The sequence below is a fragment of the Alosa sapidissima genome, chromosome 7, assembly GCF_018492685.1.
Source record: "Alosa sapidissima isolate fAloSap1 chromosome 7, fAloSap1.pri, whole genome shotgun sequence".
NCBI classification, from domain to species: domain Eukaryota; kingdom Metazoa; phylum Chordata; class Actinopteri; order Clupeiformes; family Clupeidae; genus Alosa; species Alosa sapidissima.
Window position 1 is genome coordinate 26694435 of NC_055963.1, and position 72089 is coordinate 26766523.

The window sequence follows — 72089 nt, forward strand, 5'->3', positions numbered from 1 at the left end:
GGGCAATGTTCCTCAACACCAGCACCCCACAGGGCAATGTTCTGAGCCCACTGCTGTACCCTTTGTTCATACAGCTCCAATTCCATAAAGTCTGCTGACAATACCACCTTTTTGGGCCTATACACCAACAATGATGAGGCAAGCGACAATACAGAGGTTAGGCTGCTAGCAGAGTGGTGCCAACACAACAATTTTGCTCTCAATGGTAAGACTGTCAGGGATGCGGGGGGGGGGGGGGGGGGCAATGGTGCATGAAATCAGTTCCTGTCATTCTACTAGGCTATATGTACAATTTCATGAACACATAGGGTGATATGTGTACATGTTTTGTTTTCAACAATACTGATCCTGTATCCTGTACTGTTCCACTGATTTTAGAACAGCTAAGGAATGTGCAGCGGAGTGCCTAAAACCCCCATTAACTGTTCTAAAATCAGTGGAACCTATATGGACTCGAGTGGCTTATTGCTTTTCTACGGAACCCTAAAGGGGTCATTGCAAGATATTTTTTGGTATATATCCAGAAAACGTGCACTCATTTTACTAAATTGTGTGCTCATTTTACTAAATCGTGCACACGTTTTGCCAAATAGTGCGCTCAATTTACTATTATTGTGTTCTCAAGAAATATATTTCCTCTATCTGAATGGTTGCCAAGCAACATCAAGACGCAGCTATAGCCTACTTTATCTTTTGTATGAAGTTGTGGTAATGCAGTACTATAGAACAAAATGTCAAGGGGTATGTGTATGTTGTATTTTACAACAGCATCAAACGCGATTCAGCCAATCATAATCGAGGACCGGAACTATCCATTTTTAAACTGTTTTTCTCATTTCCATGTGTCATTCTCATTTCTCATTTCTCAGGGATAGAAAGTGGCCTAGCTCAAATTGCTGCAGCCAATCCACTACAGTGCTACACTCTGGGGCACGATTTTAAAGATGCCCCCAGAGTGTACAGTGAGTGATACTACTGTACCATATCAATTTATGTCTTGGAATTGGGTTGGGGGGCACATTGAACATGAACAACATTTGGGGAGGATATAGCTCACATCCCCATCTAGATCAGTGAGAATGCTGTGCAGTCTCAGCAGCTTTAAATTCCTTGGGGTTACCCACCCTCAGTGATGACCTCAAGTGGACACAACACACAGCAGCTGGCCCATCAACACGTTCACTTTCTCAGCTTGGATGCCCACTATAGTCCTCACCAGTTTTCACAGGTATGCTGTGGAGTCTATCCTCACAGCCAGGGTGTAGGCCTGCAATCTATGCCCACCTACTCACTTATTCTAAAGAATAACTAATCTGATGTGTCTGCAGGTAATGCTGATTGCATGTGTTCTAGCCTATACATTTTTAACACCAGGTTTGAAGGAATGAGGGAGGGAGGAAGTTTGGTTACCTCGTAAATGTCTCCCTGCACAGGATAGAAAGGCTTCTCAAAATCTCAGATGTAAAAGAGGTCTGAGGCCATCACCATGTACAACCACCAGAGCAATAAAACCACTTGGGTTTGGGCAGGTGTTTGGTGTTTAAAGCACCCAACGTCGTCTTCCAGGCAGCGCTGCATGGAAGGCACTAGGGTTAGGCAAGGGTTAGGGTTAGGGTTAGGGTTGGGTTAGGAAATTAGAATTAAAATTTATTTTAGTATGTAGTTGGTTTGACTATTGTGCACTGGCCAGTTGTTCTCGCCCCACTATTCCCATCTAAAAGTCAAATCAAATAAAATAAAAACAAATAAAAGTTAAGAAGAAGAGATAAAAGAGAGGAGTTATAAAAAAGACACAGAGTGGTTTAAAACTTTAATTTAATTTTTCATTAAGACCTTGTGGGTGTAGTGTTTGAAGTTTTAAAATCCACAATCTCTCTGCTCTTTTCCTCTGTAAAATTGTCCAGTCTGGGTTCCCTTCAAGGCCACAGACCCTCAAATGTGTGATGTTGTGCGTCTGGAAGTGTGTGACGAGGTAAGTGTTGAGTGTATTTTTATGTATGTTGTGCAGGTGTTGTTTAAGGCGTGTGCGTAGTGTATGTCCAGTTTCCCCGATGTACCATATGTGACAGTGAGTGCAGGTGATAAAATAAACTAAATTGGGAGTGTCTAAATTTAATGGGTTAGTGGGTGCAGAACAGTGACTATGGATATTGGTGATGAATAAGTGAGGGGTGAAATGTAGGTTTTCCTTAGGGGGTGGGGGTTGTAAGTGACGGGTGAAGGTGGTGCGTATGAGGAGGTCTTTGAGGTTTTTATTGCGTCTAAATACAGAGATGAGTGTGTGGTGTTGGAAGGTGGGGTGTGTTGTTTGGAATTCAGTATAATGTTGTTTCAGTGTTGTGGTGTAAGTGTTGTATGCCGTGTGAATAGGTGCTAATAAGGGGCAGGAGATGGGGTGGGTCAGGGTTGGGGTTAGGAAGAGGGTTGGGGTTAGGGTTAGGAAAAGGGTTGGGGTTAGGAAGAGGGCTGGGATTAGGGTTAGGAAAGGGGTTGGGGTTAGGGTTAGGAAAGGGGTTGGGGTTAGAAAAAGGGTTGGGATTAGGATCTGGGTTGGGGTCAGGGTTGGGGTCCGGGTTGGGGTTAAGAGGAAGGTCTGGTGTGGGAGTGGGTGATGGGCAAGTGTTTGGGGTGTATGAGTGAGTGGGAGCAAGGCCGGCCAAAGTCAAGTGTTTGATGTGGCGCAGAAAACGTTTAGAGTAGTGCCTCTTACGGAGGGCTTGAAAGAGTTGTTGTATGGCATGGTGAAAGAAAATTAATCTGGTGAGGGTCAATTGTGGCCTTAAGTGAGATGGATGGATGATGTGAGTTTAAGGTGTCTAAAAAAGTGTTTAAATCCTGTAGGGGGTGTGGCCAAGCTCCAATGATGTCATCCAGAAAACGAAAGTAAAAAGTGGGTTGAAGGGGGCACTTGGCTAGGGCGGCCTGCTCCCACTCACTCATGTAGATGTTGGCGTAGGAAGGTGCAAAGCGTTGACCCATGGCAGTCCCGTGTACTTGTAAGTAAAGTTTATTGTCAAAGTTAAAATCATTGTGAGTGAGACAGATTTCTAAAAGTTGCAGGAGGATGGTGTCCGGTCTGTGAGGGTCTGGGTATTTTTGAAAGGTGTTTTGAACTGCTTGTAATCCGGCGGGGGTGTTGATATTGGTGTAAAGGCTATCTACGTCTAAAGTGAAGAGGTGAGTGTGGTGTGGGACTGCCATGGGTCGATGCCTGGTGAGGAAGTGGTATGTATCCTTGAGGTAGGAGGGGTGTCTGTTGGAAAGGGGGTTGAGATATGAGTCAATATAGATGGAAATGTTGTATGTGGTGCTGTTGCAGTCTGACACAATGGGACGACCAGGAGGAACCTGAGAGGGAACTGTCCAAGTGTGTGGGGGTTTGTGAATTTTGGGGAGGAGATAGAATTGTCGTGGTCCGCCCTTTCGTCATCAGGTTAGGGTTAGGTGCCTTGAAGTCGACGGTTGCAGCGCTGCCTTGAAGTCGACAGTGGGGTCTTAAAACACCATCAAGCTTTTGGGCAGCAGGCACTTCACCCAGAATCTTCTCCATGTCCGTGATGCTTTGATTTATTTTCTTATGACAATGCTGCCTCGTCCTCTTTGTTGGGCCTTGCAGGGTGGTTTGTTTCAAATGAGATCTGCAATGGCATTCATTCTCACCTTACACAAGAAATGGCATGCATGGCATGATGGAATTCACGGTTTTCACAGTATTTCAGAGGAAAAAGCGTGGATGCGTTAAAACATGAGACCACACAATTGTTGTATTATTTGCCTGCACAATATAACACATGCATAATTGGGGTCACACATCTCATAAGAAAGAATCATGGGACTGCAAATGTTAATATAAAAGGACACCGTTAGGCTTTTCAGCAAAAGAAAAAGCTTGCTATTTTCCTTGCCGTATAGGGCTAAAGGCAAAAGCTTTTGATTGATGTGGTTTATAATCAAAAAGATTGTTGGTCACTGAGTTGGGTGAATGGCTTCTTGTCAGACACACAGAAAATTACCCAAAAGGTTATGTATGGTTCGTAGCTAAATTAGATCAGTGGGAGACTGAATTGGCCAGTGTCAATAGTCCCCATTTAGAGTCATGTTTTGTCATGCTGCTGACAGCCTTCTTTTTTTTATTTACTTAAGAAAAGTCTGTGAGTTATACAATTCAGTCCTTCTGTTTGGCGTATTATTCTACAGAAAACCCACTCCCCACTCACAGCAGTCTAGCACTGCCTTCAATCTGAAGCTCTCATTATACAATCGGAGGGAAAACCAGCACCCCAAAAATCATAACGCCTCTTACACACATATAGCTCCCGCTGCTCTCGCTGCTATGCACATTGGCCATTCACACAAACAGCATGTAAATAAGATCACCAGTGCATTCGCTCGTTTCATTTTGCTGTCCTCGGCACTGCACACAAAGAAAACAAACGCAAGTCAGAAACTCCAGATGCATAACATGGGAGTGGGAGTGGAGAAGCAAAAAAAAAGATCACCTCACACAAACTCTCTCTCTCTCTCTCTCTCTCTCTCTCTCTCACACACACACACACCATGCAGAGGCAAAAAGTGTGAATGCCAATGAATGTTCAGCAATACATGCTGCATGCAAAATTAAGTTTAAAATACACACACACACACACACACACACACACACACACACACACACATACACACACGTCATCAAATAAGTGCTTTCACACTAGACCTCTATTGCACTTGTATTGCACAATAGCTTGTAACCCTCAGCACCCACTCTCAACACTGGATGTTAATTATCCCACAGTCCCTCTCTGCTCCATGCTGACCCTGTCCTAATAGCCTGTGACCTCAGTCCCCCCAAACTTGTAATCTGGTGTCCCCATCCAACTGTAGACTGTGAGTAGCCAGCTCTCTGAGAACACCAGATAAGGCTGTGGAGAGTAGAGAGGAGACAGACCAGAGACTCCAATGACTTGTGTGAGAACCTGTGATCTTTTGTGATCTCCAACATTACTGCTAAAACCGGTGCAACAAAAGCCACTGTTGAAATGGGGGTTACATGTGAGGTATACTGATTTTGTGTTGCCTGTGCTATGTGTGTGTATGCGTGTGTGAGAGAGAGAGAGAGAGAGAGAGAGCGAAAGAGAGAGAGGTTGCAATGGAAACTTGTGTTATGTGTGTTATGCTACTGTGTTCAATAAAGCATGCACAGGAGCTGTTTTGAAGCATCTTTGAAGAATGAATATTCCTTTATTTGAAGTTGACGTTGCAACAACCTAACTATCATCATGTACTGTGATGGCACATTATTTCATCAAGGTTTATTTCTAATACTTTTGAGGCATCAATGTATTAGAATAGCCAGCCTTTTAAATGCCAAATATATGTGCTTTCCTATTCAGGTGGCCTTCCGTTTAATGTAGTGTGGAAGAATAGCTTTTGGATGCGATATACAATCTAAAGGTCTATGGTTATTACATTACCCTGCTCAACTACTTTTGTGCTAAGCTAGGTGTCATGGTGTCATTCACAATCAATAAGGGAAATACTACTCCATCTAGTGGTGCTTCCTTATATGACACTGAATACAGTCAAGCTCTTCAAAGTCAAAGTCAAAGTCAAAGTCTGCTTTATTTTCAATTTCTTCACATGTCAAGACATACAAAGAGATCAAAATTACGTTTCCCACTATCCCACGGTGGAGACAAGACATATTTTACCAATTAAGTCCACAGACAAACATAACATTCAAGTAAACAATATAAAAAGTAAATAAGAAGGCACATACAATGAAGAAATAAAAGCAGCAAAATTTGGGTTGAAATTGTGCAATTGTGCATACAGTAGACAGTCAATATAAGTCAGGCCAATAAATGGCTGAGGTAGTTCTGTTTGACCTAAGTATGCAAGTGGCATTGTGGTGCAAGTTATGTAAGAGCAGCAGAAGTGTGTTCAGAAGTGTTTTCAGGACAACAGGACAACAACAACAAGTTGCAAAGTGTGCAAGTGTACAAGTGGAGTAGTGCAAGTGGAGTAGTGCAAGGCAGCCATTGTGGGTCCAAAGTCCAGGATGTTATGTAGCTGAGGGTGGAGGGGGGAGAGAGTCTGGTGGTGCGGGAGCGCAGGCTTTTGTACCTCTTCCTAGAGGGCAGTAGATCAAACAAATTGTGAGCGGGGTGACTTGCATCACTCACAATTGTGGTCGCCTTGCGGGTGAGGTGGGTGGTGTAAATGTCAGGGAGGGGAGTGAAGCACCAATAATCCTTCCAGCTGTGTTCACTATGCGCTGCAGGGCTTTCCTGTTGTATTCAGTGCAGCTTCCGCCCCACACAGCGATACAGCTGGAGAGGATGCTCTCAATGGTGCCTCGGTAGAATGTGGTCATGATGGCTGGTGGAGCACTTGCTCGCCTGAGTTTCCGCAGGAAGTAGAGGCGGCGCTGAGCTTTCTTCGCCACTGATGCAGTGTTGGTGGTCCAGGAGAGGTCTTCACTGATGTGCAGATGTCTCTTCGTAATTAAGATAATGAAGGTCTATTTATTTACACCTATTTGTTTCTATCCGAAAAAAGTGTCAGTATACATCAATAATCATTTTCTGATTATCAATGCTAGAAAAAGTTGTCAACACTAAACCTCTTGATCCACTTTCAACACACTCTGCCTCCCCCATCATTCACCACCTATGATGACACTGGTGTCTTCTTCACTGAATATATGGCAGCCATCCATGGCCAGTTCAGGAATCCAAAACCGCTCTCATCCCACCCGCACATCACTATCCATGTTATCCAGACTCAACCACCTGCTCAACCACTGACCTTTGGTACTCGGAACCCATCGCTCTTGACCAGTCCATCCCATCTTCCACAGTCATACTACAATACACATGCACCAGTACATAACACAACACACACACACACACACACAAACGCACACACAACATTATTCATTAATCACACTGACCAGACTCATTTACACCACAGTGACATCTATACCTCCCCACAGACACCTCCCCAAACATAGATGCCCATACAGCTAACAGGCTCAGTTCATCTTACACCTCTCAAAGTCAGCTTAATCGGACTGTATAGGTCACCAGTAAGAGTGGACATGTTGCAGCCAACATGAAAGATGGAGGGGTAAAACATTTGCTTCTTACACACACAGTAGGTCTTCCTTATTTGGTGCTATATGGTTTTATTCATAGCACTTATTCATGAACTTGAAGCAACACCTGACACACACACACACACACATTTATTATATGCCCACACATCCCAGAGAGAGAGAGTCCTTCTTTTGTGTTTGCTTCCATTCTGGTTCCAATTTGTAGACTTCAGTTAAAAATGTCAGAAATTACTTGGCTGATGAGGACAAAACATCCATAGTGATGCACACAGCAGCTGCAAGGACACAGACACAACTGAGATTAGGCTTCCAGAAACGCAAACTAATAACATTTTAAAATTCTCTTTCAGGTGGCAGCTGTATATGTGTTTTAATTTTTGAATTAACCAGATAAGAAGCCTCCAAGTGGTGAGCTGTCATTTTGAACACACCCTTTCTGCTTTCCAGTAGCCTCCGCCTTCGTTATCAGTATGTGCAGTTGGTCTCTCAGAGGAAAGTAATACAATGCATGGTAGGCCTACTGGCACATTGTGTGAAAGTAATCCAATTTTAGACATTTTGCTGTAGCAACTAAACCATTGTTATCATTACCCTGGGTACTGGAGAGCTAGACCTAAAAGTACAGGGCTTGAACAGTGTTGTAATCAAGTTACACAAATGTAGCACCCTGTGCTATGATCTTACTTATGTAAGATAATCACTGCATGATTCAGATGATAAAGGGAGCATGCTAAATAAGCCGGCACTTAATCGCAGACAATATTACACATTTTCACGCATTCTGATGATGGTATTGTAATATCTAATTAGCCATGTATTTAATTACTAAATGAATGCACTTGGGACTGAGAGTATTGGATTCAGAACTTATTATTTTTATATACATGTGATTTAGGTCCTGATGCTTTTAAATCGGTTGATAATCTGAAAAGGTGGTACACCAATGGGATTATCCCAACCTGATATAGAAATGATATAGACGAGTTTCTGAAGTTTAGAGGGATTGACCAAATATATTCTTTTTTTGATTTACTGTGGTTGTTATTGTACACCAATCATGTGTAGCTATTTTTCATGACTTATGGAGAAATTAGTTAAATCATGTATCTAGTCATGTACAGTACCTGCTTATTTGGATCTGACTAACTTTAATGAAACAACTGTATAATCATTTATATTTTGTGCATTTTCCCAGTAGCATTATTTGATTAAATGTTCCAGCCATAAAGGCTGAAAAAGGGGGACTGAGAGAAAGTGGAATAGAACATTATGCCCAATATTCCAATATGTGTTTAATGTTCTGCATTTCTCATTAGTGGGTCACTTTGATACTAAAAGTATGATTCTATGTAATGACTGTATGATATCTGTACTGTCCCTGTGTATATCTGTGTGTGACTGTGTTTAGAGATAAGCAGGAATATTATGACTGCAGTGTTTCACTGTTCTGCATGGCTGCGTCAGTAGCTATCTGCTCCGGATTGCCAGGTTGCCACTAATCAGAGTCTGATTCAGTGTAGTCCACGTGAGATGGGATGACCAACGCCATCTCCCGTCAGCCTGGAAGGATACTTAAACCCTAACTATTTCCTTGTCTAGTTAGAGCAGCTGATGGATCTTTAGGTGAAGTCATGCTGTCTCTCCCTTGATGCGCATCATTGTAAATAAACTCTATTCCTGATTTTTCATACTAATGGTCTGACTGGGTCTCTATTAAATCTATGGTATCAAAATTACCATCAGGACATACAGCCAGAGACTTTCTAATGTGGAGACACAGCACTCAAAAAATACTCCATAGAAATGCATGGGGCTAGTTTGTCACGCCAATATGGCCGTTGTCCGCATATCCCACCCCTTCCTCAGCAAAACGTCGACATGTGAATACATTGAGCCAATCATGTGGTGTGATGTGAATACATTGAGCCAATCATATGGTGTGTTGTGAAGACATCGTGCCAATCATGTGTTGTGATCTCGCCGCTGGAGCAAGATTGGTGTCGTGAAGCCTTGCGCATGCGCATTTCTGCCAAAATGGATGCCCAACGAGTGCCCAAAAAGCGTTGTCAAATGGCCGCCGAGTGGAGGGACTTGCCTAAAAGGACTTTGATACAGCTAACCTTGCATATCTCTGCCTATTTCCTCTTTTCTTTTTCTCAGCAATACCCATGACCTTTCCATGACTACAGCCGCTGTATTCAGATCCTTTGAAAGGCGATGGGGGGTTGATATATATTTCGGAGTCATTATAAAATGCGAGATCAGAGGAGTCTGTAATCTCAGTCTAAACAAAGGCCCTCCAACGGCTCTTCCTGAGGGCAGCTTCATCCAGGCCGCGCTTAATTGGTTCCTCTGCTCTGTTGAGCCTTTGACGTGAAGACTTGAGGTGACACTTACAGTATGGCCGAGCATTCCTGCGGTGCTTGCCCTTTGTTCGAGTCCCATTAACCTTTCCGTTCCACTTCATTCTTCACCTTTTTATGTTCAATTAAAGGCTGTATCACAATGAGGAGAAATAGCGAATGGACAGTTAGCCACAGATTCTGGGAAGAGGAGGAGCAGTCTGGTGGGTCAAGATGTGCATCCTGTGGTGCTGGACTGGCACTGCCCAGTGCTTTCTGAGTAGATACGTAAACACATTAAAAGTAAAATGATTACACAGGCAGGATGTTAAATGAATTGCAAAGATGCCATGGGACTTATGGTCAGGATGCAAGCACTGTCAACCCCCTCCTTTTAACAGTATTCATCTGACTGTTTATTGTGTTATATCATTATTATCAGTTAGAGCCAAACACAGTCTAGCGGGCAAAGGGACACTAATTTGATAAATAAATATTTGATAAATCTGTAATGTGATAATGTGGCACACTAGGATGTGCCATGCAAGCGGTAAACCTAATAGCAGTCAAATACAAATTCCATTTTTAGTACAGCCTGTTAGGGCCATTTATGCTTAGAGTATTAAATGACAGTGAAAAAGAAAAAATGACAACCAGCATTAATCTCTTCAAGTGATATCTCACGTTTGTGGCCGCTCCATATCGCTTTAGGTTGCTTTAACTCAGCTGGCTCCAAACTACCAGTTTAGCACTAACAAACATGTCAGACTGTGAGGAAAATCTTCTGTTTCTGTGCTGGCGTGCCACAAGTGGATACATTTTGTCTGCACACTGCCTTGTTGGGGCAACTTACACATTAAAAGAGTGCTCTACATCGACGAGTCTGGAATGGACATTTGGAAATTAGCATTCAATTGTGTTGCACTGTGTGTGTGTGTGTGTGTGTGTGTGTGTGTGTGTGTGTGTGTGTGTGTGTGTGATGTTTGCTGATGGCCTGTAAGCATATGTGCTCTGCCACCTTTTTTGCCATGTAAATTTGGTGCACAGCAGCAACGAGATGGATATGTGAAGCAATAGTTTTAGCGCTGCCCTTTGCCTTCGCATTTCAGAGTAATTAATCACAGGCCCTAAATGCATTCAGAAGTTCCCTTCCCTGTGGTTAATTGGGCTTCAACTGCAAAATGGATTAATAGGATGATTTATTCAGAAGGAAGCTCTAATGCCATGGAGTCCCTGTGCCAGTCCCTATGTGCCACTTGGATGAATTACTTCCTCTTGTACCTCTTCTCGACCTGTCTAGGCCGGGCCTCTCGGAGGAAAGGTCACACTTCACCCTGGTGACAGGATGGGAATGATAGCTTGTCTAATGGCGTCGCCATACTTCAAGGTAAAAGAATTCAAAAGGGGCAGAATTCCTTTTGAGGTAGGTTTAGAGAACTTATCCAGTGGCCAAAGTATTTCTCGAGATTGTTTTGCAAAGTTATTACCCTGCTGAATGGTGATGCAATAGGCTCAGTGTTATGACTCTGTTAGCCCCCTTCTTTTCATGCAAGGGTCTTTATTATGCATGGCCTTTTCTACTATTATATTACATTCGTCATTGAGTACGGCAAATGTGATTGTTAGCCGCAAGTCATGCAAATGCTTCACTGCAGTGATAATATAAACACAAACAACGGAGTGGCGATAAGACAGGCAGGTGGCATTTAGTGGACCCAGGGTTGTAAACTTCCCCAGGGGGGTGGGAGGGAGGGGGCGTATTTTTCCAAGCATGGAGTGCTATTACCCACAGACAACCACACGTTAATAGTTAATGCTGCTCAGGGCCTTTCTGAATTACAAATGGGCTAATCCATCTAGCCAACAGCCCTTGAGGCATGGCTACCTCAAGCTGTCTTCAGCAATCCTAAACATTCATCAATATGCTGCCACCCAACACCCAGTGTCAAGCTGATACGACTTGGTCTCGGTTCTAGACAGAGCCAAAGTTCTCTGGATGGCTGGTATATTGATTTGTGTGATATGGAGTAATGGAGTAACGGGTATGATTGGTCAATATAAGATACAGTACTAATACTCAATAATACTTTCATGCTTGGGAGGAAACCATCCATTTTAACCTTTGCATATCAATGGATGATTTAACTCTGATCCAGTTCAACTGCAGGTGAATGTTTTTACTGTATAATTAATGCTTCCATTAGCGAATTATTATTAGTTTATCAGTCCCTACAAATTGTTATATCACTTTCTATCTACAACAGTTATTTGAAAATTAGATACAGACATAGACTCCTCGAAGCTGAACAGTAATTAAACATTGAGCACATCAGTGCACCATTTTGAAACCGTTTACTGATCCATGGCCTGCATTATGACCTTCCTCATCATAACTAACTTGTATAACACTGTGAACAAATTGAAAGTCAGCCGTAGTTAGTCACAGGTCACAGACTCCAAAAATCTCATGTGAATCTTATGAAGTGGGCAGGCTTGTCTGTTTTTTCTTCATCAGCAATGTCTTGGAACATAATTTCTCTTTAATAATTGTATAGGGGAACATTAATGCTATATTAAGGTCTTTTAAAATAGATGAAAAATTACATATTCCCTTGAACTTGTATTAAAGCCTTACAACATAATTTCAGTTTGATAATTGTAAAGGGGAACACTATGTGATGATAGTCTTTTATAGTATGCCTCTGAAGAAAGTGCCTTGCTTAGGTGGCATGTGTGCTTTTCAGTCAGCATTGACAGTGACAGCTGCTAGACAGGTTCAGGGATGGGTTTAGAGCAGGCGCAAGCGTACCCACTCGCTTCGGATCAATCAAAGCACACAACGGATGGAGAGGCTCTCTGAAATACCAGATGCCCCAACACCAAGGTCATTTTCATTGATTACAGCACACAGAAGCCCCCGTCCAAGACCCCAGACACAGTCACTCAAGGTTACATCCATCTGTCAAAGTGTCTTCTTTGATTCTCTGGCTCTTAATGTGGAACAGATGGGAGGTGACGCTGCACTCATCAAGAGGGGAGTTTGGTGAAGCAGGGGAGTAGTTCATGGAAATAGTTAACTTCTGTCCTCCTTTTGTCTTTCTGTCTTTTTCTATTATTTTTTTCCTCTTTGTATTATATCACCAATACAAACATAGCCACTACAACAACTAAATGATCCATAGCCTACTTGCTGTGCCACTTCCTATCCAAGTGCAAAGGGTGAAGTCTTGCTTATCCAGCTGTAGCCTATTTCAACTGCACTGTTGCATAGAAAAATAGCTTAAGGATCTGGCATTCATAGACAGTTCAAATACACAAACAAATGCTATTTAAATCACTACAGCTCAACAAATTATTATTTTACCAAATCCCATGGCTACTACGTGGTCAGTGTGTTGGTGTGCAGTGCCATCTGTTGGACCTGTCGTGAAGAGCAATCCTATTCCTCTGTGGCTGACATTAGACGAGAATCTCCTGCAGAGAATGGGTTTCCGTGGCAACGGTGAAGAGCTGCTCTTCTTTGGTTTCTTTGTGCGCACGCATTCTTCTTGTCCGCGAGGGCATGTGAAAGGACATGTGTGCACAATGAACTTCATTAGCAGTATCAGAGTTTGACAAAAGAACACCTCAGAACTAACCTAATGAACAAGCGTAGAAAACAAACATTTTTTTCCATCTAAACAACCCAAGTTATGACTAAAACAGCTTTAAAACTCAATTTGTTTGTGATGAAGTTGGCCAGAAATATAGACTATGTCTCAGTATCATAAAAATGAATGAAACAATTCTAATTAAAAAATAGTCATTCCAATTTCCCTTACCAACAATGCCGATCCGAGGCATTAGTAGGGCATGTTCATTGGAACGCCAGCAGAGAAGGGTGTAGGCCTACGCCTATGCTGCTATTAACTGTTGAATGATATTAAAAGCACGAATATGTAAAGTCCCAAACCTTTCTAAATTTTCAAAGACATGCAAATCAGATGTGAAGGCACAATGAGGTCTATACAATGTGCTTCACCAAATCATGTTGCTATGGTAATGTTCAAGCGATACGCGCAAAATATTACCCCACTGTCTCATGCAACATAGCCTATGCCCTCAAGATTGGTATTTCCTTGTCCCATATATTTACCACTAGATGTCGCCAGATGAAAGAGTCGTTTAAGACTTTTTTAATGAGGTCAAGTTGAGCTTTCACTGATACAGGCAATGTCTTCTCGTTCCCATCATCATCATTAACGCGTAGGCCACCAAAGTCGCCAAATAATTACCAAGCAGGCTCAATTTAAAAAGGACTTAATTATTATGTGGGCCAATATCCAAACCGATTGCAAGCTTTTTACATTTAAAAAGAGCATTGTGGAGCGAGGTGAATTTACAACCTGCATACATTTGTGTATAATGATGTTATTGAAAATTATATTAATTTGTGATAAGAGCAGACCTATACTGACTCAATAATGTCTGTGGCCTCTCCAGACTGGAAATATTTGTTTCTGATGTCAGGTGGGGTCACAGGGGGGTCAGCAAACAGATAAAGGTATTTCTTTGACATTTGATAAACACAAGCCACATGAGATTGGGATTTGGGTACTTTCCCTCACGTTGCTCACAGAGCTGACTCATCTTAAACCTCCTTAAAGTATACAACAGTCCAAGGTTAATTGTAATAGAAAACCTATTGTAAAGTATATCTCAACTGAATGTAGACTTAACAATTTATTGTTAGTGCAAACAGGAATCCACAATTGCGTTGTAGCGTAGATAGCAACTGCAATTTTGGTATACGTTCAGATATGCTTGTTACTGACCAGGGTGTGTGTGTGCAATGTAGGCCTTGTTCATCCATTGTCTTAACTGTCATCTACTTAATGTTTTATTACTCTCATGTCCACCAAAGAATTACCCAACAGCCCAGAGAGTGTTCACATTCTAATAAAGTGTTGACCATTGCTTACAGCATAGAAAGTGATAAAATAACTAAAGCAGATATAAGAATGGCTGCATGAAAAAACATACTACCATAGACATGATAAGGACAGTCAACACTGCATTCACTTCAGCAGACCTGTAATATCAAACCATTTTATGTACAAAATGCATAATCAACTATGAAATGGCATTATTTCACCAACTTTTGTCTGGGTTATGAAAATTAATGAGAGTATTAGCTCAGCTACCTTTTTTTTTAATTAAGAATGTTGTAAATGCATTTTGAGAGCATTTGTTTGTTTGTTTTTGGGCCAAGCTCACCACATCCTTATTCAAAGTCCCTATAGGAGCATCACGGATGGGAACACATGTATCAGATGACCTGAGCTGATGTGGACACTGGTGTTGGTCCCACACATCCAAGCAGCAGGATTGTTATTGCACTAGTGATGCCTCTCGGCCAAGTGAGGGCTCACACACGGCTCCGTTTGTTGCACCTTCCATGCACACACACACACACACACACGCCACTTCCTGTTTGTGTGAGTCAGAGAGGAGTCATGTGCGAGTACGGTGAATCAGCTCCGAAAAAATGGTAGGCCTGTCCCTGTCCCCTGATCCACCAGGCCCTCCTCACCATCCGCCCCCTGAAGGGAAAAAAAGGGAAGAGAAAGGAGGAAAAAAGGACAGTGTTCCGCCCCCGTCCTCCTCCTCAAGTGTGGCTCTGATCGCCCTTCCTTCTTTTCTAGCTATGCCTGTCTGGCAGCTCTCTCTCTCCCTCCCTCCCTCTCTCTCTCCCTCCCTCCCTCTCTCTCTCCTTCTGTCCTTCCCTCTCTCTCTCTCTCCCAGGCTATGTGTGTGTGTGTGTGTGTGTGTGTGTATGACTCATTTCCACTTCCAGCAGCCAGAGCCAGATACTACTCACAGGGAAGGGGGAAACCCAGGCATGGTGCAGGAATAGGATGTTTTTGACCAACATCTGTTAGTTGGTTTGGCGGCAAAGCGCTGCGGTTAGCAAATGGCCTAAAAATGGACAGGCGGAGTGGGTTGAGGAAAAGTGTTGGAGGAACAGCAAAGGTGGATGAGTGTAGAGAGAGAGAGAGGGAAGGGGGGAGGAAAAGAAAGTCTGAGGGAGGGTGTGGGGGGGTTGTGGGGTTGGAGGAAGAGGGGTGGTGGGGGTGGAGTGGGCGTTCTCATGCCACAGTGGGCCAAGACCACCCCAAAGTTTAATGGGATTCCCACACCCCAAACGCTGCTGCAGACAGATATCTATACGGACTAAAGGGAGCTTGGTTTGCTGTCTTTTGCTGTCACTGTCTTTCTAAGAAAATGCTTTCATTAAGTGCTTCTGGAATATGGGCAATTTATTTATTAACAGGTGATAAGGGGTGGATAATACTCCACATTTTTGGAATTGGTTTTCTGGGAATAACTTACCTTCATCTAGCATTTTTTTTTTCTGATTTTTTTTTAATCTTAACTGTAAAACACTTTGCGTGTTTACATAAAGTGCTATATAAATGTAACATGTTGGTGTTTTTTTTTTTTTTATTGTTGTTGTGTTGTTTATTTGTTATACTGAATTATTTGTTTCCTATACAGTTCGAGGTGACATTCCATAGACGTCAGTAAGCAGACTGAATTCCACACAGAGGAAGGAATATGGCAAGTTGGGGGATGGGGAAGCAAAGAGAGAGAAAGGAAGTAAGTCTGTGGAGTAAGAGAGAGAGGGGGAGTGAGGAGCAGAGAGAAAGGAAGTAAGTCTGTGGAGTAAAAGAGAGAGGGGGAGTGAGGAGCAGAGAGAAAGAGAGAAGCACTGGCTTACCATGTGAGCACATGCTGGGCAGAACATTGGACTCATTGAGAAAAAAGTGTGCGGCTCTTCATTCATGCTGTGGTCTCTCTCTCTCTTTCTCTCTCTCTCTCTGAATCAGCCCACAAGAGAGTTACACACTCATCTGCCACACCAACAAGTTAGCGGTTGAATAAATATATTTGTCTACGGTATAGGTGCCAAAATAATGCAACCCAAATGAAAGGAGGTGAAGTTGTTAATATAATTATATGCGTATATAATGTATATAATTGTCAAATAATTAAATATATGGTTTAATTAAATTAATGGTTTGAATTATAATTATGAATTATATGAAACAGATTAAGGTTATGCAAACGTACTTATTTACTTGTGTTTTGGGGTGATTCAAAATTGAAAGTTTATAAAGTAACACATGTTTTCTGTACAATTCTACAATGAAAAATAACATAGGCAAGGCAAAATCAGCACGTAGGTTACTTTCAAATATGTTGAACAAAACCCCAAATACCAGTTTTTCCTGAATTAGTTGAACTTTTCTTAGACTCAGTTTGTTTCATTCCTTTACATTTCAACACAAGTAATCTATCTCTTTTTTCGTCTCCTTCCTCTTGTCTCCTACTCACAAACCCCTGGAACCCTGATGTGTCAGTGTTTGTGAGTGACTCAGGGAATGAGACTTCTGGAATGGAGAGCCGTTGTAGATATAAGCAGAGGGAGGTTTTAGGGCAGGGCAGAATCTCCGAAGACCACTGTGGTAACACTGAAAAAGTGCTGCACTAGGTAGGAAATATGGTTACAAAAACTTCAGTGTTTGAAATAGATTGAAACAGTGTTAGATGATGTAAAGTTCATGCAGGTTTTTGATACAGGTTTGCAAAATTGTGATTGCAGTAGGCCTACAAACGAATTATTTTTGTTTATTAACTTTACAAAGTATGTATTGGGGGTAGGCCTACCTCAGTTGTCTTGCAAGGCTGATAACCATCACACTTAGAAGAATGCTCCAGAGGTGTGACATATTCCCAAGTTTCTCCCCAATATCTTCCCCACTGTGCTGAATTGACGTGTAAATTTACACTGACACCTAGCTCTCTGGGCATTGATCGCCCTTAAAGATATCTAGTCTATGCATTTCTTTGTCTGCAGAATAGAAACATGGTTAGCCTACAGTAGCCTATATTTAAAACCAATTACAGCCATGCCTGATCTAAGCTATGAACGCCGGGGTACAACTTTAATAGATGAATTTGTGACTTGCACAAACTTGCACAAAAAATGTTTTTATGTTTTATTTGACCATTTCTGGTAAATAATTTAGTAGGTCTAACACATCTTTAGCATTAGGGAGAATTTAGGTTAATTCTAAATAGAGCACAGGTGAGCCGTATTAAGCTACCCAGATGAGTCCAACTCAAACATTACCGAACACTGCAGAATGTGTACACACGGTAGTCCATTGGTGTAGGCTACCACGGGCTGTGTATTTACACGTTAGAGCACCGGAGAATTTGGCGGGGAAATGAAAACACGGTAAGGAAATATCAGAAAGACCTGCCTACTTATCATATCTCCGCCCACCGTTGTTCTATTTCCCGTGAGGAACCCCTCTTAAATTGCCCTAGAACTCCCTTAGGCAGCCGCCTTTTTTCTTTCATTCGGAGGACACAGTGCTCTATTTTTAGCACAATTTGGACTGACTCCTGGACCGGGTAAATTTATTTGGTAATTTATGTATTTCCTACTTTCTGTGATCCTCTCTCCTTTATTTCCCCTCCCAATGCAAAAGGATTTAAAGGGCTGGGTTGTGTAGCCTTCTTATATTTTCAGTCCCAAAGACGTGAGCATTAGGTCAAGACCTACCCGGGTAAAGCGCTGGCGCCTTTTCGTTTAAATCTGATCAGAAATAGGCTACTGGCTAATTTAGATATGATAGATATTGTAAGGTATACTTTTTTGCAATGACATATTGGAGAATTCGACATAGGCCTATTTATGCATCAATCGTTGTCTAAGACGACCTTGCTTTTCTTTAAACAAATGATTATCTTTGTTTCCATTTTGCGTGGAATTACCAAAGCTATCGCAACATTGTTGCACAAACGTGTTAAGGAAAGCAACATCTCATTATTTAGCAGTTAGTTTCGTGTTCTTACTTAAAAGTAGCGGAAACAGTGCGCGTATTGAGCTACCCCGGCACGAATTTAAAGGGGCAAGAATCTTCGCTTGGTGTTTGTGCGTATTGTGCTTGTACTGTGTTTTCGATTGCGTATTCCGGTCCTCGCTGGAACTGCGGGGCATCCGTAGCAACTGATTTCCAAGCATTGCTGTAGCTAGCTCACCAGCGAGGATTTTTGCTGTGCGTTAAGGTAGGGTCGACTTAACCTTTGTTTTTATCGGCGATTGTATTCGTATGTATCCTAATGAAATATTGCAACGCTTTTGCACGGAAGTGTCAATTAGTGTTTCATATGTCGTTTTGTCGGGGCCGTGGTCCTTAACTATATTGTCAACATTGAGAAAGCCGGTAGCTACATGGCTCACCTGACATCAGTTCTTGACTAACCCCGTCTTCAGCAGCGACAGCTATTTACGCCAAGGCTATTTAAGTGCAGCCGCTCGGCTTATAGGCTACTTGAATGAGTAAACCGTAGGCTACGGCAGCCTATACATTTCATTTCTGCATGACGTGTATGTTTCATTGCGTCTAGCTTATATACTAGTGTGAGGCATTTGTCGCTGGAATAGTTGGGGTAAACCATGTGATCGTCAAAACAGTAGCTGTTTTGTTTGCTTTGGTTAGTGCACTCTGCTAGTGCTCACTGCTTTTGCATGTAACACATTGCGACGTATGAAGCAAATGTTTACCTTTTTTTCGTAGTTTTATAATACAACACGATGAGTGACTCTGCAAAGGATACCGTGTCGCCGAAGGAGAAGGATGGAGCTGAGAAGAGAGGACGTGGAAGACCAAGAAAACACCCACAGGTGTGTAGCATCTTGAGTGAGAATTGATTAGGCTACCGCATTTTGCATAGTTGCTATTAAAATAGATAATCATTCACCATCATCTTGACAACTGTACCCATTTTGCATTTTGTCGTTACAACTCATTGTGCTTAGTAGGCCAGGATGCTATTAGCTATTAAGTCATCATCAGATGGTTCCTAATGTACAAATAGTCATGTACGAATTCTCTTATTCAGTTTGTCATGTCAGACTAACAGTTACTTAAAACTCAGGCCTGACTATTTTACTATTGGGTAGCCTACTATTCTCCTATGCAATTGCCCATGAGGTTTTTTTTTTTTTCAATATAGACAAATTCAGCGTTGTACCTTTATGTGTCATGCATTCTATACATAAGTACAATTGTCTTTTTTGGAAGTGTGTGTGTGCTAATATTGGACCTCCTGTCCTCCATCCCCCATCCCACTTGCATGCATCCACCCACCCATCCATCCTCCCTCTGCTTATTTTCAATGACCATCCTACTCGGCAGGTTGACAGTGGCATGCAACCTGAACCGTTCAAACCAACACTAACCCGCCACGAGTGTCTCTCTCTGTGTTGCATAAGAATTGGTCAGTCAGTCAGTGGGGCTTACTCTGTGGCTGGGCCGTGACTGTCACTAACAGAGGTTAATGCTGGTGTTGGGTTGCATGACTTAATGCTGTTCACTTTAATTAGACAGAGAAGGCACGAAAGCCTGGTCTACCTTCAAATATATTTGGATCCATTGTTTAACTTGAATTAATAATTTCTTTGTAAACGCTTATACACCACAAGCCCTTGTAACACTGGGCAGTTGGGGAAGTGGCTCACTATTGGTGTAGTTTATAATCCAGTATCTTTGAAAAGTCTAACAGGCACAGTTCTGCAAAACAAGAAGAAGATATCCGTTTGTCCCAAAGCTCTGTGTACATTCTTTCAAACGGAAATGCAAAGTCTCTCTCTCTCTCTCTCTCTCTCTCTCTCTCTCTCTCTCTCTCTCTCTCTCTCTCTCTCTCTCTCTCTCTCTCTTCCCCCTCTCTCTCTCTCTCTCTCTCTCTCTTCCCCCCCCCCCCCCCCACACACTCCATTCATCAACTGAAAGCCCTTATAAGTCATGTTTGCACATGCCACGCTTTTATAAACTGCCTTGCCAAACTGGAGTCTCCGCCCCAGCACCTTCACAAGCACCCACTCTCCCAGCATGCTCGGTCTCTTTGTCCAACCATGTGCTCACTGCTCGCTCGCTCCACTACATGCCTACTGTATCAACATGGGTGGCCAGTGCTTCCCCTTCTACCTCCTTTTGTCCCCCCTCCCCCCTCTACAAGCTCATACCCTGCTGTCTGTTAGTTGGTCTCCACCATGCTGGGTAACATGCAGTTAATGTCATTTTTTGTGCTCATAGATTTTTTTTTTTGTGTGCACCGGCCCCGTCTCAATTTCTGGTCTCCGCTTGGCCTCGGCCCCCCTTACAAAGTGCTTGATACACTTAATGGAACTTGGCAACCCATGACTATGTACCACCTGTTGGTCTTAAAGTAGCAACGGGTGTCAGTTGCGCTGACCTTGAACAGTGCTTTCTTTGTGTTGCAACAAAGTTGTCTGCCAAAGAAACTGCATATTGTGACCCATGTTTGACTCTGGGGCCTGGCTGAAGAATACTGGCTCAGATCCTTTTATTTTATAAAGCCTGCAAGATGTGTCAGTCAAGTGTTGAGTCTTTTAAGTGCTAAATTGTTAAGTTATAAAATTCTACTCTTGTTCACAAGACTTCATGTAAAATGAATTTGTCCTGCTGATGAGTTTTTGTGTCACAAATGTATAATGTTGAAACAAAAAATATTCTTAAGTTCAGCACTGCATAGATTATTGCATTACTGTCCTGGAAGGACATTAACCTGGATGCAGTTTTGGGAAGCCTCAGATTATTCACACCTCAGCCTGGATTTTAACACCGCGTCAACTAAGAATGCAACCACTGCCATCAGCATCAGTGTCTAGATCGATCTGTTCTGTCTTATTACTCATCGTGCATGGTGTGCAATAATGAGATCCACTTCTGTGGCCTAACCCAAGCTGTGCCATGGTTACCTCTGCATTTTCCGTTACATGGAAGACAGCGGGTGGCCAGAGGGTGTCCGTCTGAGCCCACATGTCATGTAGATGGGGGAAGAAGACACTGCCGGTCTCACTGAAATATTCAGACCACGTCACACCCTGTGGGATTAAAGCACACACACATACACACGTACACAACACACACAAACACACTCTGTGTGTTTGCGGAAATCCACACCTTTTTGCAGCATGACATGGTGCGTTGGTCACATGTGGTTTCACAATGGGGATTTGGGTTTCGATTTGAGGTTGGTCATCCTCATTGCCAACCATCCTCCTCTTTTCTGTCTCTCCAGGAGCCTAGTGGGTCTCCGACCCCAAAGAGGCCCAGAGGAAGACCAAAGGGCAGCAAGAACAAGACCTCCACTGCCACTGCCGCCAAGGGCAAAGTAAGTCCAAGCCGCCAGTCTGTCTAAGGACATCATGTGCACACAGGGCTGGGTTGAGTTGGTTTCTGTAATACAGGCTTAGCAGCCACCTTTCAGACATCCAATTAAGCCCAGGTATTTTGATCCAGCAGAACCCGGTTAAATACAGGTCACATTAGCAGAGCTAACTGGAGTTGATGGCTGCAGGTGATGCATGTAATGCTGCAGGCAATTCATGTTCTATTATTTTTATTTTATTCTGAATTGGAGCTCTGAAATGTATGTAGAACAGTACACTTTAGGTACAAAAGTTTTTCTTTTTTCTTTTCTTTTTTCTTTTCATTAGCTTCCCCCCCCCCCCCCCCCCCCCTTCACACTGGTTCTTAAAAGGATGTCCTGCAGTAATTTGTGGGTTAACTGTCATATAGTCTATTTCCCCAAAGCTGTCTTAGAAATTGCACTCGTGTATCCTTTTGTCTGAGCTTGCCTCACCGACAGCTCTTCAGATGAAACTGAAATGCTCAGATGCTGGTTTATTCTCCCTATCTTCCTGCCCTTGAGTTTCCTGCCTGCAGAGTGTGTGCATTCGTGTGTGCATTCGTGTGTGGTGTGTGTGTGTGTGTGTTTTGTGCTGCAGGTGCACAGCCAGTTAGACTGTTTCCAAGTTGACAGCCCCCACCACTCCACATGCGCTCCTCCCCTCTCGCTCCCCACCACTCATTCTTTTCCATCTACTGTTGTCATGACAACAGCTGACCCCCTCCTCCCCCCATTCAACTCACCCACTCACACCCACACTTCTGTAGCAATATGTCCTGTATACTATATTGTAGTAGTGCAGTGTGTGTGTGTGTCTGTTTGTATGTGTGTAAGTGAGGGTCTGTTGGCTGATGCCGGTGGTCGAGCGCGCCCGGTCCCACCAGCTGTCTCTGAACCCCAGACCAGGTGGCCGGCGAACTGGAGTGCCCCGCGAACAGTTCCTGTCCTTTCCAAGATAAAAGCCGATGAACTCAATGCCCTCAGGCCATCTGCCCGCAAATATAAATACCAGCTCCCTCTAGTGTCTGCTTTGAGAAACTGCATTTGACAGTGGACCTAATTCCCCCTGCACTCTTTTTTTTCTTTCTTTTTTTTGCTCTCACAGAAAGCCACGGCACCAGAATCTGCAGGGACGAAACGCAGAGGACGACCCAAGAAGGCGGTAAGGGCTGAACTTTCCCCTCCACTCCTTCTCTCCCAGCATTTCTTTTTACATTAATCATATCACAGTTGCATGCACATCCCTTTCATTGAACCACCTGTTAAACAAGCCACCCGTACTGCAGAGCAGTTTAGTGCCCGAAGGTGTGTTTGTGTGTAGAGGGCTGTTGCCCATGGCAATGCCTGAAAACATTTGCATTTGGCTGCTTATCAGGCGAGGGATTTCATGAAGCCCCTTTGCCACTCCAGCCCCTTTCTTTTGCACATATATAGTACAGTAACATAGATATTATTTAGCAGCTCATTAGTAATTTGGTGACCGAGACGTATCGCACATTGATTTTTAGAAAGCTGGAACTGTACTCATGTAATTGGTAAGCAAATAGTAACGTAGCATAGAGGGTACCTTACACTACAAAAGTAATGTGTGCTTCCTTTATTTTCATGGGAAGCTGGTGCTGTAATGTCCAATGTTTAGTAGCAAGAAGCAGTGGTTGAGGAGCATCAGTGTGCATGTAGCAGCTTCAGCAGTGTGATTAATCATTGAGTGAATGTTGACAGATGGGTTGTGTTTGTTAGAAGAGGCCTTGACGATTTAATCTCTTCTTCGTGTGTGTTGTGAAGTCATTTTAGAAAGCATAAAACTCCACTACAACCTTTACACACACACACACACACACACACACCCACCACCACCACCCCTTTCCTTGAAGACTCACTGTTTAGTCATCACAAGCTTTCCTTTTCAACACATTCCTGTAGCATGAAACTGAATACCCCCCCCCCCCCCCATCTCCTCTGCCTCCTCACATGTTTAAACCCATTCAGAAAGTGCCCATTGAAATCCCTGGGCCTTGAGTCACGGCCACAGGGTGCTCTGCCAGACTGAGTCACCCTGGTGAAGCTCTCCATTTCCTGTTTCCCCTTCCAGCTTCCAGGTCATTCAATCCAGAGCAGAGCCTTAGCTTTGCACATGCTCAATTAGTAGAGTGTTGCTCAATTAGTAAAGTGTTGCTCATATTCCAACTAATTCACTGATATTATGTATTTGTTTGGCTGTGGTAGCACTGAAAACATCTTGAATACGGTCAGCCCTATTTTAAGTACTTAACTACTGATTTCAGTAGTACTTAGTTCAGTAATTAATGAACTGGATGAACCGATTTCCTACCACTGTATATCTGCTGCTCAGCTTAAATGTAATGTCTCATGGTGAACCCTGGGGCAGGATCTCGTTCTGTGTACTCACTGGGGGGGGAAAACGATGTGTGTGTGCGCTGGTGCTGCCCTCCCGCACGTTTCCACTCCTTTTTGAACGAGGAGAGCACACAGCAGCAGCAGCAGCAGCAGCTCCTCCTCGTGTCCAGCTGTCTGGGGGCCGTGCCAAGGCCCGCTTTAGTCACCAAGTGGAATGACCCCTTGTTACCCACGGAACCAGCCACTGGATTTTATGAATGAAAGGCAGCAGACCCAGTGGGGGCGGAGGCAAACGTGAGGCAGGCTGGTGGGCGCACTGGTCATTGGGTGGTGTGGGTGTTGGGGGGAGGAAGAGTGAGTGGGTGGGTGGGCGGGCTGTTAGGTGGTGGGAGGTGTCTGCGACAGCTCAGCCTGACTCACTACTACTTTGACTCGTGGGATCCATTAAGCCTGCAGATCACAGGAAACATTGTTTTTAATAGTAGTTTCTAGTTGCAGAGACACAAGCCTGTTAGTCATATACTTGGCTTCCGATGAATGAAACTAATTATTCTAAGCGGGTTGGTTTTTTTTTTTTTTTTGTCCAGGAGAAGGAGGAAGAGCCCTCAAAGGAATCCTCTGAGGAGGAAGAGGAGGAAGAAGAAGAACAGTAACCGTGCAACTTGCGCTACCTCATAATTCAATATGACGGCTTCCTGCCAGCCAGATCTGGACTGAAACACTTTTACCCCAGAGCCACCCTAACCTCGCTCCTGCCATTAACCTCTGTCCACTCTTACTCACGCGGGCTCCAACGGGGGGGGGAGTCGCACAGAACTCATGCATTTAACGTTTCCTCTGCAACACCACTGGAAGACACACTATGTATATCATACATATATCACGGCTTGTATGTATGTGTATATTTGTATATGGGAGTCCTGTTCACTCTGGTTTAGCATCTTATGTCAAATGGTAATGTCTGCGCACCAGGTAAAGGTCATGTTCTGAGTCTTTTAGGCTGAAAATGATTACTGTTATAATATACTCTGTATTTGACAGTTTTTAGAAGCAACAGATCGCAGGACTTGCTTTTCTGCTTTCTGCATTTTTTTTTTTTTTTTTTCTGTAATCCTTCTATACAAGTATCTGAATCTGAGCTGGTTGGTTGGATGTGTGAACTATTAATGTCATTTTATACTGGACAAAGGTGACTTTACCTACTTTGTTTTTCATTTGGTGTGTTCATGTGCTTGTGTAGTTATTCAAAAGTAATATTCACCATCACTTTTCCTTCTTGGTGGAAGAGCAACGTTTTTGCGCAAATTGTAGTGTTTTGGTTTTTTTGCCGCATTCTCAGTGCAACCTTTTATAACCCCTGACCACTGTTTTAACACCCAGCTGTCAATTCTGTCCCCTTTCCAGCCAATTAAACATAATAATTTTCATAAACACAATCATACGTCGTAAAGGTAGACCCTGTCTCGCCTGCACTTGAGAACGCTTTTAGAGATTGCTGTGAGGCCCTATATGCGTTGTTGTGGACATGTTTTGACAACTAGTGGCTGTCTGTTCATGAGTCGCCATAGTGACACCCCCCCCCCCCCCCCCCCCCACCAAGCTTGTTATAGGCCTTAGTGCCACTGACCTTTGTATAGCTTCTGTGAGTCGCATTGTCGCCCTTACTGTGTATAGTGTGACGTTTTTCATCACTTTAATACAGCCCTACGCTATGGTACGTCTCTCACATAATTACAAAACATAGACAGACAGACACATGCATACAGACATACAAGCGCTCAGCAAGACCATCGTTAGTTATCAAGTCTGCATCTTGGCACAAGGGCTGAGGTGCTTCATGTCCATCCACATGACCCTCTTGTCACTTTGACAAGCTGTTTGTTTCTCATTTCTTTTGACTTGACTGTTCTTGAGTAGTTCTTCGTTTCATGGTTTTTCGACTAGGTGTGATGGTGGACCATTCCATATCTTTCAAATCCTTACCCGCTGTAGACATCCTCTTTAGAGTTGGCCACGGTGTACAAGTGGATGTTCTGGTTTTTCCACAGGAAGGCAGCATTTTTTGGGGCTGTATCTCACGATTGTGAAATGTCTTGCCTGCTCTCTGGTTTAAAAAATAAGGCTTGGTATATTTTTTTGTAGTGCTTCTGGAAAGGTTTTTCTTCTCCGTGTCAGGGAAACGGATCACAGTCCAGTGATCTCTCCACAGAACTTATGCTGCTACAAACTCGGACTTAAAAACCCGGAATACTGCAATCGGGCCTAGTGCTCTCTGGCGCTGGTCTGGAAACTCATACCTCAACTTGACAACAGCTTACTTACTTATACCATGTTAGTTTCAGCTGGTCTCAGAACAGCCTTGGTGAGGAGTGTGCGATGTTTAAAGTACAATGTCTGTATTATGGTGTTTTTAGTTCAGTATTTTTGTCTAACAATTTTGGACTTAAGATGCTAAGCTTTTTTACAAAAAGGAAAAAAAGAAACAAAGTGTGCACAAGCACTATCAGCTTTTCAAGATTTGTTCGTGGGAATTATACACACCGTAAATGACTGCATCATGTCTGTAAAACAAATTATTTTTGTTCGTCTTGGCTAAATATGTTCACAGATTGTGGTAGTTTAGCAGTTTTGTGTTTAGTTTTATAATTAGATACTATGGTGCACTGAAACACATTTTTTTTGTTTGGATCATGCATTAATGGTTTTAAAAAGTGTAGTGACAACAGGCCATGGTCTCGATTTTGAAAATTGTCCCACTCTGGTCGGCACCAACCGTCTTAAGTTCAAGCGGTACTGTGGCCGTAGACTCGCCATTTAAATGAGCTGTCCTTGTGCACCGACTTCATCCATGCATACAGTACACCTGCACAAAAAACTGTTTGGGATCAGTCTTTTCATTGTATAAACTGTATTTTTTATTGTGGCCTGCAAGTTTGTATTCCAAAATGGTAATAAAGTCAAAAGTTTTTAATTGCTTTTACTGGCCCTGTTCTTTTGTCTTGTTGCTGGTCAGTGTTAATACTTTATTTATTTGCACATAAATTGTGGCCTACACACAGACAGACCTTCAAATGAAAGACAGATTGAAATTTCAAGAAACAAAAATACTTAAAGACTTCTTTTAAAAACAATTGATATTTTATTTATTTTTACATACATTACTACTCATATAAAAATTCAAGTGTCACGTGCTGCAAAGGGCCTGGATTCACCGAATCAAGATATTTTGGATATGGGCAGTCATGCTTGATCTGCTGCAGTTGTGAGTTGTATTGCATTGGCATGACGAGCATTAGGTTGTATTGCAACAATGCATCTCACAGTCTTTCAATTACTTTGGCACAATTCTTGTTGACATTGTTGAAATTGTATGAAAAAGGAAGAAAATGTGTCATTTGTTAATATCAAAGTGGTATGGTATTACCTAATGGCCACCTTACACCAAATAACTTTGACAAGATTTGGGAAAGATTCTTGAAAGATTGTAGTCTTTTAACTTAAACTTCAAGCTTTACTCAAAACACTCCAATCTTTCAAGAATCTTTCCCAGATCTTGTCCAAGTTGTTTGGTGTAAGGACTCCATAAACTAAAAAAACTGCTAGTACATTGAAGCCAATGAAGAGGTTCACTTATCCAAAATATCATATAGCAACTTGCTACCACCTGCCTAAATTAATGCATTCTACACAATATGGGCTATGAAAAATGACTGACCTCCTCATGCAAGATGGGTAAACCACTACAACATCATACTCGGCTACAGACAAATTATAATGTGATTTACAAAAAAGGTTTTTAAAAAAATTAAATGTTTCACAAAATGTGCCAAAGTAATTCAGACATATGTGTATGGTTTAAGGACCAGATACATGGTGAGTCATTACCTTTTCTTTTAGAACAATCAAATTAAGTCAACTATTGCATCTTAGAACATAAATACAGTTTAGCTCAAATGTCCTTATTGCTTGCTAGAGCTTTAGACCCATAACTCTGTAAACAGTTAGGTGCATCTTACACAGTTTCATTTGCAGATTCATCACAATACATCTAAAGCAAAACCAGTTACAATCAAAGGCTGCGTTTTTTTTTTTTTTTTTTGCATGGCTCCTGTGCATCCAGGCCCTCTTGTGGATGTCACGGGGACTGCAGTGCAAAGCTGAGATGAGCCTTCATGTTCACTCAGCAGAAGTATCCAGTATGAGAGAAGTTCAGCAGTAGCCTTAAATAGCTTAAGCTCTCTTTTAGCAACGTTCATGGTGTGTCTTATGCGGACACTTGCACATGGATGTCTTTTTTGGTGCAAGTCTTTTTAGCATCTGACCACCATGGCAGCCAAAAGAACTACACATATAGTCATTTTTTCCTTTCATAAATAAGCATAGCAATCATGTTCACTTTGGGGAGAAAAGCTGAAGAATGCTTTTGAACAAGGTGAGTCACTTAATTATGATGATTTTGTTATTCTGTTCTTGGTTCCTTGCAGAAAGACATTTCCTGATTGCTGGGCCCACTCAGCCCACTGGTATGCCACAAAGCGGAGGCTACATCCATCCTTATGAGGCTCTAAATGAGATGGCCCTCAGCAGGACATTCCTCCAGAGCTAGTCACAGCAAAGCACAGCACTCAAACATGGGTCACGGTCAATAGAGACACGGAAGGACAGTAGGGCCAAAAAAGGAAGGAAAAAAAAAAAAAAAAACACACACAAATAAAGTCCTTCAGGGACACGGGACCCTTTCTCTCCAGGTGGTACCTCACTTGACCACACCTGCTGATTCTGATCTTGCCCTGGCCCGCCACATTAGGGCTAAATCCAACCCAGTGTCACCTCCCCTCTCAGTCTCCTTCAAGGCCACTAGATCTTGTCAAAAAATAGTCCCAGAAAAAATATTTATGACTTCTGGCTTCAATACCAGCCAACATCGAGAAATTCTCATGTGGGAATGAATGTCTGTTATCTGATTGCATTCAGAAGGACACTTCATTTCACTTCTGACACTTCACCTCACATTGGCAGAGAAGTCCTGTCGCACACACTGTGCCTGACGAGGGATATATTAAGGTGCGTCTTTATATAGTTATGTTATAATTTTCATCAGTGTAAACTACCTAACCACGCCTATGCTTAAAAAGGTATTCCTCAGGTTTCAGTAGTCAGCAACACATTAACACAAGATAAAAACATTCCATAAATAAACTTGTAACAAACAAACATAACACAAATAAAATACAATAAATGCAACCAACACAGCAAATGTACCACGAACAGAAAGTTGTAACTATATACAGTGATGCGTGCCACCAGTGGTTATTTGAGTCCTGAGATGAGACTCGATTTAAATGAAGTGAGAAAATGAGAGGTGATGTGATGAGATGAGGACTTTGTGGGGTTAAGAAAGACACAGGGTGGTGGTCAGGCAAGATGCCCGCAGTGCAACAACCCTGCCCCTCAGAAGATACCTGGGATCCTCCCTGATGGTGGACACCAGAGTGTGTGTCGTCCACAATGCGCAGCTGAAATGCTTTCAATGGATGCCCTCCCCCTCTTCATCCTTGAGCTTCTTTCATCAACAGAGGGCGCTCTTGCTGGTAGCTTCTCACCCAGCTCTGCACCACCTGAGCACACAGAAGGAGTTGAAAATGACACGGAGGTTAGAGTCTTCTGGTGCTGGCGGAAGGAACCTGAAAAGTAGTTAGGAAAGGACATAGGACAAATTTGACACTCCGACTACAACTATGTACTCAAGATATGTCTGCCTGTCATCTTCATAGAATGTCATTGTCTTTGGGTTCTCTACAGCAGACATTGATGGAATGAAACATTATATATATATATATATATACACACATGATAAGGTCCTCAGTGTAAAAGGTAACCTCCAGTAAAAAGGTTAGCCTCATAACATTTAGGGCATACACATTAAAAAGTAACAGTGTGTAAAGAAATAGAACAAATCACTTTATAAATGTAATGTTCATGAAGTATCAATTTGCATAGAAGACTGCACTGAAATGACTACACTGACAAGAAAAGTACCACACTGCCACTTGTTGCAAGCATAGAAAATTGCTTTTTCCATGCTCTCTGACAACGGCAAATCGCAAACTTGTTGTACAAGACTCCATTTCAAATGAGTGATTACATGCAAAAACCACATCGATTGCCCAGACCATTTGCAAAATAAACAGTGCTTTCACAAACAGTGCTTTCATCAACTAGGAATTCTCAGGACACATCCTTGCACAGCAATCACTACTATAGTCCATCTATAATCACCACATCGAGGCTCTCGCTCTCCTAAACAGCAAAAGGGCACTCACTGTGTGGATCTAATCCATCAACGAGAAACTTCTAAATGATCTTGTTGCCTAGCAACTTTAAGGTTTGATAGTTATAATATACCTATTGTGCTGCATTGAACATTACGGCTCTTGAAAAGAAAGTCCAGATTGACCCAATAGGATGTCTCCAGACAGACACATTCTGTCCTGCCATGCAGCGCAATATGAATCAATATACAATTCCACATAAAAACTGCAGAGTGCTACACTTCAACAACACAGGGGTTTTGTCCATCAAGCTGATCAAGGTTTTGATAATGGTTTTGAATTCACAATTCAGACCCTTTTATGAAGTTGTGCATTGCTTTGAAGACTATGTTGACTATGTTCCTACAGTGAATAATCTGGTTAGGGGGGAGATATTTGGGGAAAATATGTGGAAATGAGAGATCAGCAAAAGACTGCTTCATTGGTGCATGTTTTAATAACTATACACAATAAATACAGTACCCTCCAGAATTATTGGCACCTCAGCTAAAGTTGACTAAAAAGAGGAATATAAAATCATCTTTTGGAAATTGATCTTAATGCCTTAAGTAAAACAATGAGGAAATATCCAGCCTTTAAGGACACCATTTTCTTTGTGAATGAATAATGTATCATAAATAAATAAATGTTCTTCCTTAAAATACAGGGGTCATAAGTATTGGCACCCCTATGTTAAATTTCCAGAGGCAGGCAGATTTTTATTTTTAAAGGACAGTTATTTCATGGATCCAGGATACTATGCATCCTGATAAAGTTCCCTTGGCCTTTTGAATTAAAATAGCCCCACAATATCACATACCCTTCACCATACCTAGAGATTGGCATGGTTTTATTTTTATGCTCATTGAGCTCAATGCTAATCAAACCAGCTAATAGGCTAGGCGCTATTTTTGGCAGACACTAAACACTGCACATCACCAAAAACGCACCATCCCTATTCTGAAGCATGGTGGTGGAAGCATCATGCTGTTGGGATATTTCTCGACAGCAGGCCCTGAAGGCCTTGTAAAAGCAAAAAATTTCAAATTAATTCAGCAAAATATATGGAAATCCTGGAGGACAGTCTGATTCAGTCTGCAAGAGACCTATGACTTGGGAGAAGATTTACACTCCAACAAGACAATGGGCCTCATTCACCAACCGTTCAAAGAAATTTGTTCTTAAAACCTACTTACGCAGTTTTTACGAAAATTATGGTATTCACCAATATTTTCTTGTTCTCAGGTAAGAACAAAATCTACGAACACTCAAGAGCACTCTTACGAACATTTGAGAACTGACTTGTTTGTGCAAAAAAAATGGTTATTGCATTTTCATCATATCTGCAGGTGTAAAATATAATATAATTTAAATGACATCTATATATTTTATCATTTAGGATATTTTTGAATAAAAATATTATTTTTTAAATAAAATAAATAAAACAAATTCCACTATTTTTCAAAGCATTAATGTATTTTAGAATAAATAAATGAACACAACAAATAACACTTCAGCAGTGCTTTCACTTTCATATACGGTATGTAGTGTATAATATTCGGTACAAATGAAAGTTGTGGCTTCAGCCTCAATTTCTGCACACGGCCCTGCAATATCATGCTTTTTTATGGGGATTGACAGGGCGTTTACCTATGCTAATTAAGAACAATTGGCACGCCCTGACAACTTAAAAAGAAATGGGATTCAGCATGATAGGAACAAAACTGCGAACGATTCTGAGGTTTAAGAACAGCTTTGTGAATCTGCCTAAGAGTTTTTGTAGGACCTTCTTAAGAACACAGTTAAGAAAATTCTTAGGAAGATATTGGTGAATGAGGCCCAATGGGCTGAAACCTACAGCGAAAACTACACAAAAATGGTTTATAGACCACAAGGTGAGTGTTCTGGAGTGGTCGAGTCAAAGCCCAGACCTCAATCCGTGGCTGGACTTAAAAACGGCTGTTCGCACCTGATCCCCTTCCAACCTGGCTTGAGCAGCTTTGCAAAGAAAAATGGAGTAAAACTGCAGTATCCAGATGTGCAAGCAATTGAGACCTATCTATGCAGACTCCATGCTTTCATGGTGGCCAAAGGTGCATCTACTCAATGCTGACTTGAAGGGGGTGAATATTTATGCAATTGCATATTTTGTGTTATATATTTTTAATTAATTAACATTACTTTGTAGAAATCTGCTTTCAATTTGACATTAAAGAGGGGATTTTTGTAAATGATTGTAAAAAATGCCAAATTAAATTGATCAAGATTAATTTAGAAACTTTAACCATTTAGAAACTTTAACCATTTAGAAACGCAGTAAAAGGGGAAACATCCAAGGGGGGTGAATCATTTGTATAGGCACAGTATGTGTTTCAGCGACCGTGTTAGCAACCATCAGTTAAGGCAGTGTTAAGCTGTTTTGGACAATATCAATTTCATGTCAAATTGGAGTCACCCACCTTAGTGTCCTCCTCCCTCCAGAGCATTTCTTGTTCGGCTTCGTTCACCTCTTCTGAGGGGTCATATGTGTAAACTGGGAGCAGCTGGTGTCGAAGCCGGTCGAGCCTTCAACAGGGACAAACAAAGCACTTTATAAGTATAACATCCAGTCTACATCTGCGGTGTGTCATTGCAACAACAAAACTGAACTACGGTGACGGTTGAATGGGCATGAAGAAATTCACCTTCGCTTCCTCCGTATGTAGAGCACCTGCAATCAAAGCAGAAGTCACTTTACATTTCTCTGTTGTATAAATACCAGCTCAATGGTATTGTAAATACAACAAATAACAAACAAGGATACAGGACTTATCTATGGCTTTCTTAGACTCACTGTATAACAACCAACACCAAACTTTGTCTATATTTGTCTATGTATTTGTCATAAATTCAATATGGTATTATTGTGTATTGCTGACATGTTTTCTTGAAACTTGTTATGGCTTTACAAAATATTACAATTTAAACTTTAAAGCTACAAAATCAGCCATACTAGTCAACTGGGTTGGTGAGATATTCAAACTTTGGCAATTCCACCCTTCGCACCAACAATCACCATGATTGGTTTTGACTGGCATCCTGAATGGGCATGTCCTGCCTAAAGCCCACTCTCAGTTTTGGATTGGTTAGGATAGAGCCTGAGACTGACCGACTTCAGGACAGAATATTTCTGGAACGTTGGACTGGTCAATGCACCTAGTTCACAAAACCTTGTCTGCTGTTTAAGAAATGATTTTGAGCACATTTCAGCATAAAAGCATAACATTTAATTTACTCTTCAAGCCAGACTTCCTGCTGCAAACTACAAAAAATGAATCCTTGTCTGTGCGCCTCATTACAGGCTAACTTGTTTGAGACATTCCCATCATGTGATTCTGCATTCTTCATTCAAGTCCCTGACTGCCACACCACTGCCACACACACACACACACACACACACACACACAAAAGTCCCTCCTTATAGTAAAAACTATAAGTTCAATGCCCCGTCTACACTCTAGTGAGCATTCACGATTCCTGACGCAAACATACAGCAAGCTCTCTCCGTACAGCTTTGTTAGCTATAGCCAAGCCACCTTACCACTGCTGTCACAATTCCGATGATGGTGACGAGGAAGAGGGGGACCAGCACGTAGCCCACCGCCACATCTTTGTCTGCGATGGAGGGAGGCTGGGTAGTAGAGTTCATGGCGCGTTCCAAGGAGGGGGGCAGGAGGAAGGGGGAAGGAGGAGGAAGAGGAGGAGGGAAAGGGGGGTGCACCCCTTGTTTTAGAAGTGGCGAGCCTCGTCCCTGACCGTGGTTGAGCGTTTGTGAGGCAGTGCAGCGCTCCTCAGGTTTCCTCCCAGTTGTTTACGCCTCATCGTCGGGATTCATGTGACTTCCACATGGTTTCTCCCCCCTCACTAATCAGTGTGAAATCTGTTTAAAGAGAAGGAGGGGCTGGCTTGAAGAACAGAGGAGGAAAGATAAGGAATGACTACTGGACTCGCTTCTTGTCATGGTGTGGAGAGAGTGTTTTATTGGCATGACTGAAAAAAAGTGGTGTATGGAACTAAAGCTTTTTGGTCTGCCATTTTAAAAAACAAAGTGCTAGCTTAAAGTGCTTATCAGCCATTCTCATTTTGAAAATGTAGGATGTCCTTGTTATGGCTTTTGGTCATTTTGATTTAATTGACTTTTTGCAATGAAGTGTAGGTGAGTCTTAAATAATCTCCAAGACTGTTTTAGTGCCTAGTATGCCTAACCACAACCAGCTTAAGTTAGGAACCATGCACACAGCGGTAAACCTCCAATGGCTTAATTCTCCTTGCAAAACAAGGTCACCGAGTTACCCAGGTTTGTCAGTAAACCACGTGGCCTACTTGGAATCCCCCCTGTAGTCTTCGCTTGAGCTGGTTACTTCCGCCAAGGTTGTTTCAGGTTCAGTTTGTCTGTTTGTTTGTTTGTTTGTCTGCCAGCAGTGCCACAAACTAGTGGGCCTATTCTTACAAAAATATATGTAGTTTTTTGAGTGTCAAAATTGCTCTAAAATTCAAGAAATTCCTTGGAGATCATATATAAATCCAGTATTTGGGGCATGATTTTTTTTTTTCAACATTGTATTGCACTGCAGAAATTGACTAGCCTGACCCACATTAAAGGAGAATTCCGGTGTGATAGACCTAAAGTCTGTTGAAACATGATACCGAGTGTGAACATATGTCTCATAGCCCATCTCGGCTTGTCCCCTGCACTCCAAAATCTGGCGCTAGTTAGCCGATGCTACCAACAGCTTTTTCAATGGTGGTGCTTCAGCATCGGGCTAGCCATGCAAATAAATCACTGTTTTACACCATTTACGAGGCTCAATGTATCTCCACACTTCATTGGTAGACTTCCGAGGGCCCTGACATTTAAAACGAGACATTGAGAACTTTGAAAAAGCACTGGTAGTTTACTTACAAGACGATTTATACAGACAGTTAAGGGTGTGACTTTCGAAACCGATGTCTCGAATCAGTGTCGAGGCTTCGAAGCACAAGTGTTTCGAAACACTGCTTCGAAACGCGGTTCAAAATCCCCATGTCATGTGACCACTGCTTCGAAACATCGTTCAAAATCCCCATGTCATGTGACCAAAGTTAAGTGAACCTTCGGTGCATTTCACCGGTGTCGGCAGGCGTGCCCGCGCATTCAATTAACAGTGTGTAGACTATTCTTAAGCAATAACCATGATGGTGTAGTGGTTAGTGAGGGCGTTTTTTGCACGGTAGGCCTAGCCCAGGCTGCTCAAATGTGGTTCGATCCCCGTTTGATTCAAGTTATTGTTTCAGATCGTATCTGTTTATTTTTTTTACTTCATCATTAACCACACAGTTTCAACTAAACTCTCAGAATGGTCAAAAATCGAGAGTCTTTATAAGAAGAAAGTGATTTAGAGAACACCATCGGCAGCAATAAGAATCTCTTTATTGTCACTTCATGTGGTCTCCCATCCAGTAATTGACCAAGGGCATGACTGCTTAGCTTTTGCAAAGACTGAACACAGGTAACACAGCAAGCCACAAACTTTAAAGACTACATCTACAATACGAAGCATTTGACAGATTTGTTTCACCCTAAACAGCTCTGAGGTGTCGGAATTGTTTCGAAGCTTCGGAACAATTCGGCACAATTGCTTCAAACGTTTCAGTGTTTCATAAAGCCTCGCTTTGCCCATCCCTACAGACAGTATCTTCACGAAGTTTAGCGTTTGCAGCCATCTTGAATTTAGTCACGACAAGTCGAGCGACGAGTAAGAATGAACAGGTATGATAAGGGATCAGATTCCAAAAATAATTCCGTGGAAATGCATGGATTCCAGTTGCTGCTACTGGAAGAAACTGGAATCCATGCATTTCCACGGAATTATTTTTGGAATCTGATCCCTTATCATACCTGTTCATTCTTACTCGTCGCTCGACTTATCGTGACTAAATTCAAGATGGCTGCAAACGCTAAACTTTGTGAAGATACTGTCTGTATAAATCGTCTTGTAAGTAAACTACCAGTGCTTTTTCTCAATGTCTCGTTTTAAATGTCAGGGCCCTCGGAAGTCTACCAATGAAGTGTGGAGATACATTGAGCCTCGTAAATGGTGTAAAACAGTGATTTATTTGCATGGCTAGCCCGATGCCGAAGCACCACCCTTGAAAAAGCTGTTGGTAGCATCGGCTAACTAGCGCCAGATTTTGGAGTGCAGGGGACAAGCCGAGATGGGCTATGAGACATACGTTCACACTCGGTATCATGTTTCAACACACTTTAGGTCAATATCACACCGGAATTCTCCTTTAAAATGTAGGGTCTGGGCACTCACCGTTCGCAGTGCTCAGTCCGAGGGGCAGAATAATCGGTCGTTTTTCAAATTCCCTCTGCACGCAATAGGACAGCGCAAGGAGTCCCATGCGTTTCCCACGAGCGGCGCTAGTTGGCTAGTTCAAACTTTTGCCAACTTAATAAAAGCTTAACTCGTGTCATACTGTTCACCAACAGCAACATTATCTTATTTGTTTTCAATTAGCAGGGAATTCAAGCCAAACCGTTGCAACTCTGCCATCAATCATTATGTTAAGCCCGCCTAACGACTCTATACACGATTTGATTAGCCTGAGAGAAGTTTATTTTTTCGAGCTAACAAGCCAACGGAGAGTTGCTAGACTAGCCCTGGCAGCAAGGGTGCGTCTAGATTTCTAGGCTAGAAATTGACATTTTTTACATGAAACTACATTTTACTGCATTGTAGGCCTACTTCAGAAAAACTGCAGTAGGCTAGGCTATAACTCAATTGTTTGGTCCCATAACTGCAGTTATTTTTTTGTAAAAGTATTTTCATGGTGGAGCGGGTAGTGTGGGTCATCCTAAACATGGTACAGCACCACAAATTCTCAATTTTATAATTTTTCACATTGCGAGATTACATTTTCATGCACACCATGTTCCTGTTTTAATCAGAATAGTGATAATATTCTGATTGCATATGATTCATGTAAATACCTTATTCCAGTTGTCATAACCCGATTAAGATAATCCAATTACTTAAAACCAGAAAAAGACCCCTGGCATTCCAGCAAACAATTTTTGGTTCAAGGAACATTAAGCAAATATTCGCTGATGGGTGCAAAAATGTTCGCTGTGAATGTTCCCTGAAGGCAACTCAGAAACTATTTCTTAGCATTCCGCTATCGTTCCATTGTGGTCAAGTCTTTAGTTCGGGGAATGTTCGCGGGACATAAACCATGTTCAAAGTCCGAGCAGAGGAGCCAGTATAAAAGATTTTATGACGTCTTTTATATAGCAATTTTGTACATAACGTTCGTTCAACATCTTCTTTCCTGGACATTGCATATGCAATATGATAATTTTTTCGTAGGGGAAGGAACTCCCCAGCAAACATAACGTTCAGGTAACATTCTCTAAATGTCTGCAAGTTACACAAAATGAAACCTTTAGACAACGTTCTAGGAACATTCTATAAAGGTTTACTTTTGTGTACCATTCAGCAAACATTCCTGGAATGTTCTCTTATAGATGCTTTGTGTGACCTTCAAACCTATAGTGAACCTTCCCTGAAGGTTCTATTAAGGTTACATTTTGTAACCTTTCACAAACGTTCCTAGAATGTTCCCTTGTGGTCGAACCATAAAGTAACCTTTCGGGAACATTGCCTGAAGGTTCTATTAAGGATACATTTTTTATTATTATTATTATTATTGTTTTCAAGACTGAAATTATGAATATTTTGGAATTCATCGATGGGTGAAAGTATCGCAATATTCGTTAAAAGGTTGTGCAAGAAGCAATGTTTACTCGCACTGCTGAAAGATAAAGAAGCGGTGGAAACCTCAAAGAGACTGAGACGTCATGACGCAGATACTATACGTCTGGTTTATTTAGAATAGGTCGATTAACACGTAAACGGGAACATTCAGGTAGCTCAACACATGTAAATTCAGACACAAAACATCTTATTCAGAATATTGCCATAACCATAAGGACCTTCATCGGAATATGGTGTGCATGGAAACGTAGTGATTGACTGTCTGCGCTTCATATGGAGTAAATTCCTGATATCATTCAACAGCGTTGATCTTTCATTACAGATTAACAGCAGGACATCAATGAAACTTGAGCTAACAGTAAGTGATCAATGAGACCTAATCCGTGTGTGTTTGCTGATACAGTGACCTAACGTAGCCCTTAGCCTTAACGGCAAAACAGTTCTGCAGTCACAGCCAAACTGATTTCCTTGTGCTACCTATAGTTGCCAACAACATATGACCGAAAAATCAACCCTCCTTCATTTTTCATATGCATGCCTCGGTCATCTTTGTTCACACCGCCAACGAAAGAAAACGAAGCCAAAGAGGCAGGAATCATACGGGCACTCACCTGAAAGATTGTCTTGACACCAGGAAGAAAAACACGAGGGAGAAATAAGAGAAGTGGGCGGTGACAGAATGACTTGTCAATTCTATTGAGAGGCCTCTGACTGCATTGCTCTGATCGGGGCTGGGCTTATGTGGGGCGGAGCTCATCGTTGAGCTCAGCCCACGCTGAACATGTCCCTTCTGAAAGGCCCCTCACTACACCAGAGACTTTTATGAGGAGACAGCACTTAAAGAATCTCCCATATTGTATGGGGTTAGTTCGTAACGCAAACATGGCAGTCGTCTACACATATTCCGCCTCTTCCGCCGCCAAAAGTTGACATGTGAATACATCGTGCCAATCATGTGGTATGTTGTAAATACATCGTGCCAATCATGTGTTGTGATCTCGCAGCTGGAGGAGGTAGGTGTCGTGATTCATGAAGCATTGCGCACGTGCAGTTCTACCTGAAATAGATGCCGGATACTGTAAGTGCATTAGTGCCCAAAAAGCGTTGCAATATGGCCGCCGAGTGGAGGGACTTGCCTAAAAGGACTTTGACTATGCTGTGTAGATCGGGGCTTTGCTCATCATTGAGCTCAGCCCACATTGATCATGTCCCTTCTGGGCACAGTCTGTCATTTATTCAAGTTAACCTGATTTCCACACTGTACCAGGGGTGTTAAACGTACGGTTCGAGGGCCAGATCCGGCCCGCCAGCAGGTTTCATACGGCCACCCCTATGTTAGGAAGCAAGGGGGGGAAATGTTATTTACTTCCAGAGATGGATAAGGCTACTGAGCGGGTCTACCGGACCCAGGCCCAGAGTCCTCAAGGGCTCAGGGGGCCCTGAAGCACCTCTGCGTAAAGTCACTACTATTCTCTACCCCTGATATCTGAATGGGGCCTTCAGTATAAGTATAAGTATAAGTATGTATATAAACTGTTTTGATCCCGTGAGGGAAATTTGGTCTCTGCATTTATCCCAATCCGTGAATTAGTGAAACACATTCAGCACACAGTGAACACACAGTGAACAGAAGCACACACTAATCCCGACGCAGTGAGCTGCCTGCAACAACAGCGGCGCTCGGGGAGCAGTGAGGGGTTAGGTGCCTTGCTCAAGGGCACTTCAGCCATGCCTACTGGTCGGGTTTCGAACGAAGAAAGAAAGAGCAATATGACAGCAGCCTACATGATAAACCTATATGTCTTATTTGTTCATATGTGGGTGTTGTGAAGGAGTACACCATGCAGAAAAATGATAATGTCGGCCCCCACAAGGTCTCATTGAGAGAGGAGTTAAGTCATTTAGAGACGTGTGACCGTCGCAGGAAGTGCATCATAACAAAGGGACGCCAGACCCTCGTGTAACAGCTGTACTACTGACCTAGCATTCATGGGCATCTGAAAAACCTTTTTCCCAGTGAAAACATCATCATTCCCCATTATTCACGTCACGTAATGTGTGAGTCAAAGGTCGGAAACTGGGGCTAGATTTGGCTAACAGAGTTGCCCAGTTAGGGGCTCGTCATCACTTTTGTCGTCACTTTGTAGTTCGTTTGTAGTCCATGTGGCCTTTCATGTCCAACAGTTTTAATGTGAACTTGGGAATTTGCCGTTTTTGTCACTTGAAAGCTGCATATCTTTCTTTCATAAGCGTCTTACACTATATTTTAAGCAAATACAGTTGTTTATTTAGGATTAGTGAGTGTATGTTTTAACCTTTGTTGTGGCATCCGTGTTTGTCACACATTCCGATGGCAAAGCACATGAACACTTGCTGTGGGAAAAACAAAGTAGCCACGGGGGCGGTCCTTGTCATTCCGAAGTGCCATAAATGCACCATGATACCAGAGAATGGTGATACTGCAGGCTTGTAAAATTAGTTAGAAAATAAGGCAAAAAAACTACAAGTTTCCAAATGCTGCTTCCTTATGTTGGAATGTGCAAAAATGTACAAACAATCAAGAGGATGCCTTCTTGTATGTGATTTCTGCAACAGTGATACTGCAAACGTGTTGATAGTCTATTGTTGATTTTTATGTTGTAGTGTAAAGCATGTCACACAGTAGCCTAGCCTACAGAAAACACTTAAAGGACAAGTTCGGTATTTTACACTTAAAGCCCTGTTTTCAGATAGTTTATGATTAAATAGAACGTTTAAGATTGAAATTTGGACACATGCTGCTGTCCTGAGAATTTTCGGTTTCTGTGGTAGCGCCCCCCCCTCCACAACGCTGCATAGGTGCACTGGAACAATCCTTCCTAAAACGCATTACACTTTCCTTTACAAAGACGTGAAACTCACGAAGTGGTCAGGGGTGTTCGCTGATATGCTCACACAAAATCGCTGCAAAAGATTCTTTCCAACAGGTTTGTGGAGTTTTTCCAACAGATATGTGGGGTTTTGCCAAAATTACTTACTGCTACTGCCACCTTTGTGTGTGAACTGTGACTGGCAGTTTACATAGTTCAACAGCTTAATGAGGAAGGTAGAGGACGAGGTTGGCTTTGGTTTCCTTCGATCCCAGGAAAGCTTTAAAGTCTTTGATTGGTGTAGAATCTTGTATTTTGTATCCCTTATCATGTGCTTTTCCCATTGTATGTCTACGGCCTGGCCCTACGCACATACACGCCAGGCACCGGCTAGAACAAGGTAGCAGTGGAGTTTCTCAGACATTTGTCATGGCAGAGCCAGCGAAAAAAGAAGCAGAAAGTGAGTAAACGGTTGTCTGAGGAACAGGGAAAGAGGAAACAGTAGAGAAACTGCGTAGTTTCTTTTTAACTCTACAGTACAGAAACTGCATAGTTTCTCTTTAACTGTACAAAAGCTAATCCTCCTCAAACTACTTCAAGAGGGTACTGTCATTATGCACAGTAGTTTATGTAGGCTATCATATAGGCTATAGCCAACATATTAATATGCATCCCAGACCATGTTTACAGTTTATTTTATTTTTTTAAATAATTTACTGTAATTAATGATTTACTGTAAACCGATCATTTTGTCATCATCAAGTTAGGTCTACTGTAATGTTTATTGATATTGTCACTTTTTTCCTGTTACTTGTATTATACCATGACTGTAATCACACTAACCAAATACCTTTGATTTTATTAGCACCCATTTCGCAATAAAAGCACAGTGAGCTGGCTGTGCAAGGTAATTGCTTATGCTACGATGTCATGCATTATCAATGCATTTTAAGTTTATGCTTAGACTATTTTCTTTTATGTGAAGGCCTACAAGTGAATAACAGGTTGCGAATAGGCGGACATGACATCATTAGTTTACAGGCAAAGTGTAATGGGGTTGAGAGTGACAGGCCATGGTGAAAGAGCTGATGCTCTTTTCTCACTTAATGTACATGAAAACAAGTCCCATACCAAGTGTATATGTCTGTTGTTTACACATCAAAAGTTTGTTTGCAAAAACAGGTAATTTTTATCATTATTAAAAAATCATAATATTTTATTTTGCATTTCAGGTAATATCAACCAAACTGCATTTGGGTTGTTTTGATTAAGTAAAAATGCATCTTATCTAATCAAAACAACCCAACTTCAGTTTTATTGAAATTATGATTAAATGTTGATATTGTTGCTATTATATTATTACAATACAATGCATTTAATTCAATAAATTCACAATTTTAAAAAATATTTGTGAAAATTTGATCAAAAAGTGCTAATCTACTCTTGCAAATTAATTCTTCACATGCTCTTACATTTTGAGGTTCAATAGCTGAATCACTGGAATGAGTACTTTCTATTTTATTTTTGTTGTAGGCCTACTTTTACCTTTACTATCCCTAATAAATGGATTTGTGATGTTTTTTTCATGGTCAAACAATGTCCCCGACACTGGTGTTTGTCAGAAGATTAACTTTGGCCACTAGATGCCACCAAAGATAGTTTTTTGTATTTTTTTTGTCTCTGGTTGTAACATATTACCCAATCCTCATGTCTCTCATTGTCTTTGGTCCCATGTCTCATTTATTCATTGTTCTAGTGTATTAACCCTGCTCACTCTTTGTCTGCATCCCTGCTATGTGAATCCCTGTGTTTCTCAAGTCATAAGCCTATGTTCTGCCTTGCTGGATTTTGCCTCTGACTGTTGAAGGTCTCTCTTTGGATCTTCCTTTTGGATTTGTTTGCCTTGTCTCCCTGGATTGACTCCCTTGACTCTGGCCCTGCTCTTTGACTTTGATTGTCTGAACTTTGACTTGGATTAGCATTTTGTTATACATGTTTTGTTGCAGTTTGTACACTTATTGTTACATTTTTTTTTTCATTTGATCTGCATTACCTGGAAGAAATTCAGTACTCTACTTTTGTCATTTTGCATTTAAGTCAGTCTTAGTGGCCTAGTGGTTAAATAGCCAGTTGGCCACTCCAGCAGTCCTGGTTAAAGACCTGTGCCTGGCACTGTTTACATTGAATAATACTATGATGTAATGTTGGCTTAAATGGACATTGACTAATGGATTCAAGACCAAATTAGTTTTGGCAGAAAGGACTGCACAGATCAGTGTTGAACACACAAAAATACATAAGGTAATACTCATTAACACACATACGGACCCGTGAACACACATATACAGATCCACATATGAACCCAAGCCCAAACAAATGCAAGGCCCAACAGTTGTGGTAAAGTTTTGTATCAATGTGAGGGAGACAAAACAGGCCTTACTAGATAAGTCACATCAAATGTCAGTCATTTTAGCTAGGGTGGCTTTTGAGTAACTATAGGTTTGAGGCCCATAGAGAAAAGCAGTACTAAATTATTTCAACTTCCTCTTTGGCTTGGTGTTATTCATCTCTACGCCAACCACTCAGGGGTGTAGTGATAAAATAAGAGGTGGGTAAGCTATGAATTCTGTGATCACAGTAAGGTGGACTGCACCATGCGATATTGGATTTTTTATTATTTCCAATATTTATAACAATACCAGTGATAATTCCTAGAGCAAATCAAATACAGTGTGATATTTTAATATTAAAAGTTGCAATTGGTGAATTAACTTGTTTGAGAGGTGGATACACTCTGATAAGAGGTGGTGGATAAACTCTATTACTGAAATTTCAGAGGTGGATAAATCTGACAACACAGAAATGGACCTTTAGATTAATACTACCTGCACCTTCATTTGTGGGCTTTGATGACTTTCCAGGCAAATCATATACAGCCTGTGGTAAACCCTGATGAGCCCATATGATATCCCCATATAAACCCTATGTGAATCACTGTACTATGATTCATAATTGTCTTATTGGTGTAATCCGGAGTGCCATGAGGCTGATCAAAAGAAATATCACCAATTATGTCCGCTTCCTGTTTTGGTGCGGTATCTCATGCAAATCAATTTCCTGCCATTATGGCCTCATTCATAGTATTCCCCATTCCATTGGCAATTTATCATCACCTATGTTTGAAGTGTATTCCATCCAAATGTACAAGAAATTCTATTAACTCTCTAGAAGGAGTTCAAAACAAAACAAAAAGGCACAACTTCTCAAATGGATGACTTTGAAAACTCTAGATATTATCTTAGACCTACTACTTTCTTAGATATCCTAGGGATTCAATATCATCCTATTAACAGATATTGCACTTCACCACTGTTATGGACACATTGTGAGCACAAAACAAGAATGGAGAAACAAGGAGAAGTTTCAGAGATTTTACAATTTATTTTATTTAATATCAAGATGTTGCCCATATACCCATAAATATGTATATTATATACATTATTATATTTATTATATTAGTATATTGAACCCATTTTAGATATTTTGTAATGTTATATTGAACCTATTTTAGGAACATACATCAAATTAGGCGATTGTGTGGCTTTCTGGAGAAAATTCCTATGCCTTATGCGTGTGGAATATCATTAAATTGTTTAATTTGCATTCTTTAAATCTTTTCACAGACTGACCTGAAAATATTTTCATATTGAGCGTATATATGGCATTCGATTCAATCATGATGAATTGCACAGTCTATGTTCCATACGGTCACACTTACTGCCCATCTATTTCAGGATGATATAGAGGCCGGCCTTCTAAAAAGACAGCATGTCGCATTAGCATTCAGTTTTGCATATCAGGTGCTGTATAGGCTTGAAACTACAGTAATGTGCATTTTTATGTATCCATATATACCTCAAACAGATAGGCCCTTTTCCATAGGGAGTTTTTATGTTGTTTCTGGGACCTGTAGTGAACAGAATCATTGATTTAAGATAATGAAGTTGCCTGTGTCTCTGAACTCTTCCCTGGAGCTGACAAAAAAGTTAAGAATGTTAGTATGTTTGTGTGTTTGTTTGTAAACATTTATGAATTTAAAACTCATATTTGAAAAAATATTGCTTGCTCATGTAGGACTCATCCATGTAGATGTTCTAAGCAGTATCTCTCTAGCCGGTTGTTTACCTTCTTCTCTTTTGATCTTTTTATCTTTGAATGCGATCAGCTGTTAACGTTCATTCTAATTACCATCTGATAAGTTCATTATGCTGTAGCCAAAGATACTGGGTGGTTGTATTCTGATTGGCTGGGTGCCCTGCAGAACTCAGCCCATTGTTGTCTGGGTTATAATAGGCATTTAGAAAAATATATACAGTAGTTTAGGTTGTTTAATCGGCTTTCACTTAATGGTAGAGGCCAAAATATATCAGCTGTGCGCTTGATTCATTAATAGCCAGTACAGGTCTATTTATGCAGCATGATGTAGTACCAAAATATGTAGTAAGGTGGGACATGTCTTTATCCATAGTTCATCAATGCATAATATATGTATTCCGCATGGGACATGAGACATTCATTTTACATGAAATCTAGAGGGTATGGGCTTTTAGAAATATGTTGTTTAAGTGGCTGAATTAGCTGTCCCTTAATGGTAGAGGCCATTGGTGAACTAACTGCACAACTGATACATTTTGGCTTTGGCATTTTGGCCACGTGGAAAACTATTCACACAATCTAAAGCAGGGGTTCTCAATGTTTTTGGTTCCAAGGACCCCTTTTGGGGGTGAACATTTTCCGAGGACCCCCTCATAACCGTAACAAGCATGTCATTTGTAATCCCTGAAGTTGTGGTCAGGTCCACTATCCCATGTTTTTTGGCAGATGTGCAACTTCGTATTTTGTCAGTTTTGGATTTTGCATCACTTGACAACATGGACTGACTCAAACATTTCTACACATTCATCAGCTAGCTGGCTAACAAATAAACCAAGCTAAGCAGTAGTAGGAATGGTTCTTCATGACCTAAGTGAAGTTAAATGTGGGTAGGAGCAAATAGTAGATATTCATTTTTAAAATGATAAAACTCTATAAATGATAAAACTTTATCATTTCAAGCAAATTGAAACCTTCCTCCATACTTCGGTACACAATCTGGGTTTTGGGTAAATCACAGAAACTGCTCTAGTCAGAGTTGTAAATGACCTTAGAATTGCGACTGAGAATCACAAAATGTCGATTCTTGTTCTCCTTGATCTAAGTGCTGCATTTGATACAGTCGATCATTCTATACTTCTTCAACGTCTTCAGCACTCAGTTGGTCTTCAAGGTACAGCTCTTGATTGGATCTCATCCTATTTAAATGGGAGATCTTTTTCTGTTTCTATTAATAACCTCTCTTCTGATGTAATGCCCATTTTATATGGGGTACCTCAGGGGTCAATTCTTGGTCCTTTGCTTTTTAACTTGTACATGTTACCTCTTGGGTCTATCATACGGCAACACAACATCTCTTACCACTCATATGCTGATGATACCCAACTTTACATTTCTATCTCCTCTGACGACCCCAGTCCGTTGACTGACCTCACTTGCTGCATCTCCGACATTATTGTGTGGATTAAGTGGACAAAGCATGGCTCATTAAGTGGATGGCCCAAAAATGTTTAATGTTAAATGATGCCAAGGCAGAAATTCTGGTTGTACTGTAGGCCCTAAGGCCAAGAGACACTTTCACCCAATTCTAACCTCCCACTTGGTAAAACCGTGTGAGGATGTTAAAAATTTAGGTGTGACTCTTGATGCTGATCTTAACTTTCAAAAACATATATCTAACATTACAAAAACAGCCTTCTACCACCTACCATTATTATTATTATATTTCTAAAGTCTGTGGCCTCCTGTCCTAACAGGATTCTGAAAAATTAATACACACTTTTATCTCCAGTCATTTAGATTACTGTAACACACTCTATGCTGGTCTAACAAAACAGATGCTAAACAAACTTCAACTTCAGCTGCTAGAATACTCACTAGAACATTTAAATTTAATCATATCACCCCAATTCTTAAATCACTTCACTGGCTCCCAGTTAAACAAAGAATTGATTTCAAAATACTTCTTCTTGTTTTTAAATCATTAAGCAGCCTTGCCCCACCCTATATTTTCAATATGATATCTTTTTATGATCCAACCCGTTACTTAAGGTCCTCCAGTAAATGTCTCCTCACGATCCCCAGAATCAACACTAATGCTGCACATGGTGCCTTTAGTTACTGTGCCCCAATCCTCTGGAATAGCCTACCTCTGGAATTAAGGTCATCACAATCAATTCTCGCTTTTAAAAAGGGACTTAAAAACGTGTTTATTTTCTTTAGCTTTTAATTAATGACTACAAGTCTCTGCTTTTAAAACACTCCACTTTATTATTATTATTATTATTATTATTATTATTAAGTTTCTTTTTTTGTTTTTGTTATTTCCTTTCTTTTTTCTTTCTTTGTCTTTTCTTTTTCTTTTGCTAAGTGTGTTTGTTTATTTTAGATAATTTAATGACAACTTTCCACTCAAAGCACATTGTGTCTATGTATGTCATATGAAATGTGCTATATAAATAAACTGACTTGACTTGACTTGACTTGAGTAAATTTGTCTTGATTTGTCTCCTTAAAATAAGTGTTCTTAAATTAAGTCAAAATGATCTTTCGAGAGTGCTAGGGATGTTCATACTAAAAACAATAGCAAATAGATTTTATCTTAATATAAGATTAAAGGATAATTCAGGTATTTCCGGTAGTTGCACAGTTTTGAAAATGAACGTTAAGGGTTGTTTTAAGGACATGTTTGTGCATGCCCATAGGCAGCCACTCTGAAGCAGTAAAGGTGATTCAAAAAGAGGTAGGAAAGTCGAGACAGGACCAATCGTCAAAATTTCGGTGTTCACCACTCTAGTTCATCCAAAACAAACCAGAAAAAGGACTCAAAGTGCTAAATACCGGAATTATCCTTTAATAACACTTGGTTAGATTTTATTTTTTGCAGTGCGTGAACATGGATTGTGTCCTACCACAAAGCAATACCTACAAAAGTTTTGCCTTTTTTTGAATCCACCTTCAAAGAAAGGCAAAAGGCTGGGTCTATGAATGCTCAGTGGGATACACTAACTCTTGCTTACCCTTTGCACCTGCCCAGTGGTGTAACTACCGCTGGTGCAGCCAGTGCAGTGCACCAAGGCTCAGCCCCAGTGAAGGCCCATTTCAGTGCAGAATCCTCAGCTTGTGGATTAGCAGCCAGTGAGATCAACCCAAGCTACAATGACCAATCATATAGGTCACCTACATAGTTCTTTCCCATAGCTTTGGCATGTTTCATGCATTCTCCTCTGGCCCCCTGCTTAGCGGTCATTAAGCCATTAAGCCCCACTGGTGCAGTAGAGAAAGAGCTTCACTGCCACCTTGTGTTCAATGACAGTATTACAGTTTACAGTCTAGTGAGTCTAAAAATTCCATAACCTCATTTCATGAGTAATGTATCTCATAAAAAATGTTCTAACATATTTAAGAATGCTTTGTTTTGTAGCTGATCCCATTTAACATAGAAACCCCACAACTAAAAATGCCACAGAACTGTAAACTGTAAACATTACTATACACTGAAAAATCATTGCATTTACTTAATTTTAATGTGAACATCAGTTGCACATAAATTAAATGTCTAAACTTTACATTTCTCTTTGATTCAAGCTGTGATTCAATTCCAGTGAAAGTGTTTAAATTAAGTTGAAATACACTATTTCAGTATTATTGTGATATACAGGTTGAAACATGTACTAAGAGTAGGAAATTAGATGCTACACTCACTATTGCAGCAGCAATACTAAAGAGAGATTATTTTCAGATGCAAGATTTTTAAATTTAGCCTTATGGAACATTCTGAACAAGTTCTGCCACAGTATTCTGAAGAACTAAATTAAGATGGAAATCTGTGCTGTGACTCAACTGATTTCTTGTGTTTGCTCAATCGCCTACCTAACACACTCAACACGCACTCATGGTGGGAACAAAGCATGGCTCATTACAAAGCATAACATAAGATACAACCCAGCTCCAACATTGTAACCTTAACTATCTATTATGTTTAAACATTTGGCAACATTGATAGCTGCGTGATAATCTCTAATGTCTTGCAAAGGCTTATGGGAACACAATGAAGTGGTGGCACCAATACATCCAATGTGATCATTTGCCTTCCTTGCTACTTAGGTGCTTAGGTGCTTCACATGATTCATCTTCCATGATTGTTTTTGATAAATTCATTGCTATGGCAAAATATGGTGGTTCAATGTAATAACGGGTTTCAAAGAGAAACATGAGTTTAAGTAATTCGATGTCTTGTACGCTAGTAACAATGTACAGTAATTTCCTGTGTATTAGCCGCATTGTGTATAAGCCGCAGGACAGTGTTTTATGCAAGTTAAAAGAAGCAAAATCATATTAATACCATATTAACTGCCCCCGTGTATTAACCCCATAGCTGAAGAAATTTAGCAAAATCAATGTATAAGCCGCGGCTAATATTTGGGAAATTACGGTATACGCTTACTTTACATGATTTAATCAGATAAATGGAACGTTCAACTGTGTATGTGTGTTGGGGGGGCACTCACACAACACACAACACACAACACACAACAGCATGCAATCATCACCTCCCGCTCTGCCAGCTTCTTTCTAGATAGCTATGTGTATTCTTTACTTTTTTTTCAGGCAGCAACTAAATAAATGCTAAAATAAGCTTGAAGATGGCCTTTTAAGAAACACAGTTTTTCATGAATGAGACGGTTTATTGGCTTTTTGGAGCCAAAACGGTCCTTTTTGGCTTCCTTGTCCCCAGACCTTTGCAGCCGAGCATGGAGGACAAGGTCGAACACCTTTGAAGGTAAAGTAGCTCACTTTACACTGCTGGCAGAAAGGCTCACTCCTGAATTAAATTACCCTCCGCTCAGCTGTCTCCGAGCGAGATTCACATTTTCCTGTGCATCCCTGACTCCCTGCAGCAGCAGCAGCAGCAGCAGCAGCAGAAACACAATGTGCTGAGCGGGCTGATATGGCGCTGCACAGAAACAGCCACTCAGGCTCTGCCGCAATGGAAGAGCCTGCGCTTGCACCTCCATGTTCTCCCTTCATTGTCCTCTTCTTCTTCTTCTCCTCCTCCTGCTCTTCCTTCTCTCCTTCTCCTTATTCTGTGTCTTCTTCTCCTCCTGCTCTTCTTCTTCTCCTTCTCCTTATTCTGTGTCTTCTTCTTCCCCGTCTTGCTCTTTGTTTTTCCCTGAGCTTACTAAAGGCGCTACACTTCATGGTAATCAATATCAGTCTTCTGCAGCTGCAGCTCCACGTTGCGGTGTTCTCCCTTGAGGAGCTCGCGTGGCTGGTATCAGCAGTGACAGGCCTGCGATCGGATCGGATCGTGGTTCGGCCGAGCCAAGGTGAATGACTGCATGATGCGTCAGCCCGGTGCAATCAACAGGAGTGCACCACTGCTGCCTGGGGATGGACCAGCCGGCAAGTCCAACCCCCCCCCCCCCCCCCCCCACACACACACACACACACCTCCTTTAAGAGTGTGTATGGGGTGTGTGTGTGTGGCGGAGGAGTTGCTTCACCTTGATGGACAATACACGTTTCACCATTACGTCAGTCCCAGAGGGTCCAATATGTTTGTTCTGCATTTAGACGATGCAGTTGGAACGTGAGTTATGAATGAATGGAGCCAAATATACTGTAGTCTCCTGTTGGCACAGCAGGCGTTGCAGTGGACATTATCATCAGCCCCCAGCGCTATCACTGCTAAATGCATGTATTGCTATGACCTAATGGCAGTGCACGGCTGTACTCCATAAAATGAGCTGCATGGAATCTATGGTGGTGTACAGTACACTTATAATCCCATAAGTGGTACTAGCACACACACACACACACACACACGCACAGACACATCAATTCTGATGCTGCAGCACAATATTAATGAGGGGCAATGGGACTACTCACAAGGGGCAGACATTTCAGCTTCATGTTCAAGTCAGCACAGAGCAGTGCAGCTGGGAATTGGGAGAAAGCAAGGGCTTTGTGTGTGTGTGTGTGTGTGTGTTTGTGTGCGTGCATGTTTCTACAACAAATGAGCTCATATGACTTAATTTATCTTCCTGAACATGTACACTGCACTGGTGCAGTTGTGAGTCTCTGCATAAAATGCACCCTACCTTCATGTAAAATGAATGATCTCACACATGCTCCTTTTCACTATGTGGACAATATGTAGATGAGTTTGTGCATATTAGAACGCGTTTCTCTATATTATATTATTATACAACGTTATGTGTTCATGCATGAGTGTGTTTCACACTTAAGTATGAGCAAAGGTAGAAATGTTTGTGTGTCTGTACATTTATTTTTTCAGTTTATTTATGTGTGCATGTGTGTGTGTGTGTGTGTGTGTGTGAGAGAGTGTGTGCATGTGATTGCGTGACAGTGTGTGAGTGTTTCTGTGTGCAGAAGGAGGAGGGGGGGGAGCACTCCCTAGGATGGGTGATGCAGTGCAAGCGTCCTGTAGTCCTGATCGCAGCTCATTTGTCAAATTGCCTGCAGGAGTTGAGTGGTGCATTGCTGCTAAAAGAGGGAGGCAATCAGCTCTGAAACATGGCCCGCAAGGGGGACTCGCAGGTGGGCTGTGGGCACCTGGACCCTCTCTGCTGCAGTCTCCTTGGGTGTTGGGGGGAGATGTCCAGCTTGAGGGAGAACTCTCGCGGTGACCGGAGAAACTTAACGCAGTTGCTGTGTTCTGCGTTAACGTGGTGGACGCTTGTTACGGGAGGCAGCATTTGAATAAGCAAAAAAAGGTCCCTGAAAGGCAATATGAATATGAATTTTGTATGAATTTCTCTTCATTAATTTATTTATTTATTTATTTATTTTGTTTAATGAGGACTCTTCTCTCACATTCTGTGTTTTCGTGGAAATAGCAAGTTTTCTCACTGAAACCCCGATAGGCGATTCTGTGACTTCACCACATTCTCACTTAGCCCAGTCTCAGATACAGGGACTGTGGGCAGAGATGGCAGTCGGTTAATGGTGTCCTGCGTCCCTTCATAAAGCAGGTTTGCATCCATCAGTGGTGCTGATATCCACATGATCACAATGTAAGTCAAATAGAAGAGGATAAGTTCTATTGTGGTCCAAATTTGTTTATTTCCAAATTGGTTACATCAGCCCAGTAAAGCTTTGAAGCAACAGAGACAGCAGATTTCATCTTCCTGCTGAGTGTGCAAGGGGAACCGTGAAAGGTCAAAAAGATGCATGATGTCACTGAAATAGCAAGAACTTTATTGTTAGCATATGGTGTTACCAAATAAGGCCATAAGATATTTAGTGTATATCTATGGGGCAGGTTTTCCTGGTGACAGTCCAGGAGATGACACGTGCAGACTGATTAAACTTTAAGATAAAAGATTACTCAGTGGAGAAGCTTAAAAGCACCTATAGATTACCATTGCTTCAGGCTTGACTGCAGGCTTGACTGTGGTCAATATGAATGTCTGTCTCTGGCAGGAAACTGCACCTTATGGGGACAAAAGAGTTTGAAGGCGATAACATTTGACAACAACTCTTGTATTTCAGTTCATCTGTCTGTGTCAGTTTTGAGGCTGGGAGAATTCTTAATGGGCAGCTGTCACAATCCTGCCCTGGATCTCTCCAGATCCATGTGCTTTGTGTTTTTCCATGTTTTATGTTTCCTGCCATGTAGTGATGTTTTTGAGTGTTTTGCCATGTCTTATGCTTCTGTCCCTTGTCACTTCCTCTTGTGCTTTTGTTTACTTCCTGTGTCATGTAAAATGTGCTCATTTTGTTTACCTTTGTCAAGTACTTCTTGACAGCAGCTTACGCACACACAGAAAGTGGTTACATCCACCACTGTAAAGCCAATCAAAATTCATTACACTTATACCAGGTGATAAACGGCAACTTCAGCATTCAAATCATGGAGCTGAGATGTTTAATACTTTACCCATTCCTCTTGTGGCAGTGTCAAGTAATGGTGCTGAACTCTGGCCAGAGATCCACCCATATCTCCAGATGACATTGGTTATTGTGTGCAATGTGCTAAACAGCGCCATAGATTTCAGGGGTGATGTTGAATGATTGTGTCACTGCAACAAGCCAAACCGGTTCATCACCTCCCAGTCAGATTCACCGACAGCAAACCAGGCCGATTGTGCTGATTGTGTACGACTGAAATCGTATCTCCTCCTCTATTCATTTCAGTTTTATGTTGGCACTGACAGAAATGAAACCTGCACTTGACAGGCTGCCCTATGGGAAATAAATTCAGAATTTCAAGACAATTTTCTTCACTGTGAAGGTTCAGTATTTGTATCATGAAATATAGAGAATGACCACGAATTTCCCAACATGCTCTTAGGTATGTTCAGCTTGTTGTGCAGCTCATTATGATTGATGATGCCAAACCAATTTTATATGATGATGATGATGATGCCAAGCAATTGAGAATTCTGTTTTTATGTTAAGTGGACAGGTGGCAAACATTATTGAATGAAAACATTTAGAACGGTAATCTGAAGATTTCCAATTCGGAGGTATGTTGTTACATACACAAAGGACAAGTATGTTTAAAAAACGATATGTTTTAGATCATAAGAATGATATATATTAAAAAATCATCACTTATCATCATCACAATAATTGTTTTGAGTCAATTGCATTCCATGTTTCCTTGTGGGTTTGCTCTTTCCTTTTTATACAGCCAAAGTGCATTTTATGTTTCCAAATGAGCTCTCTAAATCATAGGTGAGCATATGCTGGTATAATTATCAAGAGAGGGCCAGAAAAAGATCAGATATGCATGAAAATATGCTGCTTACATTTCTTTGAAGGAACATGTGTGACCTTATTCTATTATTAGCACAGTAATTCATTTTGACACAATTATTCCCATGCACTGCTCTTGGGTCACACCAGGCAATGGTGCACTGTCCCTTTAAGTGTTGTACTGCAAAATGTTCTCCCTTGATGTGTTCCGCAAAGCAGCAGATCTTTTCCTGAGGTTCCTTACCAGCAAAATGTGTATTTTGGGACCTAGGAAGGGAAAGAAAAGAGGTATGAGACATAGAACACTTGGCTGCTTTAAATTGCTCTAAAACCATGCAAATTAACGTTATATCACACACTGTATCTGTGGGTAAAATCCTTAGGCTAAGTCACTAGATGGATGAGGTCTTATAAGATTGACTGTGCATAATTGTAATGCGCTAAGTGTCGCACTTGCCCTATCTGTTCTTGTGGCTGAACTCATCCACACAGCACTGCATCAGCGCGGAGCCCGGGAGAATCAGCCAATTTAATAGAGGTCAAAGCTGTGTCTTCCAAAACCCCTTTTACTTTCACTCGCCCTACAGTTTTCTTTTTTTTTGGTAATTATCTCTTTTTTTGTTCCTCAACAATGGCTCTTTGTTTCTCGTTTCTCTGTCTATGAATGTTTCTTAATGGTTTTCCCTCTAAAATTCTGAAAATGATTGTTTTAGGGGGAAAAGCTTTACAAAACACATTGGTTTTAGACTATGTGTGAGTAAACATATATATATACTGAATATAAAATATCATAAAAATATTATAACATTTACTGCTTTTTTATTTTATATAAAAAAACACAATTGTTTGTATTTGTAACAATTTGAAAGTGTTAACTGATTCAAAATAATTAATTTCCTGGAACACACTGTGTGACAAAAGGGAGGGAAAAAAACATAGTTGGAGGCTGATGCCCTCTATTGTCTAATGTTTAATTTTATTCAGAAATTGAGGATAACTGTCAGAGTAAATGCGAGGTTCTTACTCACGCCTGTCTCTGTGTTGTCCCAGTCCCCATGCTACGCCACTGCCATGCTGTAGAGGGTGTAAGAAGGTCATGAGACGGCGGTCATTTCAGAAGCGGATTTGCTCTGCCTTCTTGTGCCTTTCCCTGCTATGCATTTAGCACAGGTCAGCAAAATCTCTCGAGATAGATGAGTCTCTACTAATTGTACACTTACAAAATGAATTCATGACAACATGCAATCCAAGTGCATCTCTTGCCAGGAAAGAAAATATGTAAAATGTGGGATTTGAACATTTCCATACAGCGACAATTCCTCTCCTAGACCTTGGAGTACAATTAAGGGGAAAATGATCCAGTCATCATTTTAGTTTTTGTTCAAATGACAAACCCGGTGGAGAGCAGGTTAAGGTGAGTTATGGTGTTCTCTCCTCCCCGTGCTTATGATGAATGAAGCCGGGTTCTCATTTCGTTTCTCTCGGCCTCTTAAGGGTCTCACTCTCACTCACATCTCCAGGTAATTTGGGTAAGGGGCAGGGATGTGCACAGGAATTTTGAGGGGCAGTTGCTCTGACCTGAAAAAAGGGCACCCCCCAAAAAAAATAAAACAATCACGGGCTATATGCAGGACTGAGAATAACAGCGTCTTTTTTAAAAATATATACACAAAGAAGTAAAACACTGAAATACAGCACTCAATCACCTTAACTTATCATTATTTTAATGCCCTTAGTGGTATTTATGTTCTGCTCAGGCAAGATGTTTGAAATGACCTCTAAAATAGCCTATGTTTTTTTAGATTACAATTATTTAGCATGCAGCTCTTTAATCCTGTACTTTCTAGCCTGGTCCTCTCATCTCATATTTGGTGATCATCACTTAGGCCTTCCTGTCCTGTGCCTCCTCCTGGTCCACATTTTCCTCACATAAAAGGAAGGCTTGTGTCTGGAGGCTTGTGACTGCTCCTCACCTTAAATGTAATGTAATTATGAAACATTGCCATTAGTAGGCTACAATATGAGTCTGATTAATTAATCAATTCGTCTACACAGTTTCATGTCATCTTTATCACAGTGCAAAGTCTCTGTCTCACCTGCTGGTTGGCTTTTTCGCAGCCAACCCTGCAGTGATTGCTGCCTCCCTGAATTGTCTCTCCCTCTCCTGAATCTGACTCTTTTCAGTGGGCATCTTGGCTTCAAACAATACCCAAAATACTAGTGATAGGATTTAGGGATTTATTTTGAATAAAATAATTAATGTGATGCATTACTTCCACCATTCATTCTTCTTGCTAAAACGAAATGTGATAAACTAACTATCAGCAGACATGTAGCTTAGTTTGCCTAATGCCTACCTAAAAAAATAGTAGCTATAGGCTATGTGATAACGGGCTGCTTCTCTGCAAGCTATCTGTCTGATTATTTAGGCTAAACGTGGCAAACTCAGCCTAAAATCTCAGAAAAACTCAGCCTAAGATATTAGATATAAAATCTTCATAAAATATGAAGATTTTAATTCATTTCATAAAACTTGATGACGATGATCGTTCGTTCGTTATACATCACAAACTCACCTTTTCAACGTTGAGTCGTCTCGTGACAACCGCGACAATCTCCTTCTAGGTGCGCTAATGCAGGCTCAGCTCAGGTGCCGGTCGCGTGCAGCGCTGCAGCCACGTAAACAGAGTTTGCCCTTCCCCTACTGACTTTCACTTTCGGTGCCCGAATGGAAATGAATGAGGCTTTGCGATTTTTTTTTTTTTATCTAGGCCTACGTGAAATTATGCATCCATTGTACGATTTATTTATTTATTTTCCCCATTGGAAGGGCAACATGAGTCAAGAAGGGCATATGGGCAGTTGCCCGGGCAACCTGAGCAACCCCCCTGTGCACGTCCCTGGTAAGGGGTACCACTGGGCACCCTAAGTCTGACATGAACTACGTCTTATTTATCATACACAATATCTCGAGGCAACAAAGTTTGGCAACACCATCTACGAAACATCGACATTGACATAGCAAAACATTTCATTAGGGAAAAATCCAATGATAAATCACTACCCAATCCGTAGTGTGTGAGCCTATATCACAGACTAGCTCATTACACTAAACCCAGACCGTTGAAATAAATGCGCGCGCATAGCTTTTGACAGCTAAGGGGGGTCAGAACTAATTTTCTGGCACAAAGCAGGCAGTCACATAAGTGCAGCCACTCCACGGGCGGGCCATCCGTCATGAGGCTGCTCCAGAAATCTGCTTAATGCTGGTGGAGACAGAGGCAGAGGGAGCCGTTTCTCACCCCAGCACATGGCTCTGACACCGGGACGAGGCCCCAACCACACAGCCTTCTTCAAAACAGGCAGCACTAAACTCTGAAGAGAGCTGCCAATGCAGAGGCTGTTCCAAAACACACACACACACACACACACATAAAGAATTAAAACATACATTTAATTTTTTTTTATTGCAATTAATTTATTCAATGACTTATTCATAGCCTGATTCATGTATACATTGAACAGCAACATAAATCTTAATGTTGTCTATACTGGTCTCTCATTTATCAGAGTCAATAGTAAAAGAAAAGAAAAACAGTAAAAAGAAGCTCAACTCAAATGCAAGGTGTCCCCATTCAACATTTAAACATGTTTGTTATGTAAGTATCCTTGTAAAGAGCATCACACCAATAGATGCCAAATGAATTGAACTCCGCCAGTATTTATTTAACTCCTAGCTTCCACGTGAGGACAAGGTTCACGTTCGACTCTGATCAACTCTGCAGCAGAGCCAGAGCTGCATGGGAGAAATCTGCCCAGCATCAGAGAATGAGGTCATCCATGAGGAGCTGGCTCCCAGAATTCAGAAAGCACTCCCTGCCTACCTCCATTCCCCGTCAAACTCATATCTCCATCAATAACAGTCCACCCCACCCACCCCTCCACGTTTCCCCCAAAAAATCTCTCTCATCTGTCAGTGAAAGGCCAAGCTACCGCAGGCTGCAGACGAGATCCTTGAGGTCCAAGGTTTTTAATGTTTGTCCAGGTGGCCAGCTGGATCTGTCAGATGAGAGGCGTGGGTTTTCCAGAGCTGTAAAAGCCCAACTGACCACACACGTGAAGAGCTGACTCGGGCCAATAATTAAAGTGTGCAATCTGCTGGTGACAGAAATCAATGAATCTATTATCTTTCCCGACTTGATCAATGGACTAGCGGGATAATCTCACAGGACGTGAGTGCTGGTCTGCTGTTGTGTGCTGTGTGTTGTACATGATAACACATATTGCACACACACAAAGACAGCCTTTTACCACCTTAGAAATATTTCTTAAGTCTGTGGCCTCCTGTCTTTACAGTACACACATTTATCAGTCGTTTAGATTACTGTAATGCACTCTATACAGGTCTTTGCTTTTAAAACACTCCATTGTATTATTTTTTTATTTTCTTTTTGTTTTGTCTTTTCTTTTGCTAAGTGTGTTTGTGTATTTTAGATAATTTAATGACATCTCTCCACTCAAAGCACATTGTGTCTATGTATAAATGTGCTATATAAATAAACCTTGACTTGACTTGACACACACACACACACACACATTCACAGACATGCTCTCACACACACATACACACACACTGAATCATTGAATTTGCTGTGGTGTAATTTCAGTGCTAATGTCCTGTTAAAATACAATGCATAACATTTGTAACATTTCCACAATCTCCACATCCAATTTACCTAAAATATGTTGATGACCTTAACATGAACAATAGCCAAAACAATTTGCTTGCTTGATTACTTCTCCCACATGGTTTTGGCCCAGATTGTGGCGCACTGCTGTGAAGTTGGAGTGACAGGAACAGGAACTAGTGACGTATCCCGGAGCCTGTCGGTGGACAGGGGCTGCAGGCACTGTCCCAGACAACTGCAACACCAAGCGCCAGGTGAAGCAAGCAGTAATATGATAGGCCTCTTGCAAGGGGCCCTCCCCTATGTTTTATTTAACAACGGAGATGCCATTACCGAAATGCACCTCCATGCAGGGGAAACTGCTTGTGAAGGGCTTTTTTTTTCATCCATGTCAAAGTCAGCACAGGACACGGATGACCAGGCGTATGCAGCAGTTCTCAGTGGAGATGCATGGCGTAGTGAAGCGATGTGAGGTCAACGCTGTGAAAACATCCATTTATTTTGTTTTTTGTCCAGTTGGCCTAAAGCGTGGTATTTTCTTGACTTTGACATGTAACTTATGGTTGTACACACATATAGTCACGAAGGGCACAGACAAACAAATGCTGTAAAGCTACAGCTTACAAACAAGCAGACATCAAGACATACATAATCATCTCATAGTTTACTGCAATTAGCCAGCCACCACTACAAGGCTACAAGGCACAATGACAGTGGCAGCTAAACTGAAACACTTTGACCCCTTCGGCAGCTATTAAAAATGCTGTCACACACCTCCCAACCTACAGTCCTAAGATTTTAACTTTATGACTGGAGTCTGGGACCAGATTCCTGTGAGAGGTAAATGATCTACCTCAATTTGAAAATAACTTTTATTCAAGGGCATGTCCAAGGATATGCATCAAGACCACCAGTAAAGGGCCAGGAAGAGCAAGGAAACCATGCAAGTTGCTGCAGAGAGAGAGAGAGAGAGAGAGAGAGGGAGAAAGAAAGAGAGAAGCCACTGTGTAGCTGCAGAGAGGTAGCCACCACATTGCTGACGTGAGAGTGGTGCAATTAAGATGCACTGACTGTACTGCATGCTCAAGATGCTGGCAAACAGCCCCCTCATCCCTCATTCACCAAATCGCTGTACATTTTTTAACATGTGCTATTCTGCATTTACTGCATTTGCATATAAGACTAAGAAATCTGTGAATAAGGTTTCTCTTGCGTAACAATTACTGCTGCACAGGATGGTAAAATGTGCTGTGCGTTTTTTTCCCCCTCATTGAGATATTGTGTGACGCGTCAGCGGTAATGGATCGGTGTTGTTCACAGACAGTTGACCTGCAGATTGTAATGGAAGCGTCGATACGTCCCAAACCGCCCCCAGATCCGGTTTCTTAAGATGCAAGCAAAAGAAAGTATAGAGTTTCTGTCAAAGAAAAAAGAAATTCAAAGCGGCCACATTACAGTACGCCCCCTTAAATCGCCTTAAACAGTCATTCATCCTTGTGAAATATTTAAATCATGATGATAACCTCACTGAATGGTCAAACCACTTCTTAGTTTCTTGGTTTCTTTTTTCATAGGCGCAGAACACCCCCCCCCCCCCAAAAAAAGGCGCTTTTAGCTTAGCTTAACCTAGCCTTATTTCAGAATGTGGGACAATGCTGTCTTTGCTGATGGATGCCACCTGCACCAAGTGCACCACACTTAGGCTTTCAAAGGGTCCCACTCTATACTGCTGAATTAAGGAGAGAGGGTAGTGTGTGTGTGTGTGTGGGGGGGGGGGGGGGGGGGGGGGTTGTGTGTGGGGTTATGGGGGGTTGTCCCTCTCATGAGGAGCATCGCACCCAGCTGCTGCGTTGAGGAAAGTGTAAGGAGGGAAACCTTTTGTGTGTGTGTGTGTGTGTGTGTGTGTGTGTGTGTGTGTGTGTGTGTGTGCGCGCGTGTGTGTGCGTGTGTGTGCGTGTGTGTGTGTGTGTGTGGTGAGGAGGTGCATACTGACCCTTGAGGTTGCGTTCCCCTTTAAAAGTCACGGCGTTCTCAGATACGCAGAGCTCATGCAGGAGCTGCTGCGGCAGACGGGGAACTCTGCTGAGCTGTGCAGTTTGTGCTGCCAGTGTGAGTGCAGGGAGGAGAGGAGAGAGAGAGAGAGAGAGAGAGAGAGAGATGGGGGTTGGGTAGAGATGGAGAGAGGGAGAGGGAGGGAAGAGTGTGTGAGAGAGAGAGGGGCATGAGAGATGGAGAGAGAGAGAGAGAGAGAGAGAGAGGGAGAGAAAGAGAGAGAGGATGGAGGGGGAGAATGTAAGAGAGAGAGGCAGAGATGGGAAGACACAGCAGAGTGAGCGAGGGAGCAAGAGAGATGGGGGTAAGAGCCGGCAGAAGATGGAAAGGGACAGAGAGAGAGGGTCTGAGAATGAGAGCGAGCGTGAACAATGTCATTCTGTTTCGGGAGGCAGTGCTGCAGTCAACTTTGCCGCTCGCCGAGCTCACGCCGTCCTCTCTCTCTCTCTCTCCATCCTCGTCCCTCATCCCTTCTTCCTTCCCGCGGCGGGGGGAACAGCGGCCGGCTGAGAGTGAGTATGCGCAACTTTCCTCTGTCCTCTCTCCATCGGGTACCGTCTCTGCTGCTGCTGCTGCTGCACAACTTTTGGCTCCCCTCTTTTCTGATCTTCCTCGTTTCACTGCGAGGGGCTGCCGCTGTTTTTCAGACTGCTTCAGCTAGGCGTCCGGTGGGATTATGCACATTATTCATCCTCGGATGGGAGAAAGAAGAAATATCACACCTCTCTTTCTCTCTCTCTCTTTCTGTCTTACACACAGACACACTCACTCTCTCTCACTCACTCTGTCTTTGACTGCAAATCACTCTTAAAGGAGAACTGGGAAGTGTAACAGTGGAGTCTAGTAAGGGGTTCTGGGCCGCATCCTGTGCAGGTCCTGTAAGACCCCGGGCCAGGTCTGGCCCAGAGCTGGCTGCCTGCTGGCGCCAGCCTAGATCCGGTGTAGCGCAGGAGAGAGTTGGCGGTCGTCTAGGGGTTATGTCATGTTCTTGTTGCACCAGCTAGTTTGCTTCTCTCTGTGTCTCTACGTGTGTGCTGTCCTGAGCACACATGGTGTGATTTTGAAACAAGTTGACGGGAATGTGTTAGGACAGTTAGTTAGTTAGGACACTCAGCCACAGAATGGGTGCAGGACAATGCATCAGTGGTGAGGGGGGGGGGGGGGTGTACTGATAGTGCCTGCAGACATAAATAAAACATAGTTGACGCTGCAACTCAGTGACTGCTTAGCTTTCCGCGCCGTCTCCTTGACTTTGCTCTACTTTCTGTGCATGCTTCAAACAGTTCTTTCAGTAGCTGTGTGTGTGTCTGACTAGGCAAGTGTGTATGTGTGTGTGTGTGTGTGTGTAGTGCACTGATTGTCTCACTGATTGAAAGTGCTGAAGTTCTCTGCAATGTGTTTCAGCTGCAGTAAGTGTTTAGCTAGGAAAGAGTTAAAGAGTTTTGCAGCAGTAGCAGTGGCACAGCAGCCGGGACGAAAGTGAGCACTCGCTGTCAGGGGGGGGGGGGGGGGGGGGGCGGCCTGGGGGGGCAGCACGGGACGAGAGACGCAGGGACCGGACGCCGGCTGCTGGAGTCAGGTAGCTGCATGTCAGCCACAGACTGGCCACAGCCTCGGCACACAACAGAAGATTGTGACAGAGTGCAGGTCTGGATTAGGCAGAGAGAATTGTGAGCTGGCCAACACCAGGTGTAGGGTGGGATGGAGGGGGGATGGAGGGAGAGGGATGGAGGGAGGGAGGGAGGGATGGGGGGTGCTTAACGATGGCAGAGATAAGCAAAAACTAGTGAAAGGGGGAGAGATAGAGGAAGAGAATGAGAGCGAGAGAGAGAGAAAGGGAGAGAGAGGAAAAGAGAGGGAGGGGTGGGGGTGAGAGCTGCAGGTAAAATCTTACATGGCAAGGGGGGCGGGGGGTGCTATTCAGGACAAGGATTCTTTCACTCTCTTGTTGGGACGTTGCAGTCCTCCGGAAGCCTGGCTAAAAGGGTCCAAGCCTACTGTGCTGCATCTGTGTGTGTATGTGTGTGTGTGTCTCTGTATGTGTGTGTATGTGTGTGTGTGCGTCTCTGTGTGTGTGTGTGTGGGGGGGGGGGGGGGGGGATTTTGAGTGTGCAGAACTGCTTTAATGTGTTGAGTGTTTTTGTCAGTGTTCATAAAAGAGCTTGTGTTCTGTGTGTGTGTGTGTGTGTGTGTGTGTGTGTGTGTGTGTATGTGTGTATTCTGTGTGTGTGTGTGTGTGTGTGTGTGTGTGTGTGTGTGTGTGTGTGTGTGTGTGTGTGTATTCTGTGTGTGTGTGTGTGTATTCTGTGTGTGTGTGTGTGTGTGTGTGTGTAGGGGGGGGAGGAGGCACCATGAGGCTCATAACTCACTTTACACTGCAGGACTGGCTGTGGGTCTCCTCTCTCCTCCTCTCCCCCTCATAAGGCTGTTTGCTCATCACCCATAAGCCTGTTAAAATATGCTGCACTGGCACTTTCATCTGCATGCAGTCTTTGCAGCCTCCATCTTTCCCTATGGGGTCGTCTACTCCTTGGCCCTTCCCCCGTGTGTCCCACTCCACTCAGGGACCTTCGACAGGCTACTACTATTGAGTAATATGCTGACACAGTAAAACTGATTGCCTCAACCAGGCACCTTGTGAATGACAGTTGGCTAGTGAATGGCCGTCCACATATCCAAATCTGTGCATTTCTGTAAATGTATGTACATATGTACAATATGCTTGATTGTGCGCACTGGAGATTTTTTTTTTTTAAAAAAACTTTTTTTTTTAATTAGATGATTACTGCATGGGATTCAGGGCTTGTTCATATCTGTTCACTAATTATGAGATTACTGGCATAACTGAAGGTGATGTGTACACTGTGAGGTCATCTCAGGATCCTTCCAAATGCCTCTCTGCATCCAATGCACCTTGATGAGTAGAGAGAGAAAGAGAAAGAGAAAGAGAGAGAGTGAGGGAGAGAGAGAGAGAGGAAGAGAGAGGGAAACTAGGAAAATCGTCTCCAGTCCTCACTCATAATCATGCAGGATTAGAAGTGCGCACTGGCTGGCGGTAAGAGATGATCCATCATTGCCAGAATCTTAGCCTGACATCATTAAGAGAAACTGCAGTTCTCACTGGCTCCTGGAGGCAGAGTGCTGCACGGCCAAAAAAAGAGGGAGAAAGAGCGAAAGAGAGAGAGAGAGAGAGAGAGAGAGAGAGAGAGCGCCGCACTCACCTGATGTTCCCTGCAAGCTTGCAATGCAATCCCCTCCCCCTAGACCTCCTCTCGTTCTCCATTTCAGCCCCTCCCCCTCCTCTTTTTTACCTCCCTCATCTCTCTTTCATCTCTTCCTGCTCTGCTCTCATCTCTCTCTCTCTCTCTCTCTCACTCTCACTCCCTCTCTCACTCTCTCTCTCCACATTCCTCCAGAGACGATTAGTCCCTGCATTGTGCTTCCTGTACCAACTCTGTGCATTTCATCCTCAAAATTCCTCTCTCATCAAGTCACTGTACAAATATAAATTCTAACTGAGCATCACATGGCCCTTCTCTCCTGGCCCGTACTCTCTCTACCCTGCCCCCCCCTCTCTCCTCCCTCCTCTCTCTCCCTCTCTCTCCTTCTCCTTCTCTCTCTCTCTCTCTCCATCCTCGTAGAGGGGTTGTCAGCTGGGTAAGTGGAGCAGGGAGCTGGTGCGTGTGCCGTCGTCAGAGTGTGAGCGGTAGCAGCAGCGTGAGCAGTAGCAGCCCATGCTGCAGTGTCCCGCAGCACAGTTCCTGCAGTGGTGAGGCTAGCGTGGTAGGCAGCCGTAGTCACGTGCAGCCAACGAGGGTGATGGGAGAGGAGCCAGTCAGCCAGTCAGCCAGCCAGCCAGCCCGCTGTTCCTGCCCTGGGCTCTACTGCTGCTGCTGCTGCTGCTGCTGCTGCTGGAAGTCTCTCTCTCTGCCCTCTGTGTTCACATACGTACGCTGAGGTCTAACCGTCTCTCTCTTTCTCTCTATATCTCTCCCTCGCTCTTCCTTTCTCTCTCTCTCTTTCTCTCTCGCACTCGTTTCTCTAATGGTGCATTGTCCCGTTCCCGTGTTCCAGATCCGATGATGTAATCAATGCAGCAAGCTTTGAACTTGCTGGAGTAAGGATTCCTCACATGTCCCCCCCCATTGACTTTTTTACCCTTCTGGATAAATGGCCGTGGCCAGATTCCTTCGTGAGCATTTCTGCGTGCGGCCAGGAAGAGGAGCAAGAGGAGGGGAAGGGGGGGGGGGGGGCGAGAATGGCGCAGCACATGCAAGCTTCTGCCCATGCAGGACAGCAATGAGAATAAAGAGCTATGTAAAAATTAGGAATTAGCTCAAAAAGGTGCGCGCTTTTAGATTACAGACAGACTGAGGCAATTCCGTTTTCCTGGTCAGAATTACACTAAAGTGCCGCTAAGTATGATATTAATGTATTTTTAGCCTTGAGAAGAAAAGTGGGCTGCTCTGTTCTGATGACTCAGGTGAAATAACGCTCCAATCTTGCAGATAGTAGGTCAGTCAGAGAGAAGTGTGCTGACTCCCTCTAACCAGTGGACACTGCAGCATTTGAGTTCCCTCCACACGGGGGAAGATGTATAGTGCTTGGGTAGGTTGCAGCAGAGCAATTTATAGCTTTCCTTCTCTTTCTCTCACACACACATACACACTCACTCTCTTTCTTTCTCTCTGTCTCTGTCAAGCCTTCATTATGTCCTGCTCCATTCCTTTTGTTACTGTCTTCTCCTCTCCTTGTCTTTTACTTTCGTGTCTTTTCACTGCCTTTTACTTTTTCATTTCCGCCCTCACTTCACTTCCTATGTATGCTGCCATCAGTTATTTCCAATGATTTCATCTTGCGCTTTGGCGCCTTTTGTGACTTTGCTTTTTTATTGATAAGGTCATCAGTTCCTGAGTGGTGTGGTGCAATGCTGTTCAGGTAGAGTAGTAGCAGACTGCAGTACTAAAGAGCCTCCTTCTCTCTCTCTCTCTCTCTCTCTCTCTCTCTCTCTCTCTCTTCTGCACTTCTGCTGAGCTATGCTGCTGCACCTTGAGTTGCAAGTCTGCCTAGTGATGAACTAACACTACTGCACTAATGAACTCATATAACCCTGAGCTTCAGCTTATGCTTCACTTGGTGGGTATACGTACGTAGCTGGAACGTCATGTTACAGGCACTGTGGATGTTAGGTCAGATAGAAATATAACCATTAAAATATTTGGAATAATGAATAAAACCCATTTTTCTGTCAATTGTATTATTCCGTAAAGTAGTAAATGGTTTATATTGGATGTAGGTAATGACATAATATAACAACATAGAAATAATTTGAAACATCGACTTACATGTGCATGAGTATATTTTTCTTCATGTGGTGATGTGTGAAAAATCTCTTTACAACATAAACAAATGATCTCTCAGATGCGGCCCTTCTTTATCATTCATGTTGTATCGTTCAAATCATAACTATATAATATGTGTGTAAAAATTAGTTTAAAAAATGCTTGGATGATTAATGGCTACAGTTCTTTCTTTGAAGGACAGCAAGTGGAGTTTATGGTATGAAATTGAAGCCAATCATTCAGACCACCAGAAACACCTGTCTTCTGGTGGGAAAACATTCTATAGGCCAGCACAACATGATTAAACATTTAGTATGTTCTCATGGACACAGTATCAATATTTGATCTGAGCCGGGCAGGCCAATTCTCCCTTTTTGGTATTAGTATTTAAAACAAGTAAATGTAGCCTCACAATTTAATTAAATGGGTTTGACAATTTCAGGTGGTGCCTTTAATGTATGCTGTGGCCTCCACAGGCTCTGTCAAACAATGAATAAATCATCAAATTATAGACTCATGTCACTGTAGTGACAGCAGAGTAGCATGGATATTGTCAGAATGCCAATCATTATGCAGGTTATCAAAGGTGTTATGTTTGTGGAAAAAAGGAATGTGAAAAGCTCAACTGTGTTACCATCCTGGTGTTGGATTACTGCATTGAGGTACTTGTCTAATCAGCACTCAGAGAGGTCAGCCACCAGGGGGAGCTGTTTTTCAATATCCTCCAGGAAAGTCCCCAGGGGAAAATTGCTAGTGGTTAGCAAGCCTATGGGACAACACAGTTGAAGCTATCCCTTTTTAACAGTTCCTGAAGCTTAAATTAAAAACAATATTGCCAGCAGCTGAATAAGTGTATGGAGACATTGAGATCTTGATACTAGTTAGAATTAGTTGGTTATGAATCTTCTCTTTTGTTCTCTATTCTTCAGGAAGTGTGTCTAAACTCTTGAAGGTCTCTGACAGAAGGTTAATGAAACCCATCAAAGTAGAGAAACCCAAACCCCAATCATTCAAAAACTGTTTACCTAACAACTTCTTGTCTTGTTGTCTCCTCCTCCTCTCTCTCTCTCTCTCTCTCTCTCTCTCTCTCTCTCTCTCTCTGTGCTCCACCCCTCCCTGAGTGGCTGCTTGGCTAAGAACAGGCTCAGGCTGATGGCGCTGAGCTGTGCTGGAACATGTCTTGACTTGTACCGGCTTGCCTGGAGAGAGTGTGCAAGGCTTGTGGTCACCCGCCTGGACAGCTGGGTGCTTCTCACTGACCTCTCACAGGCAGCAGGCACAACAGGGATAGAAAGTGAGGTGGACAAGAGTGAACTGGACCAGGGATCGGACTATGACCCAGAGAGCCAGGCTCATCTCTGCTGGTAAGAGCCAAGTTCAGCCAGCTGCTGGTGCTCTGTTGTCACTCTTAAGGTGGAGCACCCGTTCCCTGGACCTTCCTTGCAGTCTCTGTGTACCTTTCTCTACTTCTTACCTTTTCTCTGTGACATTTTATGTGTAGTTTGTAATAACTAATATTTCTATTCTGCGTTTCAGGATTTTCTTTTATTATTTTATAAGTTAACTATAACTGTCACCTGACCTCCTAGAAAAACATTCAGATTGGCGTAAACTGCAGCAAGTTTGCCTATAAGACAGTTATAGACGTTATTGTCGTTACTGCAGTTGTTGTCCTTACTGTGGTCATGCACGGTCAGGATTACTTTGAATGGTCAGTATAGCGGAGATGTGTACCAAACCTTGGGAGAGAGAGAGGGTGACGTGAGTGTGTTTATGTTTGCCCACTCTCCTGGTTGCACACATTTGACTCATTAACTGAGGACCATTGCTTCACTCAAGAGCCTGACATTCTTTTCGTCTCTACGTCAGACATAAGCCCCTTAAGCTATTATTTTATTTTTTGCCCTCAGAGACATTATTGACATGTTATGTGTGTGTGTGTGTGTGTGTGTGTGTGTGTGTGTGTGTGTTTGTGTTGGGGATGGTAAAGGGGTAGGGTAGGGTTCCATGGAGACCATCATCTCTGACATACACATCTATTTCGAGAGCAAACAACACCTACTCTAGCAACAAAGAGGGAAATCTGTTTGATTTACTGGAAGCTCCAGAGAAGGACGTCAAGTATCTGTTTGACTCACAATCTATGTTATGTTCAAAGGTCTGGACACCAGTCCAATGTGTGTTTTTTGTGTCTTGCAGGACTGGTGGAAGTTCTTCCTGTATTCCAAGTCTCCCCCTCCCCCTCCTAAATATCTTGCAAGTAATGCTTTGATCATAGAGGGACCATGAAGCCACTGACCACAATCAGGTGAGTAATTTCATGTGGTCCAGCTTTGCTGATTTCAACTGCCACACATTTGAATCCGAATGTGAGCAGAATATTTGACTTTTGTTTCACGAAGACACTTTTATATTTAATTCCGTCAGACAACATACTAAAAAGTAACAATGTGGGAATTCCCCTTCACCGTGATTTTCAATGTGCTGGGTACCCAATGTAGCACTAAGAAGGCTACTCAATTAATCCAAAACCAACAAAAAAAAGGCTCATGCTCCTATCTATGCCAACAACGTTACTTAGTGCAATAGGATCAAGTTGCCATCTATGTGATATGTGAAATCAAATAAATATATAGCACAAAAAAACCTCCTCAGGAAGGACGATGAAGAAAAATCAAGCATTTTGCAGAACCAACAATCTGTGCAATAGCAACATCAGAGACTCCACTCCCCTTGCTGTAATCAGAGTGGCATCACCATGAGTTTTAAGATGTTATTATAAGGTAATAAAACCACACAGTGTTGCTTTAAAGCACTATACTGGATTCTTAGTTCAATCTTGTGCCCTAACAACCTAACAAGCATGCCAAATAAAAACCTTACCAAAGCCCCCCACAAGGCAGTTGATAAACTGATAAAGGCTTGACAGCATACTCACTTGCATCTTTAGGCATTATAGTTAGCGATTTCAGGAGGATCAACAGATATGTGTATCTGTCCTTCAAATGACCATATACCATAATTTATATAGCACCAAAAGATGTTTCTTTCAAAACGTATCTCAAAATGGGCAAATTGTGGCATATTGTTGTGGCCATGTGGCTGCTCTTACACCTTGCCTGCTGACCAGACGTTGACAGCCACTGGTGTGTTTCATTGGTCAAACGGGGTGCTCCTGAATTATTAATGTGAGCCTGCTCTACAAATAGCACAGACATTGATCAGGAGGCACCAAAGTAAACTGATATTGTCAAGGAGCGCAATGTTTGCACTTTGCCTCCTACTAGATAGCTCAAATGTACAGAGCCTGGCTTCCTTTTTTAATGTTGAGTCTCATTTTTGGAAAACTAAAAGTCCGTCACTCAGCTAATCTCTTCTTTGGAGGACGCTTTTAAGTCCTTCCAGAGAAATGCTGTGTAATATTGCTTCACCATCATCTCATCACTGCACTGCAGCACAACTGCGTTTGATGATCTGAATAACAATTTAATCATGATAGCCTCTTCTCGTAAACTTATCTCCACTTACTTCTCCCTAAAACTGTAATCCATATGTTGACCCAAATAAAGTTTAAACTCCATACTTTCCCCAAACAAAACAAGAACAACCCTGGAGCTCTGACATCTATCTTTAGTGTTAGGGCATGGTGCAGACGTTTGTGTGGGAAACTGTTTTCAAGCAGGTTTCTAGTGCTTTCCCTTTAAGATGATTAATACTTGGGTATGGGAGCAAGACATGCCTGCTGTACAATGGACAGAGTCACAACAGTGAGAGAAACAGAGAGAGAGAGAGGGGGAAGGACAGGGAGAGAATGAGTGATGAAAAATTCACAGACAAGAAGAGGTCAGTGGTGTTATTTCTTTGTTTCCTTTAATTTAAAAGGTGGCATTTACGCTGTACCGTCACTTTGTCAGTTTTTATTTGAGTGTTTGTGTGAGGGCCATACCAGTGAGATTTATGCATGTGTGTGTGTGTGTGTGTGTGTGTGTGTGTGTGTGTTTTACTTGTTGAGTGACTACGCAGACCAACTCAACACACTATCTATAGTTAGACATGATCTTAAAAGCATGCTGAGAATGTTCAGAAGAGACTAAATCATTGCATAAATCACGCGGGGGCACAGCGTGGAAATATACGTTTCAAAGGAAGCTGAGGATAAAACAGCATTGTCACTGTAGCTACATGAAAGGAAAGCAAAAGCTCAGAGAGACAACTATGCTGTGGGTTTTTTCCCTTTCCGCAGCACAGTTTGGTACTTTTCTGCACTCTCTTGTCCTCTAGTTTCTGTGCTGATATCAGTTGAGAGTGTCAAAACAATCATATTCCATCACACAAAACTGTGTGTGTGTGTGTGTGTGTGTGTGTGTGTGGTGTGGTGTAGTGTGTGCGTGTGTGTGTGTGTGTGTGTGTGTGTGTGTGTGTCTTTCTTGTGGTCAAGACTTACATCTGCTCCCATGGTGCTGAAGTGTGTCAGAGGTTGGGGAGGCGGTCTGCGTCTGCGTGGCGCAGCGCGGTGCGGTGCTGCTGGCCGCCAAAGAGGCACGCTGTGTCCCTGCCTTGGCTTCCTGCTTGCCAGTATTAGGGATTACATCAGGGCCAAAGCAGCGAGGAATTCCTGTCATCATGTGGCCAGGGCGGCAGCCGCTGGCCTCACGAGACAGACGCTGGGACGGGACACAACACAGCGATTTAGCAAGCACTGCAGAAACAGGGTCACAAGGTGCATGCCTGCCTGTGTGAGGGAGGGTGGACATACAAGGGTAACGTGCTATTCTTCTATACTCAGTGGAAGGGGTACCAGACTTCAAAATGTCCTCTTGAATTATAGCAGTGGCACATTTGTCATATTTAAAAAAAGAGCCACAACAATGTAGCCAAGTGTAAATTGTTTTGTAAATATGCATTTTATGGCCTTAATTTTTTTTCTACTTTTCATGAGTTCTGTTTATTTTCCCCTGCAATGACTTTTAGATGTACAGTTGTTGCTCAGTGTTGTTTTTTTTTTACAGCTCTGAGATATCCGACCCCAACATCACCCTTAAACCATCCAACTGTTTCCCAGTCGTCGTTCGTCATTTAAAAATTAATCGAGTGAACAGCAACAGCTTGAAACAAACTTCCTCTACCGAAGAAATATTCAGAGCTAAATATCAGCTGCCACCTGTCACAGTCTAGTAGCTCTCTGTAGATTCTGCCTCTAATGCCAGTAAACACAACCCTCTTATCTTTAGCCTGCATGTAGAGGAATATGAACACAACGCAGATGCGCCTGATTAGCTGAGCTGGACTGACAGGTTGCTATCCACGCATTTCAGCAGTCTGTTATAGGCTGACAAGTGCAATTGAGAGTATTGCCTGTAGCTGTGAACATGGTCAGGGGGTCAATGCCAAGTGGTCTGAGTTCTACTAGGAGTGGTTATTCATTAACTGAATCCAGTGAAATATGTGTATTAATATGTTTCACTAATGTGAAAGGTTAACCGAGTCACTCCACCAGCTGCTTTCTATCACAGATGATTGTGCGATATTGCTCTGCTCTTTATTCTGGCAGAAATGAACAGAACTAAGTCAAACTGCATGAGAGGGACACACTGTGCCTGTCCCCTTAACCCCCGGGTAACCTGTAATGGATTAGTTTTAAATCAGTGTCTCCTCAAATCTTTTGAGGACGAAGCCTGAGTCTCGCCCCTTCCACCCTTAATGAGCCTCTTGGCTCCATACTCATATCAGCACACCTGATTATCAGTGGAATCAGAACAGGGAGCTCTGTCTCTGCACCAACAGCAGACTCTAGACAGGTCATTTGCGCAGGTGTGGTCTCAGAGAGGCTGATAACCCGTCGGCACGCCGCAGTTGGGGGAATGCATTATCAGTGGTTGTTACGAGAATACAAAAACAATGCTGTTGGACTTAAGTAGCCAAGGACTATTTGAGTAGGAGCCTCTGATGGCCGCAGCCGTTCCCCCTCACAAAAAAAAAGCTCCCTCCCAGAGTGATTTATGGCCGTGTGTGACTGCGGACCACGAGGCTTGACCTTGCGCCATGCTGCAGCCTCAGGATTTATCAAGCTGAGTTCCAGCACGCT

At 42.4% G+C, this 72089-nt stretch overlaps 2 protein-coding genes and 1 long non-coding RNA gene across 9 annotated transcripts in view; 2 read left to right on the forward strand and 1 right to left on the reverse strand.

Moving 5' to 3' along the window:
• Positions 1-14763: 14763 nt before the first annotated feature.
• On the forward strand, positions 14764-27060 carry hmga1a (high mobility group AT-hook 1a). Of its 7 annotated transcripts, XM_042097693.1 has the most exons (7): positions 14764-14855; positions 15994-16095; positions 16860-16990; positions 19089-19195; positions 21616-21708; positions 22832-22888; positions 24672-27060. In XM_042097693.1, exons 4-7 carry the CDS (start codon positions 19106-19108, stop codon positions 24735-24737), a joined length of 306 nt encoding a protein of 101 aa, XP_041953627.1. In that variant the 5' UTR covers positions 14764-14855; positions 15994-16095; positions 16860-16990; positions 19089-19105; the 3' UTR covers positions 24738-27060. The 7 variants fall into 7 exon arrangements, with proteins under 7 accessions (XP_041953627.1, XP_041953629.1, XP_041953631.1 ...); XM_042097695.1 differs by lacking the exons at positions 14764-14855; positions 15994-16095; positions 16860-16990 and adding an exon at positions 17593-17740; XM_042097697.1 differs by lacking the exons at positions 14764-14855; positions 15994-16095; positions 16860-16990 and adding an exon at positions 17781-17932 and having other exon boundaries at positions 21616-21712.
• Positions 27061-28954: 1894 nt separating this feature from the next.
• Positions 28955-35071, reverse strand: smim29 (small integral membrane protein 29). The gene is given in 4 exon segments (XM_042097689.1): positions 28955-29702; positions 32855-32960; positions 33080-33105; positions 33976-35071. Coding segments are annotated over 4 exon segments (495 nt in total). The 5' UTR covers positions 34270-35071; the 3' UTR covers positions 28955-29633.
• Positions 35072-67091: 32020 nt separating this feature from the next.
• Positions 67092-72089, forward strand: part of LOC121714260 — a 7662-nt gene continuing 2664 nt past the window's right edge. The window contains exons 1-2 of the long non-coding RNA XR_006033067.1: positions 67092-67368; positions 68204-68312. This is a non-coding gene — a long non-coding RNA (uncharacterized LOC121714260). The remainder of the gene's footprint in view (positions 67369-68203; positions 68313-72089) is intronic.

What these genes read in the sequence shown, in the direction of transcription:
- hmga1a (XM_042097693.1), top strand. Translation starts at nt 19,106, where the DNA reads ATGAGTGACTCTGCAAAGGATACCGTGTCGCCGAAGGAGAAGGATGGA. An exon ending in GACCAAGAAAACACCCACAG is followed by an intron (nt 19,196 to 21,615) that starts GTGTGTAGCATC and finishes CTGTCTCTCCAG; the next exon opens with GAGCCTAGTGGGTCTCCGAC. An exon ending in GAGGACGACCCAAGAAGGCG is followed by an intron (nt 22,889 to 24,671) that starts GTAAGGGCTGAA and finishes TTTTTTGTCCAG; the next exon opens with GAGAAGGAGGAAGAGCCCTC.